Source organism: Lethenteron reissneri, unplaced genomic scaffold (assembly GCF_015708825.2).
Source record: "Lethenteron reissneri isolate LAM-NWPU_2019-01 unplaced genomic scaffold, ASM1570882v1 scaffold_1407, whole genome shotgun sequence".
Classification (NCBI taxonomy): domain Eukaryota; kingdom Metazoa; phylum Chordata; class Hyperoartia; order Petromyzontiformes; family Petromyzontidae; genus Lethenteron; species Lethenteron reissneri.
Window position 1 is genome coordinate 1 of NW_026891121.1, and position 59,763 is coordinate 59,763.

The following is a 59,763-nucleotide window of genomic DNA, read 5'->3' on the forward strand; positions in this document are numbered from 1 at the left end:
GCCCTCTCTCCGTTGTCTGCCAGCAACGGAGAGTGTGTGAAGTGTAACTGTGGAAGTTGAAAATAAAAAGGACTGATTCCGGAAGCCGTCTCAAGGAGGTTTATTACACATACACACACATGCACATACACACACGCACACACATGCACATACACACGCACATACATACACACACACATGCACATACATACACACACGCACATACATACACACACGCACATACACACATGCACATACACACACATACACACACACATACATACACTACACACATACATACACACATACATACACACACGCACACATACATACACACACATGCATACATACACGCACGCACATACACGCACGCACATACACACATACACACACATATATACATACACACACATACACACACACCCACATACCACACATGCACATACATACACACACACATACACCACACACACGCAGATACATACACACGACAACATACATATACGCACACACACACAGGTATACACACACACGCAGATACACACACACACATATCACCATCATCATCACCATCATTACCATCATCATCATCATCACCATCATCATCACCAGTACAGCTATTGAAGGCTTCACAAACTACACGGCCGAAATAGATGTTAAATAATGCGGGAGCCAGAGGACATCCCTGTCCACACCCCGGCCATGTAGTTTTACCCGGGCCCGCTCACCATCATGAAGGTCCTTAATGATCGTGAGCAGGGTCAGGGACTCCGAAAGCACGAAGAACAACCCAGAGCCCAGGCCTATGATGGTATCATAGGCCTTGACCAGGTCAATAAAGCAGGAGATGTAGGTCTTGTTGGAATTTCCTACACCTCTGCTGTAGCAGACGGACAGAAAATATGGCATCTGTGCAGGACCGTCCTTTCCTGAAACCATTGGGGCTCCGCAAGCCTCTCCTCAGCATGCCTAGCAAGGCGATGTTGAATAATCCTTGCCAGGACCTTTCCCGGCACACTGAGGAGTGAGATGCCCCTGTAGTTGTTAGTCTGTGCAGGGTCGCCCTTCTTCAAGAGGGGGACCACCAGGGCATCCTTCCAATCCTGCGGAACCGTCCAGTAGTCCAGACTTGTTATGATGTCATGGGCAGTCTGTGCACAAACGCCACCCTCCCTCAGCATTTCTCTTGAGAGATCATCTCTGCCCGGTGCCTTTCCTGGTCTCAGGCTCTGGATCGCTTTCAGTACTTCCTTAGATGGCAGCTCAGCCAGCCACTACAGGGGGTGACTTCCTCTTCAAAATGAGGCACCGCAGCCTCAGCAGGGCTATCCTCTCTTTGTCCCACAATGTTTTGCAGGCTGGGGGAGTTCCCCTCTCCCGGACCTCACAGAATGCTCAGCAAATCTGCAAACCTGTTCCTATGGGTCGGAGATTGGATCACCGTTCTTTCCCTTAATGATGGTAATAGGTGTGGTGCTGCAGGTCACTTTTTTGATGGAATTAAACAGCGATTTGTGATCGCGGGCCATTGAGGCAGACTCCATCTCTTCAGGAACCTGCACACCAACCATCCTGCAGCGCCTCACGGCTCTCCGAACCTCGAGCGAAGGCTGCGGTAACCGCCTCATTCTCTGATGGGATGCTGTAGACGAGAGTGGGCCTGTGCTTTTTTCAGCCAGCCTGAACACCTCCTCTGTCAGCCAGGGTCTCTGGGAGGTCTGGACCGTGTACCCAAAGCAGCCATTGCAGCTGCATGAGCCACAGTCCTAAACCTCGCCCATTTACCCTCGACATGAGGAGTGGGGGACGATGCCAACCCCAGCCGCAAGCGATGATGAAATTCTCGCTTGCAACTTTCATCAGCTGAGACCAGGCCACCTTAGGTTGGAATGGGGTCCTGGGTGTACACCCACCACCGGAGTGGAAGAATGGCAGGCGCATCTTACAGATGACTAGTCGATGGTCAGAGGGCAGATCAGCTCCACGGTAGGTCCTGGTGTCAAGGACATGGGCCCGCATCCGCTGGTCCGTCACTATGTAGTCCAGCAGATGTTCTTGCTTGTGTAGTGACTATGATTGTCACTGTGTGGTGCCGGGCTTACGAAGCTACGGCGGATAATGTGTTGGCATTACGTGCAGCCCGCTCACTGGGCGTAGTACCACCAGCCCTAGCGGGGCTGGGTGAGCGCTGGTCAGCGCGGAGACACCACGTACGGCGTGCGGTGCGGGCTCCCGGCGAGGGAGCGAGAGGGAGCGTCAGCCAGCCAGGGTTACGTTAGGGCACGATACGCCAGTTGACCTGCCGACACGTGACCGGATGATATTGGAGGGGGCCACCGGTGGACGGGGGGCCGCTGGGCGGTCACGTGGTCTACAAGAGCCTTTGGGGAGCCTTCGGGAAAGAGCCGGAAAGATCTAGAAGGTGGGCGGGGCGAGGGGTTGTAGATCTGAAGTTTTCGCGACTGCGATGATTCATACTCTTTGGTGTTTTCGGTAAAGTCACGTAGGTGAAAAATAAAATAAAATTAAAATAAAATTAAATCACGACGTTTCGGACGCCACGCAAGTGTCTATCAACGGGCGGGAAAGCGTGGCCTGCTGCTGATGCAGACCAAAGAGTGAGGGGCTCGGGGTTCTTCGTGTTGCTGGCGATGAAGATCCGCATCGGGTTGAAGAAGCCTCTAGTCACGCGGTCAACACCCAAGTGTAGCTTGTGTTGTGTCGCTGAAGAGTGTTGCTCCCAAGACAACGTCTGCGACCGAGTTGGACTCGACACACTTGGACCCGCCGCCGGGGTTCATAGAGCAGCGTAGCGCTAACCGCTACACCACCGCTACCCATCGCGCTGTGGGGGTCACCTTGGTCTCGATGTTGCGCCCTCTCAGTGCCGAGCGGACGAAGCGCAGCACGCAGTCCACCAGCCCCTCGCCCTTCCACGTGCTCAGCCGTCCGTCCGGATCTGCCGAGCTCAACTCCCTGCAATGTCACCGCCGTGACGTGAACCCCCGACGTTCCCCGTCGCGTCCACCGCGTGACGTCGCGTCAACCGCGGCGTTCCCCGTCGCGTCCACCACGAAATCACCGCCCCTTACCGTAGGCACGCCAAGGCGTTGCAGAACGCCGCGGAAGGCGAGGCGGACGAGCCGGGTGGGGAGGTTGAGGCGGGCGAGTCTCCAAAGTTGCTCCTCCAGCCGCTCTCTGGCACCAGCACGAGCTCCACCAGCGCCGGGAGGCAAAGCTCCACCAGCGCAGCCCTCAGAGATGGCGCGACAGGTTCCACAGCGTGCCTGGGGTAGGGGTGGCGAGGGTGGGTGGTGAGCGTGGGTGGTGAGTGGGTGGTGAGTGGGTGGCGAGGGGGGTGGTGGAGTGTGGGTGGTGAGTGTGGGGTGAGTGTGGTGGTGAGTGGGTGGTGAGCGTGGGTGGCGAGTGTGGGTGGCGAGCGTGGGTGGCGAGTGTGGGTGGCGAGGGTGGGTGGCGAGTGTGGTGGCGAGGGTGGTGGTGAGCGTGGGTGGTGAGCGTGGGTGGTGAGCGTGGGTGGTGAGCGTGGGTGGCGAGGGTGGGTGGTGAGCGTGGGTGGTGAGCGTGGGTGGCGAGCGTGGGTGGGAGCGGGGTGGTGAGCGTGGGTGGTGAGCGTGGGTGGCGAGCGTGGGTGGCGAGAGTGGGTGGTGAGCGTGGGTGGTGAGCGTGGGTGGTGAGCGTGGGTGGTGAGCGTGGGTGGTGAGCGTGGGTGGTGAGCGTGGGTGGTGAGCGTGGTGGTGAGCGTGGGTGGTGAGCGTGGGTGGTGAGCGTGGGTGGTGAGTGGTGGTGAGTGTGGGTGGTGAGTGTGGGTGGTGAGTGTGGGTGGTGAGGTGGGTGGTGAGTGTGGGTGGTGGGTGGTGAGTGTGGGTGGTGAGTGTGGGTGGTGAGTGTGGGTGGGTTGCTACCGGTGATCTTCTCCAGGGTGTGAGGGTTGTGAGTGCGTCCCAGCAGGCTGGCTAAGGCCGCGAGGCTTCCATTGTTGCTAAATGCCAATGCGCCAGCATGGCTGGAGCTGAGGACTTGCAACATCTCGCATGCAGACGCAAGCACCTGTAGGGGCAACGGGGAGGTGAGGAGATGCACAAACAACCGCCATTCACCAGACCATGTGCACCTTGAGGCCACGTGAAGTGTCAACGCCCACTGGCAGGAGGGTCAAGGGGCAACCCAGGTGCCACGGGTCAACTGAGATGACCGAGATGACTGGCTGATGCACCACCTGTGCCCCCTACTGTGCCAACTTGCTGTGCTTTAGCCACCCGGCGCTCCGCTCGTTGTTGTGAGCGTCGCTCCTCCGCCCTCCGTTGTTGTTGGAGGGCCACTGCCTCACAGACAAAAATCCCCCGTGTAGCCTTAACAGACTGTAGGAGTAAGTGCTGTTAGCGAGTAGCACCTGTAAAGGCCGGCACGGCACACGAGGGGGTCGGTGGCCAACACCATGCCCTTTGTCGCCCTAGCAGCGATGTTTACACATTTGAGGCTGAGTCGACCTACACACACACAGACACATATCCTTGTCCCCCCGTGCGCCCCCAACTCGTGGTCTCACAATGGTCGTCCTCCTCACACTCAACGAGCAGCGTGATATTGAGCGCAGCTTCCCAGCCGCCCACACCACCGCCACCGCCAACGTGTCAGGTTGCTGGCAATCACCGCCACCAACGGCAACACCACAACCACCAACCACCACCGTCAACACCACAACACCCACCGCCAACACCATCACCGCCACTGCCGCCACACCGCCACCACCGCCACAACAACCACCAACACGCCACCTCCACCACCAACAACCACACCACCGCCAACACCACACCTACCACCGCCACACCACCGCCATCACCACCACCAACACCGCCACCTCCCCCCCCCTCCCCCACCGAGAAGCCTCCTCTCTCTCCGCTGGCCGCCCCCCTCCGCGGTGTTGCAGTGGGCGGCGGTGGCGGTGCTGGTAAAGAAGCAAGCCTCTGAGAGCGCCAATGAAGCCGGACCACCAGCGGCGCGGCAGGAGCCAAGCGGTGGGTGCGGCGGCAGCAGGGGCAGCAGGGGCAGGCAGGGGCAGCAGAGACAGCAGCAGCAGGGGCAGCAGCAGCAGGGACAACAGCAGGGGCAGCAGCAGGGGCAGCAGCAGGGGACAGCAGCAGCAGGGACAACAGCAGGGGCAGCAGCAGGGCAGCAGCAGCAGGGACAACAGCAGGGACAAGCAGCAGGGGGCAAGCAGCAGCAGGGACAACAGCAGTGACAGGCAGCAGGGGCGCAGCAGCAGGGACCAGCAGCAGGGACAGCAGCAGGGGGCAGCAGCAGCAGGACAGGCAGCAGCAGGGCAGCAGCAGGGCAGCAGACGAGACAGCAAGGGGCAGCAGCAGGGACAGCAGCAGCAGGGGCAGCAGCAGCAGGGGCAGCAGCAGGCAGGGACAGCAGCAGGGGCAGCAGCCAGCAGGAGCAGGGGCAGGGCGTGGAGCGTCAGACAGGAGGCGCCGCGGTGACCATGGTGGTGACAAGTTCTTCGGCCTGGGAGGGGGGGAGTGGGGGAGAGGTGAGCGTGTGTGTGTGTAGACATTACACACAGACACACACACATTTACAACAACAGCAACCGCAATTCGCCACTAAGTGCGGTGACTGTCATCACGACGCTTGTGCCAGGCCACGTGCACCTTGAGGCCACGTGAAGTGTCGAACGCCCGCTGGCAGAGGTCACGGGGCAGACCCAGCAGGTGCCACGGGTCGACTGACCGAGATGAACCGAGATGACTGGCTGATGCACCACCTGTGCCCCCTACTGTACCAACTTGCCGTGCTTTAGGCACCCGGCGCTCCGCTCGTTGTTGTGAGCGTCGCTCCTCCGCCCTCCGTTGTTGTTGGAGGGCGACTGCCTCCAACTGCCCAGTAGCGTCCTTCACGAGCCTCCTCCACATGAGGCCGATCTGACACCGCTGGTACCAGTCATCGGCAAGTCCACTCAGCTCCACGTCCTCCTGTACCACATCACTCCATCTCTTCTCTAGCCCGTGCCACGCCCGTTTAGCCCCCTCGATCCGGCCGAACAAAAGCTGTTTAGGCATGCGGTGGCTGGGCATGCGGGCTACATGACCCAGCCAACGCAGCTTGCCTGCCGGAGGAGCTCACCGATGGGACTTTGCCCAGATCTTTCAAGGATTTGTGAGCTCCTCACACAATCCAGCCTATTTAAACCCAACAACCAGCACAACAACCACCACACAAACAACAACCACCACCACACAAACAACAACAACCATCACCACAACAACCACCACAACCACCACCACCACACAAACAACAACCAACACAACACCACCACCACACAAACAACCATCACCACAACAACCACCACCACACAAACAACAACCACCACAACAACCACCACCACACAACAACCATCACCACAACAACAACCACCACACAAACAACAACAACCACCACCACACAAACAACAACAACCACCACCACACAAACAACCACCACAACACCACCACCACAAACAACACCACACAACACCACCACAAACAACCACACAAACAACCACCACCACCACAACAACCACCACCACCACAACAACCACCACCACAACCACCACCACAACCACTACAACCACAACCACAACAACAACCACCACTACAACCACCACCACAGCAACCACCACCACCACAACCACCACAACAACCACCACCACAACAACCACCACAACAACCACCACCACAACAACCACCACAACAACCACCACAACAACCACCACCACCACAACAACCACCACCACTACAACCACCACCACAACAACCACCACCACAACAACCACCACCACCACCACTACACCTCCAACCTGGGTGCCGCCATCTTGAACTTGGCGATGGTCTCCGGGTTATGACGTCACCGGGAATCGTTTGTTCGATTCTCATCGATTCTAATCGTTGGTTTGCGCGTCTCTCTCTGCTAATCGATTCCCATCGATTATAATCATCGTTTTGCGTGTCTCCCTCTCTCTGATGATCGATTATCATCGATTACATTATCCGTGCCGCATGGCTCCGTGTGGCTATGAGACGTTGACCCCCTCGCCTGGTCTACAGGAGGTCGTGGTTCGATCCGACCCTGACCACAACAACCACCACAACCACCACAACAACCACCATAACCACCACAACCACCACCACAACAACCCCCCACTACCACCACTACAACTACCACCACACAACCACCACTACCACCACCACAACAACAACAACCACCACAACAACCACCACTACCACCACCACTACAACCACCACCACAACCACCACCACAAAAACCACCACAACCACCACCAGAACCCACAACCACCACAAAACCACCCACAACAACCCCCTACTCACAGCACTTGCCCTACAGCCTGCTAGAGGCTACACGGGGGATCTTTGTCTCTGTGTGTTCATAGCTGCTGCTGCTCACAGCACTTGCCCCTACAGTCTGCTACTACAGGCTACACGGGCATCTTTGTCTTTGCCTTCATAGCTGCTGCTGCTGCTACTACAGCCTGCGCGAGGAGCTGCGTGGTCCGTGTGTGTACGGTACAATGATTCGCGTCTGTGAACCGCTATTAAAACGTAAATAACAATGTTTAAAGCACGGCAACGTCACAATGAAAGCTTAAGGCCCACGAGTAACATAAACAAATCGTTGCAAGTGCACCAATGTGAACGTGAGAGGGCGAGATATGATGGGTAGTCACCAGGCCTCGCCTCACGTCGGGGGACCACGGCCTCGCCTAGCGACTCCGGCCCAACGAGCCGGGCCTGAGATCCAGGCGAGCGCCGAGGCTGAGGCCTAAACAACCCCCTCACCAAGCTCCCAACATTGATCGTTAAGAATTAATTATTGATTTTTATTAATTCTTTAACGATTAATTTTTGCAAGCGAACAAATCTAATTGCTCATCAATGCGGCAAAGTCACGTAGGTAAAAAAAAATCAATTTTTTATTTTGTTAATGTAATGAATGCGAGTGAGTGATGTATGGTGAATGTGGATATCCGTGTGTATCTTTACAGCACGGGCTGGTTACTGGGGAGACAAGGCGGCCTTCATAGCTGCTGCTGCTACTCGCTAACAGCACTTGCCCCTACAGTCTGTCAAGGCTACACGGGGCATCTTTGTCTTGTAAGCTACAGTGACGGCCTTCATAGCTGCTGCTGCTACTCGCTAACAGCACTTGCCCCTACAGTCTCTCTCTGCAGCCTGTTGAGTACATTGACAGCCGTGAGGCTGCGTGTTTCTCTCATCATCATGGTTTGCTAGGAGATGTTAACTACCTCGCCTGGTACGCAGGAGGTCGTGGGTTCTATCCCAACCCTGACGCTTCTACTGTCTGTTTGGAGTTTTGCGGTGTCTCTCTCCGTGGTCGCGTGAAATTTTCTCCACATTTATAGAATCAACGTCGCGCGTTTGGAGACTATTTGGATGCTCGACGTTTCCACGTGGTCATCATTGTGGGTTTTTTTGCTTTTATCATTTCAATTTGTTATCTTTTTAATTAAACATTTCTATGGACGTGACTTTACCGAAAGAACCAAGAATATAACTCAACTACACTTTTATATTACCAAGCTCAGGGCCCACTGAGTGTCTGTGGCTCTTTTTCACAAGTGACCTCACAGCAAGTTGGTTTCTTGCCCGTCTCTACATCGCCTGAAGGCGCGATAACCCACTTATGCCTGGACTTTCTCCCCCCGTGGCTGACTTGATTTTTCAAGGAATTATTTTGTCGCTGGTAGTAGACCGGAGTAGGTATGCATGTGCTCATGTTTGCTGAACTTATTTTGCACCGTACGTAGCCAAGGAGTGCTAATCGGAGTCAGGACCATCGCGAGAGGTGTAATGGATGATGATGATGCAACAGTGACGTCCACTGTAACACTAATGACGACCACACGTGTCTCTCCGTCTCCACCACAGCATTCACCTGACCAAGTACTGAGACCAAAACGACTTCACCGTCTCCAGCAACGCCTTGGAGAAAGTCCTCGCCGGAGGGGTCAGAGGTCAGCGGTTCAGAGGTCACTCTGCCCGACTCCTCCGTCTCCTGCTGCCGACATCGCGCGTGGGTTCACGATGGCCAGCTGGAGACTGCTTCAAGCGCAGCTGCTGCTGCTGCTGCTGGGCGCAAGCGGTTGGCCTCGCGCAACCGGTACGAGGCTCTGTCTTGTTTTAAAAACTTTTGGCGTCATCTGGTCCAACCCATGTGAGACTAGGCTCTAAGGAAAGCTGTCTCGGGTGTGGACCAATCAACCTCAAGGACAGTGCACATTATCAGAGTTATGTTTTTTGTTTGCATTATGACTGCAGGTATTGTGGTCTATGCAAACATGACTCCTTGTAAAAAGGTGTCAGTTTTGTTGCCAGATAGAAGGGTAAAAACCAATTATCATATTTTTACTGGCAAATGAGTTTCCCATAGTTTATTGAACCAGTTAAGGCGCCCACTGAGATTTTTATTATATATTATAGCTCTTTGTCAGAAGCGACCTGGTGATCGCAGGTTATAGCTCCACAAAGTGGCTTATTGGCACGTGCACATTTATAGTAGTGGCCAAATACTTTCATCATCATCGTCGTCATCGTCGCGAGACATAAACCGGAGGACCCGGAGAAAAACGAACGTGACCACGGGGAGGGAGACATGCAAACTTCATGTCTATACAGCAGGCATCACGGTCAGGATTGAACCCATGAACCTCCTGCAAAGATAGCGACGGAGTGAGATGAGAAAAAAAAAACTGATAGAGACGAGACAACAACGTAGTGAATTGAGAAGTGATGTGCATAAGAGAGGGGCGCCGTGGCGGTGAGATGTTGACCACCTCGCCTGGTACACAGGAGGTCGTGGGTTCGATCCCGACCCGGACACCTGCTGCTGTATATTTGGGGTTTGCGTGTCTCTCTCTCTCCGTGGTGAGATGTTAACAACCTCGCCTGGTATACAGGAGGCCGTGGGTTCGATCCCGACTCCTGATGCCTGCCGTATATTTGGAGTTTGCCTGTTCTCCCCGTGGTCACGTGGATTTTTCTCCAGGTCCTCCGGGTGTTCGCTGGACATTTAGAATCAACGTGCGTTTTAGAGTATTTGGCTGCTATAAATGTCCACACGATAAGCCACGTCGTTGAGCTGTATAGCTCGTTCTCTCTCTGGCAGGGCGAGCGATAGCCGTGCAGAGCGCTACAAGTTGAAATCGTTGCTACTGTTGGATTGCAATGGGGGTGTTTGGGTGCTCATCTCATTTGGACATCCTGGAAATCCCACATTGGCGGTGACACTTGTGCATCACAGCAAGCAGCGCCTGGGTTCAAATCCCGACTTGGGCACCTTTCTGCATGGAGTGTGTTGTTGTTGTTGTTTCCAAAGCACGTGCGTACTTTGAACTTCTTTGGCACCGTACGTAGCCCACCGTGCTCATCGGAGTTGTGGGGGAAGGACAACAAACGAAACACAAACTGAAACTTTGGATTCCACCACACAGCAGCAGCAGCAGCAGCGGTAGCAACATCGGCCACTACGGTGAAACCCTGGCAGGACCCTCCTGGACAATAACCCTTGAGACTCTGAGGCGTTTCCTTGGGTAAGCGGGCCAATCATAATAAAAATGATGATGATAACGATAACGACCTCTTGACCTTGTCCCAGAGGTCGTAACCGGGTACCCGATACCCAGCTACCCATACCCGGTCGGGTACGGGTACCCGTTTGCGACCCTGGTGCGGCCTGGTACGGGTACGGGTAGGCCGTGAGTCACTGGTGAGTCACCATTTGTCACTCATTTTCCAACGTCTTGTCTCTTCTCACATTTCAAGTTCCTAGATCAACCCACCCGCGCCTGCAACATGGCTTCATCCCAGAGGTCGCAATCGGGTACCCGATACCCGTACCTTACCCGTACCCAGCCGGGTACGGGTAGGGTACGGGTACAGCCGGGTACGGGTACGGGTATCGGGTACCCGATTGCGACCCTGGTGCGGCCGGGTACGGGTAAGGAATCAAAACCCGTTTGCGACCTCTGACACAGACCTACACACAACCTACACACACCTAAACAGACCTACACACACACAGACTGACCTATACACACACGATACGACCTCTTGACCTTGTCCACCTCCGCCTGTCCGTCCTGTCCGTCGCAGGCTCCGAGTCCCCGGTGCGGCGGGAGCTGTCGTGCGAGGGTCGCCCCGTCGACCTGCGCTGCCCGGGCAGCTACGTCATCGCTGTCAGCTCGGCCTTCTACGGCCGCACCGACGGACAGATCTGCGAGTCCGAGGCGGCCAAGATGCAGAACACGGCCTGCTTGCAGGTCGAGAGCTTCCACATCGTGGCTCGGAGGTGGGCGCCAGTGTCGGGAGCGTGTGTGTGTGTGTGCACGCGCGAGTGTCGTGAGCGCGTGTGTGCGTGTGCGCACGCGCAAGCGTGTGTGTGTGTGTGTGCGCACGCGAGCGTGTGTGTGTGTGTGAGCGTGCGTGTGTGTGTGTGTGCACGCGCGCGAGCGTGTGTGTGTGGGAGCGTGTGTGTGTGGGAGCGTGTGTGTGTGTGTGCACGCGCGCGAGCGTGTGTGTGTGTGTGAGCGTGTGTGTGTGTGCACGCGCGCGAGCGTGTGTGTGCACGCGCTGCGAGCGTGTGTGTGTGTGTGGGAGCGTGTGTGTGTGTGTGTGCACGCGCGCGAGCGTGTGTGTGTGTGTGTGGGAGCGTGTGTGTGTGTGCACGCGCGCGAGCGTGTGTGTGTGTGTGTGTGGGAGCGGTTGTGTAGTTGGCACAGTAAGGGGAGGCACAGTAAGGGGAGGCACAGCCTCTCCCTGTGGTCGCATGGATTTTTCTCTGGCTACAAACGGTCAAAAGAAAGTCTCCATACATACATAGAGACCCACAGACTCGGATAGAGACCCATAGACCTCACACAGACACCCACAGCCTCAGATACCCATAGACTCGCATACATACACGTACATACCTCCAACACAGCATGCACACGTACAAACTCGGGGCACCGGCTACGTGTCACAGTGCGCTAACCCACTCGGCCACCGTCTATCCCTGCCCGCCCCCCCTCCCCCCAGTAAGAATCATAATAATTATAATGAATATGCCAGCCATTTGATAGCCACAAAGGGCCTGATTCTCATCATCACCCTCTCACAGGAGGATCCTGCACTGGGGATGCTTGGCCCAGCAGTGGCCGAGAGTCGCGGCACCGGTGTGTGTGTGTCTGTGTGTGTGTGTGTCTGTGTGTGTCTGTGTGTGTCTGTGTGTGTCTGTGTGTGTGTGTGTGTCTGTGTGGAGGGAGCGGCAGTGTAGCGGTTAGCGCGCTGCGCTATGAACCTGGTGAACCGGGTTCAATTCCCGCTCACGGCCAGCACCAGTGACGATTATCTGAAATGGTCCCGGGCCTCTCCTAGGTCGACTCAGCCTTGGTGCAATGTGTAAACATCGCCACTAGGGAGACAAAGGGCGTGGTGTTGGCCACCCACCCCCTCGTGTGCCGTGCTGGCCTTCATAGGTGCTGGCTAACAGCACTTGCCCCAACAGTCTGTTACAGGCTACACGGGGGATCTTTGTCTTTTGTTTTGTGTGGGCGGGGGGGTTAACGCGCGTGCTCGTTACCCCCCCTCCTCTTCCTCTCTACGCCGCTCCGCTCCCCCTGCCCCCCCCCGCAGGTGCAACAACAGGACGTGGTGCCACGTCGTCGCTGGCAACGAGCTGTTTGCGGACCCCTGTCCCGGGACGTACAAGTACCTGGAGGTTTGGTACAAGTGCGTCCCCTACAGTGAGTACTTGCGGAGCGCGCACACGCACACGCACACACACGCACGCACATGCACGCACACGCACGCACACACGCGCACGCACACACGCACACACACGCACGGACGCATACGCGGGCAAAGATCGCCCCCCCCGTAACGCCCTTTGACAGGCTGTCGGGGCAAGCACCGATGAAGGCTGGTACGGCACATGAGGGGGTGTGAGTGGCCAGCACCACGCCCGGCCGTCTTTGTCTCCCCAGTGCTAGCGATGTTTACGCACTGCACCAGGCAACCGAGGGGAGGCCCATGACGGGTTTAAACAATCGTCACTGATGTTGGGCGTGAGCACGAATTTAACTCGGGTTACCGGGTTCAAAGCTCAGCGTGCTAATCGCTTGCAGTCCACCACTGACCCGTACATTTTTTTGTTTGCACCTGCGGACTGGAAGATATTCGGTGTGATTACGAAACACACAAACATATGTACCACGCTTAGCTTGAGACACAGCTGATAAAACCAAAGAATTCAATTGTGTGCGCTCACCAAAAGTTATGCAGGTTGTAAATAAATATTTATTATGAAATCGAATCAACGCTTTCTTAACAGTTTTCGGCGTTAATTGACAGCATGGCGATTATGTGACATCGTCATTGCCTTGTTTCGTGTAATTGTTGACCGCATTTCTGGCGTAACTGTCAGCGCTGTGCGTTCATGAGCCTTATAGACTGCATTGATTACAATAGAACTAACACGCTAAATACGAGTACTACAACGTTATTGGAAATTCGTCCTATTGTGAAATTTGATGTCGTATCGTGAAAAAATATTTTGCGGCAATCCCAGTAACAACACCTTCGGTTGAAATTCGTTTAGGCTAGGCCTCAGCGCATCCTGGGAAACCCCACAATCCTCTGCATGCCCGCTGTTTCTGTGAAAAAGCTGAATGGCCTGTGTTCACGACGCTTTCATTTCAGCCAAGTGTTTAACCGACGTGCGACGATGAATCTGTCGATTTATGCCACACACAGTAAGCCCCCGATGCACATGCCACGTGTGTGTTTAAGAATCGCGATCGTTCCCTGTGGACATTCGGCTTCGTCAGGCTCTGCTGCGACACAGACGGCACCTATGTTGACACACACCCATCAGTACACGTGTCACGTGAGGTTATATCCGGGTCGTTGACGGATTACAACTCGTCACAATTATTGGCTCTACCGGTCCTGGTCCATAGCCAATGGGGGGAAGCCTAGGGGCGTGGCCCTGACGTGATGGGATGGTGACAGCTGTTTGTAGAGGATTGGTTCTGCTGGCTTTGGCCACAGCCAATGGGGGGACGAGTCAGGGGCGTGGTCCCAGGAGCCTACGATGGAGTCTGGAAGATTCCATGGAGGCTAACCAGGATTGGTGGAAAGGTACCACGTGACCCGGGTATTAAATAGGGGTGGAGACGAACGACACGTGGTCAGAACTGGAACGAACGGAGGAGGAGGCCACGCGAGAACGGGGGTCCAGGCTGCCACGTGGTCTAGGCTGCCACGTGGTCCAGGCTGCCACGTGGTCCAGGCTGCCACGTGGCAGTGCGTCTCTCTCTCTCTCTATCCCTCTCACGCTGCCTGTCAGCAGCGTGAAGGAAGTGCTGTAATGAAAAGTGAATAAAGACCGGATTCCAGAAGTCGCTTCAACGACCTTTATTACACACGCATGCAAACGGTGGCGAGATGTTAACTACCTCGCCTGCTATACAGGAGGTCGTGGGTTCGATCCCGACCCTGACGCCTGCTGTATATTTGGAGATTGTGTGTCTCTCTCTCATCATCATCACGGTGGCTAGGAGATGTTAACTACCTCGCCTGGTACACAGGAGGTCGTGGGTTCGATCACCAACCTTGGCACCTGCTCTATATTTGGAGTCTGCGTGTCTCATCATCATCATCACGGTGGCTAGGAGATGTTAACTACCTCGCCTGCTATACAGGAGGTCGTGGGTTGGATCCCGACCCTGACGCCTGCTGCTGTATATTTGGAGTTTGCATGTCTCTCTCTCATCATCATCACGGTGGCTAGGAGATGTTAACTACCTCGCCTGGTACACAGGAGGTCGTGGGTTCGATCACCAACCTTGACACCTGCTCTATATTTGGAGTCTGCGTGTCTCATCATCATCATCACGGTGGCTAGGAGATGTTAACTACCTCGCCTGCTATACAGGAGGTCATGGGTTCGATCCCGGCCCTGAGGCCTGTATACTTGGAAGCTTGCATGTTCTCCCCCTGCGGTCGTGTGGAGTGCTCTCCGGGTCCTCCAGTTTTCCCCTCCGCGTTTAGAATCGACGTCGCGCGTTTCGAGTACTCGGACACCGCTGTACATTTCCACGTGATAAGTCACTTTCGTTGAGCTGCCATTGTGTGCGGCGAAGTTGCTTCTGCAAAAAAGTTACGTAGCTCAGTGGGCCTTTTATAGTATATCGACTAGGGAGCAGCCGCGAATGATGCTTGACCCGACCGTCCGTCCGTTCGTTCCGTCTGTCCCCCGTTCCCCGTGGCAGTCTTCCCCTGCCCGGGCAGCATCCGCCTTGTCGGCGAGGCCTTGCACCTCCTGCAGGCGAAGCAGAAGGCCGGCTCGTGGTGCCGCGACCCGCTGCGTGCCGACGGCAAGGTGTACTTCATGCCGTGGTCGCCCCACCGCACCAAGAGGCTCGTGGAGTACACCTCCCTCCAGGACATGGCGGCCGGGCTGCCGCTCACCAACTACCAGCTGCCGCACCGAGTGGACGGCACGGGCTTTGTGGTGTACGACGGAGCCGTGTTCTTCAACAAGGTCGGTGCCCGGCGCGGCGGAGAGATGTTGGCCACCTGATTTAGAATCCACGCACGTTTAGAGCGATTGGCTGTTGTTACGTCGCCACGTGATAAGCCACTTGGTTGAGCTATCATTTTGTGTGGTGAGCTGCAATCGCCAGGTTGTCGGCATACATAACGTGGTTGACCAATAGGGAGCCTAAATGTTTCTAACCGGCGAAGATGCTCCATTAGGGGGGTGCACGTTTTGCAAGCGTAGAGAAGGGAGGAAATTACCGTGGCCGAGAAGACCTGGAGCTTCATGCGGAGCGAGAGACCAGGTAGCTTCCACACAGCGTAATGCAGCCGATGAAAAGATAATGGCGCTCAACTGATTTGGAGTGAGACCTCTGCTGTTAAGCTGGAGCCGGTCATGAGCACACTGCCCAGGTATGGGAAACTCTCCACTCTCTCCACTACTGCCCCATCACCGATTGTGAGTTGTGGGAGTGGATTGTCCGATGGTACAAAATACCCAGGCAGGTGCTTAGTTTTGGTGGGGCTGATTATAAGTCCCCACCTCTTAGTGGCAAGTTCCAGGTTCAGCAGCAGTGCCTCCAACTCCACCTCTGAGTGAGCAGCAATCACCAGAGCATCGGCATACATAACATGGTTGACCAATAGGGGTCTATCCCTTGACCGCACCCGGGCATCGATCAGCCTCCCATTGTATCTGTACCAGATGGAAATTCCTCCGGTACAGCTATTGAAGGCTTCACGAACTACGTGGTCGAAATAGATGCTAAATCATGTTGGAGCCAGAGGACATCCCTGTCGCACCCAAAGGTGTACAGGGAATGGCTCTGACTCCTGGCCACGTAGTTTTACCCGGGCCCGCTCACCATCATGAAGGTCCTTAATGAGCGTGAGCAGAGGGTCAGGGACTCCGAAAGCACGAAGAACAACCCAGAGCCCAGGCCTACTGATGGTATCATAGGCCTTGACCAGGTCAATGAAGCAGAGATGTAGGTCTTGTTGGAATTCCCTACACTTCTGCTGTAGTAGACGGACAGAAAATATGGCATCTGTGTAGGACCGCCCTTTACTGAAACCACATTGGGGCTCCGCAAGCCTCTCCTCAGCGTGCCTAGCAAGGCGATGTTGAATAATCCTTGCCAAGACCTTTCCCGGCACACTGAGGAGTGAGATTCTCCTGTAGTTGTTACTGAGGAGTGAGATTCTCCTGTAGTTGTTACAGTCTGTGCGGTCCCCCTTCTGAAAAAAGGGGGACCACCAGGGCATCCTTCCAATCCTGCGGAACCCGTCCAGCGGTCCAGACTGTTGTTATGATGTCATATAGGGCAGTCACGCTCACACGCTCAGACACTCAAACACCTTCGCACCTTCACCTCCACTCTCCCTCACACACTGTGAGGAGCGTGCCCCCGCACTTCACTTGTGCTCATCAAAGACAAATATCCCCCGTAAAGCCTTCAACACACTGTTGGGGCAAGTGCTGTTAGCGAGCAGCACCTATGATGGCCGGCGCAGCGTACGAGGGGGTGCTGTGGCCAACACCACCACGCCCGGATCTTTCACGCTCACACCTTCACCCACTCACACACGCACACACTCCCACTCTCCTCTCCCCCCCTCTCACTCCCTTTCCTCTCCCGACCCCCTCTCCCCACCCCCTCTCCCTCACACACACACCCACCTCTCCGCCACACACACACACACGCTCACCTGACCTCCCCCTCGCAGGAGCGAACGCGCAGAATCGTCAAGTTCGACCTGGGCACGCGTGTCAAGAGCGGCGAGGCGGTCGTCCCCAACGCCAACTACTACGACACGTCGCCCTACCGCTGGGGCGGCAGGTCCGACATGGACCTGGCGGCCGACGAGAACGGCCTGTGGGTCATCTACGCCACGGAGCAGAACGAGGGGCGCGTGGTGGTGAGCCGCTTGAACCCGTACACGCTGCGCATCGAGGCCTCCTTTGAGACGGCCTACGACAAACGCTCGGCCTCCGACGCCTTCATGGCGTGCGGCGTCCTCTACGTCCTGCGCTCGACCTACGAGGACGACGGCGACGGAGGGGCCAACGGCACCGGCGGAGGAGGAGGAGAGGGGGGGACGAGCGACCGCATCGACTACGTGTACGACACCAACTCGCGACGGGATGCGCGCGTCGCCATCCCGTTCCCCAACCCGTTCCAGTTCATCGCGTCGGTGCAGTACAACCCGCGCGACGGCGCCCTCTACGTGTGGGACAACCACCACGTGCTGCGCTACACGCTGCACTTCGGCACGCGGGATCCCACTGCAGGTGAGCGGAAGGGTGAGGCGGCGACGTGGGGGTGGGTTGGAGGAGTGGGGGGGGTGTAGAAGGGTGGGTGGTGGGGAGCGGTAGCGTAGCGGTGGGATTGCAGTCAAGAGTCCCGCTGTGTCTCGCAGTCCTACGGCGGTGTCGATGGAATTATCACAACAATAATAATGGTGGTGAGAATAAAAATAAATTTGCTTGCTCATGTCACTGCTGGTGGAAGGGATTCTACTCGAGGGAGCTCTAGAGAGGGTACTTGGCCTACTCTTCCACACTGGCCAGACTCCTTTGAGAGGCGGGAGTACGGGGACACACTTTGACCCAACATAGCGACCTACCCATCGAATACCAGGTGAGGTAGTTGACATCTCAACACGGAGAGAGAGAGAGACACGCAAACCCCAAATATACAACAGCAGGTGTCAGGTTCGGGACCGAACCCACGACTTCCTGTATACCAGGCGAGGTAGTTAACATCTCACCACGGAGAGAGATGTTCCATTAGAGCGGAGCACGATTTGCAAGCATAGAGAAGAGAGTTTAGTTGGTTGTCAACAGACACTCGCTATTGCATTCACATTCGTCACAACGACTCAAAAGTGATTTTCCTGCTCAGAAAGAGCGTTGAGGCATGTGCGCTCATCTCCCGCTTACAACCCTGAGCCAGCGGTGGGAATTCCACCTTCCTATGGCGGGGACAAGTCTATCGCACAGGACAGTGTAATTCCATTCAGAGTGAGTGATTAAATCCAGCTGCTCGTTCAAAACTGACCAGAGGGTAGGAATACCTTTTGAACCAGAGGTAGGACCCATCTGTGGCCTGTGGCTTCACTTCACAAGGCACACAGCCGCATGAGGCCAACTACAGACGATTGTTATCCATCGCCGTGGGCAGTTTTTCTTCGTGGCACTAATCGTCTAACGACGCAGCGCTCTCAAGTCGCTCCCATCACCGCCTCGTCTTGTTTTCTGTGTGCAGCAACTTCACTCAGGGTGACCTCGTAAGAGTAAAACTCTTAAATTGGGGCATGGGTTCGAAACCAACCCTGATGCCTGCTGTATATTTGGAGTTTGTGTGTTCTCTCTGGTCGTGTGGATTCTTCTTGCACTTGGTTGAGCTATCATTTGTGATATCCAGGTCGCTTCTGAAAAGGAACTACATAGCTCAGTGGGGCCTTACCTGGTAAAATAAAAAGTAGTTTAATAGTTTTGTTTAAATTCGGGGAAAAACCTTGCTCCACACCTTTTCAACATGACCACTTACAGTACGTTCGTTTCCTTACAACCTTGCAGTAACAGGATGGACTGAGGTGTTTGAAGTCCTGTTCGGCCCTCGGTGCGCGACAGATTCCCCAGTCATTCATTCCTCCCCACCCTCTCGTCTCCCCTCCTCGCCCCCCCGGCCACCGCCCCTCACCCAACTTTATCTGGAATGTTCTGGAAAATAGGTAAATTTAAAAATACCACTGTCCTGGTCACAAAAGCAAAGTTTGTTGGGAATAATAGCCATTTTCTGTACTTTTAGGCAGAAGCAATTAGGAAATATCGCTTACTACCCAGGAACAAAAACGAATTGTTACACAGTGTTATCAGAGCACGTTTATTTGCATGTTTAGCACAAGTACCGTGGGTGATTGTTGCAGACTTGATTCCTTGCAAAAGGCATCGTCTATTTGGGGTTTCAACATCTGAACACCTCCTGTTTGATTGCAAGAAAGGGGTGAAACCTGTTCTTGTTTTTCACACAGTGACCGACTTTGTTCGATGGTAGTGATCGGGGCAGTATGTGTGCGTACGTTGGAACTTTCTTCCACGCCCTACGTAGCCGACTGCATTAATCGGAGGTGCGTCAGGAGTCCTCCTTGTAGCCCCCCCCCCCCCCCCCCCCCACGGGTCGAACTATGAGGCGGCACAAACTTTGAACTCTTCGGGACACCGGGGATGCCCTTCCTGAAACCGGGAACCTTCGTCAACGGTTACTCACCGGTGACTCACGGCCTACCCGTACCGTACCCGAAATGAGTGACAAACGGTTACTCACCAGTGACTCACGGCCTACCCGTACCCGTACCTGGCCGCACCAGGGTTGCAAACGGCTACCCGTACCCGTACCCGGCCGGGTACGAGTAGCCGGGTATCGGGTAGGGTACGGGTATCGGGTACCCGGTTGCGACCTCTGACGTTCGTCCAATCCAGGACATTTGGGAGCTCTGTGCCGCTGCTCTTGGGTTGTGAATGTTTGTGCGTTGAACTGTTTTCGCGCCGCACGTAGCCAACCGTCGATTGTGTAAATGTCAGTTGGTCGCGCCCGTGTCCTCAATATGGCCGTTGTTCTTTGTGTTACCCACAATGCAGTGCACGAGATTTCGACGATAGGGCCTTCCAGCGGAGGCAGCACCGCAAGTCCTCCGCGTAGCCACGTGGCAATGGTGCCGCCCATCCCTACGCAACTGCCTCAGGTAACGGTGGTGGTGGTGGTAGCAGCAATAGTGTTGGCAGTAGTGGCGGTGGTGGTGATGATGGTGGGGAGCAGTGGTGTAGCGGCTAGCGCTACGCTGCGCTACGAACCCGGCGACCCGAGTTTGATTCCCGCTCACGGCCAACACCGCTAGCGATTATTTGAACCGGTCCCAGGACTCCTCTCCTAGGTCGAATCAGCCTCAAATAAGTACCTGGCGCGGAGTGTAAGAACATGGTAGTGGTGGCGAGCGGTGGCGTGGTGGTTGGCGCACTGCACCTCCGATCGGCACGGTTGGCTCCGTACGGTGCGAAAGAGGTTCAACTTACAACACTTGCGCTCGACTCTTCAATGCCGCGTCTCCACCGCAGGACACGACCGACGTGACACCGGGAGACGTGGCGCCCGCTGACGGTGGCCAGGGCAGCACCAGCGTGCCCACATCCTGTCCCCCCACGCTCGCCCACGCCGTCCAGTGGCCCCAGCTGCTGCGGGGCAAGACGGCCGAGAGGCCCTGTCCTGCAGGCGCCGTCGGTGAGTCTGCCCGCCTGCCGCCTCCGCCCATCTCCCTCCGTCTCCCTCCGTCTCCGAGTCTCTGTCTGTTTTTCTATCTGTGTCTCTATCTCTCACATCTCCCTCTGTGTCCGTGTCTCTGTCTCCCACATCTTCCTCTGTGTCAGTGTCTCTATCTGCGTGTGTGTTTCTCTCACGTCTCCCGATGGCTGTAGCTCCATCTTTCTTTCTATTTGTCTGTGTCTGTGTGTGTGTGTCTGTGTGTGTGTGTGTCTGTGTGTGTGTGTGTCTGTGTGTGTCTGTGTTAGTCTGTGTGTGTGTGTCTGTGTGTGTCTGTGTGTGTCTGTGTGTGTGTGTGTGTCACTTTTTCTGCCCCCTGTCCCCTCGGTTTCCATTTTTGTGTCTCATGCTCTTATGTCTGTAGACCTCTCTCTGCCTATCTGTTTTTCTCTGTCACCCTCTCTCTGTATTTTTATCTCTTTGTGCCTCTTTGTCTCTCTCTCTCCGGTTGTCTATCTCCTGCTGTCTCAGTCTCTCTTTCTGTATCCCCCCCCCCTACCCGCCCCCCTTTGTCTCGCTGTCTCAGTCTGTGTCGGCCTACACCAGAGACAGCAGCCTTCTTTCTAAAGCTCCCACCTATAGTCAGACTCATCCCCACCAGAGATGAGCCCAATGATGGTGGTGTCGTCCGCAAACTTCAAGAGTTTGACGGAGGGGTGACTGGAGGTGCAGCTGTTGGTGTACAGGGTGAAGAGCACAGGGGGAAGGACGCAGCCCTGAGGAGATCCGGTGCTGATGGACCGGGAGTCAGAGACTTGTGATCCCAGTTTGACACACTGCTTCCTGTCAGACAGGAGGTCTGTGATCTACCTGCAGGTGGAGTCGGGCACATTCAGCAGGGAGAGCTTGTCCTGAAGCAGGGCAGGGATGATGGTGGAGTCCAGGTGCTGTAGGGTGAAGTGGAGGGCCATGTTAACTGCGTCGTCCACAGACCTGTTGGCTCTGTAGGCAAACTGCAGGAGAGGGTCTGTGATGGCTTTGAGGTGTGCCAGCACCAGGCGCTCAAAAGACTTCATTACCACAGAGGTTAGGGCGACGGATCCGTAATCATTAAGTCCTGTTGGCCTTGGCTTTTTGGGCACAGGCATGATGGTGCAGGACTTGAGACAGGCTGGTACATGGCATGTCTCCAGTGAGGTGTTGAAGATGTTGGTGAACACCAGAGACAGCTGGTCAGCGCAGTGCTTGAGGGTCGCTGGAGAGACAGAGTCTGGCCCAGCTGCTTTGCGGGGGTTCTGCCGCTTGAAAAGTCTGTTCACCTCTCCCTCCTGAATTGAGAGAGTCATCTCTGTAGTGGGGGGGGGGAGGCCTCTTGGGTGGCAAGGGGTAGTTCAGGACAGTCCAATTGTCTTTCAAATCTGCAGTAGAACTCGTTCAGGTCGTTGGTCAGGCGAGAGTCGTTAGTGGTGTGCGGGGCTCTGGGCTTGTAGTTGGTAATCTGCCTGAGCCCTCTCCAGACAGAAGCAGAGTCGTTAGCAGAGAACTGATGTTTTAGTCTCTCTGAGTAGAGTCGTTTAGCCTCTCTCACCGCCTTGCCAAACCTGTTCTTCGACTCTTTGAATCTGTCTCTATCCCCACTCCTGAACGCTTCCTCCTTCTCCAACCTCAACCTTCTGAGCTTTGCTGAGAACCAGGGCCTGTTGTTGTTGAAGTTCACCTTGGTGCGTGTTGGAATACAGCAGTCCTCACAGAAGCTGATGTACGACGTCACAGCCTCTGTGAGTTCATCCAGGCTATTGGTACCAGTCGTGAACATATCCCAGTCAGTATAGTCCAAGCACGCCCGCAGATCACAGCAGGTCTACAGAGCTTTAGTTTCTGCCTGTATGCAGGAATCAGGTGGACCAAGGCATGGTCAGAGTGTCCCAGTGCTGCTCGGGGGACGGCGTGGTAGCCTCTACTGACTGTAGTGTAGCAGTGATCCAGGGGTTGGACCAGATGGCGTCATCTTCGGGAGAGAAGGAGGAAGGAGGTTGGGGTGGAGACGGAGCGTGGTACCTTCGGGAGAGAGGGAGGAAGGAGGGAGATGTGGACGGGAGCTAGCGAGGGGTCGTGTCGGGTAGAACTGTGGAGAGAGGAAGAAAGAATAAACGGCGAGCAGCCCTGAGCGAAGACCTGGTCTCCGCGTGGATCTAAATACCCGGGGTGTCCAGCATGAAGACTCTACAATTGGTGTCGGAAGTTTCCGTCGAACCTTCGCAACAGGGACATAAACATTAGCTGGCATCGTGTCAAAAGCGACTGCTAAGAGGAAGAACGTACCAGCGGTGCTATCGGACGAAGACGACGCCATCGATGGAGTCGGGGACACTGGAGATGCGGCCCTCTGCGCCGCTGCTGACAGCGCAGGAGGCGGCCGGTGGTGCTCTCCAGATGCCGCCACCGCCTGAGGGCCAGCGGGAGGTCGCCGTCCAAATCGCCCAGCTCGGCGAACTCGGCCAGCTGCTCGCATCGGCCACACCGTCGCTGGACGCTCAACTCTGGACTGGTTGTCGGGGTTCTGGCAGCTGCCGTTGGATGAGGACTCGAAGCTCAAAACTGCTTTCCGCACACCCTAGGGCCGTTTCCATTTTAACTGCCTGCCGATGGGTCTCCATTCCGCCCCGGCCACCTTTCAGCGTCTTATGGAGATGGTCTTAGCGGGTCTTCAATGGGACTCGTGCCTCACATACTTGGATGATGTCATCGTTTTCAGCCGGACGTTCGAGGGACACCTACAACAGTTGCGGTCGGTCTTCATTAAGGTGCGGGCCGCTAACCTCAATGTTAAGCCCCGAAAATGCCATTCCCTGCAATCGTCGGTTAAGTGCTTGGGTCACGTCGTGAGCCCATCAGGGGTGGCTACCGATCCCAACAAAACTGAGTGCGTGCGCGCGTGGCCGACCCCTAAGTCTGTGGCGAGGGCTCCGTTATTGACCCTCCTGTACGGTCCTCCTCATTCAGTGGGACGCAGAATCCCAGAGGTATTGTGTCGTCTTGCCCACGGTCCTCCGCGGGAAGCTTACCCGGGTTGTTCACGGTAAAGTGATGCACTTGGGGTTTCGGAAGACGTTCACTATTACACGTGACTGCTATTGGCCGGGTGTGGAGGATGACGTGGCACTTTTGGTTAAAGGTTGCAAGGACTGCCCGTCGTAAGCCGCCGGTTCGGCAGGATCTGTCCCCGCTGCAGACGGGTCAACGGGCTTTCGACATCCTGGGCCCCTTCCCGGTTTCAAAAAGGGGCCATAACTATCTCCTGGTCGGGGTTGAGTATCTCACCCGTTGGCCTATGGCGTGGGCCTTGCCGGATCAGTTGGCCGCGTCCGTAGCCGATGCCTTTGTGCGTGACTACGTGTTGGACAAGGGAGCCCCCCCGAGCAACTCTTGACTGACCAGGGCCGAAATTTTTCCTCCAGGTTGCTCAAGGAGGTCTGCCACCTTCTGGGCACGGGGGAAATCAGGACGTCACCCTACCACCCTCAAACTAATGGGATGGTAGAGCGATTGCATCACACCCTTACGTCTATGCTATGTCACCAGGTGGACACGTCCCAGTCTGATTGGGACCTGCACGTCCCAGGGATCTTCACGGCGTACCGGTTGGCACCTCGTACCTCCACGGGATTCTCCCCCTTTTTTTTACGTACGGGAGGGAACTGGAGTCCCCGATGCACGTCCAATTGGGCTTTGGCCAGAGGTCGCAAACGGGTTTTGATTCCTTACACGTACCCGTACCCGGCCGCACCAGGGTCGCAAATGGGTACCCGTACCCAGTTGGGTACGGGTAGCCGGGTATCGGGTAGGGTGTCGGGTACCCGGTTGCGACCTCTGGCTTTGGCTCATCCGGTGAAGGATCCGCGATGCCTGCCCCCATGTGGGTTGCGTCTCGACAGGTTGCGGGAGGCCCCGGAAAGTAATTCGCCAGCCGGCAAGCAGCAAGTGAGAGGCTGACGGTGCCCCGGGGGTCCGGAGGTTGGTTCAAGGTTCAAAGTTCAAAGTTCATTTATTAGGTATAGCCCTGTGAGCCATTCGGCTCTTAAATCGGTGATAAGGCCTGGCTGCATTGCCCGCAGGTGCCCCTGGGGACGTCCCGTAAACTATATCGGCCATGGCAGGGTCCAGTGGAGGTTTTCGAGGTCTGGAGACCGTAGTGCGTGCGCATCTGATTCGGCCAGCGCCGTCGGATTGTGCAGCCCTCTCGGTTGAAGAGGTATGTGCCTTGATAATAGGATTTTTTCTGGCTACAAGACTGAAACCTTTTTGCAAGGAATCATGTCCGCATTAACCACAATACTGGTGTTCAAAATGCAAGCAAAAAACACACTGATAATATATGCATTGTTCTTGAAACTGATTGGTCCACACCAAGCCGTCTCTGGTGTGGACCAGTCAGTTTCAAGGACAATGCATATATTATCAGTGTGTTTTTTGTTGCATTTTTACCACAAGTCTTGCGGTTAATGCGGACATGATTCCTCGTAAAAAGGTTTCAGTTTTGTTGCCAGAAAAAAAGGGGGGAAAACCCTGTTACTATATTTTGGTTCTGGTGTTGAGGTGCAAATGACGACACGGAGGCAGGTCTTCTTGTAAGGGCTTCTGCCGGTTTATTAATAGGGGTTGTTGATAACTTCCACCAGGGGTAGGTGCCCTACACTGGGTCCGTCTGTCCCTAGCTCGGATAGCTCTTGGGCTCTCTGCCTCGAGTCGGATCGGGGGATCAGCCAACACCGACCGACCGGGGAGAGCAGCACCTTCCACAACTTGAGCCGCCTTCTCTCCAGACTCCCTGAGCGCTTCCCCCGGCTGTCTCTTCAACCTCTCTCCATCCCGGGCTCCCACGGGGTCCCCCTTAAGTACCACGAGGAGACATGGCGTCATCGCACCGCCCAGCGCGCACGACGTCACATCCCGATATTACTCCTCTACACCGGCAAAAGAGATCTGATGAGATACGTGCCTTGTTCCGCTGAATCATCCCCTGATGTGTCCGACGAGCCGGGTCGCGGGTGTCGTGAGGCAGTGCGTCAGGGTGCATCTTCTCCGTGCTCCACCCGCAGGATCACAGCACCTAGTCCCCACGGACACGCCTGCGCCCCTACCCAGGGGGGAGCGGTCTCGCCGCACCGAAACGCCACCGCAGGACCAGGCTCCGACTCCAGGAGGCGGACCAGCCTCGGGGACGAGGCCCAGGAGTGGCTTGTTCTGTTGAGCACCCTTCCTGCACCCTCCGCACGACGGGTCATGGAGTGGGGGGCCTCTGCACGGGCCATCTGGTCCCTTGTGGTTATCCTACCTTCTTGTGCTCCGCGTTATTGTTCTGCTTGTTGTGTTGTTGGCTGCTGGTCGTAGGGGTCGCTCGAAAAATGTTATTTCATTTTTTTTTCTCCCCCTCTTCTCTGACATCACGTTGGCAGCCGGGACGGCTGATTTTTCTTCACGGGGGGGGGGGTGATGTAGTGGAGCACCGCGGAGACCCAACGAGGGGCGAGCACGGGAAGAGGGACGGAAAACGAAGAGCCGGGGAGAGAGCGGGAGGCGAGGAGAGAGAGGAGGAGAGAGAGGGGGGGAGAGGAGAGTGGGAGTGTGTGCGTGTGTGAGTGGGTGAAGGTGTGAGCGTGAAAGATCCGGGCGTGGTGGTGTTGGCCACAGCACCCCCTCGTACGCTGCGCCGGCCATCATAGGTGCTGCTCGCTAACAGCACTTGCCCCAACAGTGTGTTGAAGGCTTTACGGGGGATCTTTGTCTTTGATGAGCACAAGTGAAGTGCGTGGGGGCGCTCCTCACAGTGTGTGAGGGAGAGTGGAGGTGAAAGTGCGAAGGTGTTTGAGTGTCTGAGCGTGTGTGTATGTGTATGGCTGCTTTGGGTACGTGGTCCAGACCTCCCCAGAGACCCTGGCCGACAGAGGAGGTGTTCAGGATGGTTGAGAAAAAGTAGCTTCGGGAGAGAGGGAGGAAGGAGGGAGGCGTGGACGGGAGCTCACGTGGGGTCGCGTCGGGTGGAAGTGTGGAGAGAGGAAGAAAATAAACGGCGAGCAGCCCTGAGCAAAGACCTGGTCTCCGTGTGAATCTAAATACCCGGTGTCTCCAGGAGGAAGACCCTACATGTGTATTATTTAATAACTAGACCCAATCACCGTACCCAATCAGGTGCAGAAATCAGAGGTGGCGGAGGTGGGGGAGGGGTTATTGTAATGATATACTACGTTAGTAATCAGTTAATTAGTATGTGTTTCCCCCTATAAGGAATTGTAATTGTAATCTATATATAAAAGGGAAATTTGTGAATATGTGTGTCTGTTCAAAAGTTTAGCGTACTTCCCGACATGCAACAAACTTGAAATTTGCCATGTGGGTACATTCCAGACTGTACACCATGAACAAATGATAAAAATAGACTTTTGTATTTTTTTTGGTGAGGGGGGGGGGGCGCAATAATGCAGAGATTTTGCACGGCAATTGAGCTGTGACGTCACATCTCTGTCATGTGACCCGTATGTGGAAGCGTCACGCAGTGTGCCTGCTCATGTCACGCACCCCCCCCCCCAATCCTCCGCGGGGAAAGTAAAACACAAATGTGTTGCAGGTCTAAGGCGTTCTTCGCGCAGCATTGGTTTAATATTTGAGTCGTTTACTGCCGTACGCAAAGTTGTGTGTGTCTGCAGCAAGCGCGTGTGTGTGTGTGTGGAGCGGTAGTGTAGTGGTTAGCGCGCTGCGCTACGAACCCGGTGACCCGAGTTCGATTCCTACTCTGCCACCACCTGTGACGATTATTTTAACCGGTCCTGGGCCTCCCCTAGGTCGACTCGGCCTCAAACGAGTAACATGTGTGGTATTCTTTGGTTCTTTCCAAAATTAGCTCCAAAATTAAGATTGAACATGTGTGGTGTGTGAACATCGCCACTGGGGAGACAAAGGTGGTGATTTATTTTGTGTTCTTTTAGTCTTACGCTGATGTTTCGTCCCGTCTGTCCAGTATAGCATCTGCCACATAAACAATTAATCCGATATGCAACTTCTGTTAGTAATTTACTAATTAACAGATTACTAACGTAGTATATAATTACAATAACACCCTCCCCCACCTCCGCCACCACTTATTTCTGTACCTGATTGGGTATGGTGATTTGGTTCAGTTATTAAACAATACACATTACAACTCCTTATAGAGGAATCATAACAATTGACTGATTACTCATCTAGTATATAATTACAATAACCCCCCCCTCCGCCTCAAATCACTGCACCTGAATGGGTTAAATGATGACGTCATCCTGCTGCTGCTACTCTATTTAAGTCAAGTGGAGGGCTTCACAATTCTGCTGGATGATGTAATTACCAGCGAAACGTCGTGCTACTCAATTGTAAATGTTGTGGATTCACTCTTCAACACACCGGTGGGCTAAAGTAGTGAACTATTTATTTTTTGTCAACGTGACACTTTTTTACCGATTGGCCGTGTCGGGTGGTGGAGGGTTGCAACACATTAATAACGCGATCTAACCCAAAAATGTTTATTATGAATATGGGTCGCGAAAGCCTGCTACGTGTCATTGTATCATATCGTAGCTATAATAATAATAATAATGTACAGGCCTTTCTCAATCCACTGCTGGATGAACAACTCCCATGACCGACACACTTTGTTGGTTTGACCATACTTCACCACGCTGGTCAGTGGACATTGGTGAAGGTTGGTAGTCACCCATTGCCAGTTTATATATCACTCCGGACCAGATGATCGCTGCGCGTGCGTGATAACCGATTGCCACGCAGAATCATCTTTCGAAATCGGGAGTCTCTGTTCATCCCGGAGAAAATCCGATGGGCCACGGAGCTCTTTTGCACAAACGGCTTCAAGCAGGCCGCCTTTGGCGAGCGCTTATCAAGGCTGACACGGCGCGCTAACCGCTGTGCCGCCGCTCCCGTGGTCTAGACGTTCACTACCTCGCCTGGTAGTCATGGGTTCGATCCCAACCCTGGCGCGCGTGGATTTGACGCTTGCATGTTTCACTCCCCGTGGTCGCGTGGATTTTTCTCCGGGTCCTCCGGTTTTTCCCTCCACATTTAGAATCGACGCCGCTACGCGTTTAGAGTGTTTGGCCGCCGCTATGGATTTCCGCGCGATAATCCACTTCGTTGAGCTATCACTTGTTACCAGGTTACTTCTGGACAAAGAGCTACACAGCTCAGTGGGCACCCGCTAAACTAATGTTTGTGTTTAGCAGCTTAATAGTAACACGGTGCGCTTCGTAAACAACATCGCCGAAGACACGAAGGCGGCCGGCCGTGGTGGATGGCCACCTACCCCATCGCGTGCCGCGCCGTCTCTCATAGGCGCTCGCTAACAGCACTTGGCCCAGCAACGTCTGTCCACACGGGGGATCTTTGTCTTTGTGTGCGCACGCATCAGGCACGGCGCTCTACACCTGCGATGCCATCACAGGAGCCTGGTCTGCACGAGGTCCCGATTTAAGCAACTGCACTTCCACCTGGGTGAACCAAATCGCGCAATGGGTAAGCCATCACCCCCCTGCCTCCCTCCTTCTCCCTTCCCCCGTGTGAGATATTAATCGAATCGTCGCAATGCCCGCAACCCCACCTCGCCCACGCACGTCAACTCGTCTCGTCCGCTCCGTCTGCGCGGCACTCCTCGCCCGCCTCGTCCATCATCGCCTTCACCCGGCTGTCGCTCATCTTATTTAATTTATTGTTTTATCTTTATACGTGACTTTACCGAAAGACTGAAGTCCTGTACCAACCTGCTCCTGGGAAACCCTACACTGAGCCCGCCATGTTTGTGAATGGGCAAAAGCTTTCAGCCGTTGACAAGTTTACTTACCTTGGTAGTACTCTGTCTCGCGCTGTGAACACAGATGATGAAGTTAACATCAGGATTGTCAAGGCCAGTGCAGCCTTTGGGCGTCTACGTGACACGGTATGGGAAAGGGCTGGCATCAAGCAGGAGACAAAACTGAAGGTCTACCGGGCTGTTGTCTTACCAACTCTTCTGTATGGGTGCGAAGCCTGGACAGTCTACCAGCGCCATGCCAAGAAATTGAATCATCTCCACTTGAGCTGTCTGAGGAAACTGCTGAGGATCAAGTGGCAAGACAGAATCCCTGACACAGAAGTCCTCAGCAAGGCCAATATCCCCAGCATCCACACCGTGCTTGAATGACGAAATGGTCACCGTCCTCCTCCTCCCCGTACCCCCCCCCCCCCAGACGTCTGACCACTTCAGCCGCAGCTGCTGCTTCTGGAACTGCTCATCTCACACCACGAGGGGCGACTGGTGGAGCTACGGCTGCGACAGCACGCACACCGACAGCACGTATACCGACAGCACGCACACCGACAGCACGCACACCGACAGCACGCACACCGACAGCACGCACACCGACAGCACGCACACCGACAGCACGCACACCGACAGCACGCACACCACCTGCTCCTGCAGCCACCTCAACAACTTCGCTGTGCTCATGGCGAGGAGCGACGTGGAGGTGCGGGGAGATTCGGGAGGTGATGGTGGTGATGTTGGTGGTGGTCAAGTTTGGATGAGGTGGTGGTGGTGAGTGTGGTGAGGGTGGTGATTGGAGGTGATGATGGTGATGTTGGTGGTAAAGAGGTGGTGGTGAGTGTGGTGAGGTTGGTGATTGGAGGTGATGGTGGTGATGTTGGTGGTGGTCAAGTTTGGATGAGGTGGTGTTGACACCCGCCCACACAAAACAAAGATCCCCCGTGTTGCCTGTAACAGACTGTAGGGGCAAGTGCTGTTAGCCAGCACCTATTAAGGCCAGCACGGCACACGAGGGGGTGGGTGGCCAACACCACGCCCTTTGTCTCCCTAGTGGCGATGTTGATTTGATAGTGGTAATGTTTATGTTGTGGGGGAGCGGTGGCCCAGCGGTTAGGGCGCTGCGCTACTCACGACCACCAACTAATTATCTCAATCGATTCGGCCTCAAGTGAGTGACTGTTGCGGTGTGTCAACATCGTGCCACTTGGGAGACAAAGGCAGCCGGGCGTGGTGCTGGCCACCCACCCCCTCGTGTGCTGTGCCAGCCTTCATAGGTGCTACTCGCTAACAGCACTTGCCCCGCCAGTCTGCTAAGGCTACACGGGTAATCTTAGTATCTTGTGTGTGTGTGTGTGCGTGTGTGCGAGTGCGTGTGTATGTGTGTGTGAGTGCGTGCGTGTGTGTGAGTGCGTGTGAGTGTGTGAGTGCGTGTGTGTGCGTGTGTGTGCGTGTGTGTGTGTGAGTGCGTGTGTGTGAGTGCGTGTGAGTGTGTGAGTGCGTGTGTGTGCGTGTGAGTGTGTGTGAGTGCGTGTGTGAATGTAATGGGGAGCGGTAGTGTAGCGGTTAGCGCGCTGCGCTATGTACCTGGCGACCCGGGTTCGATTCCCGCTCACGGCTAACACCAGTGACGATTATCTAAACCGGTCCCGGGCCTCCCCTAGGTCAACTCAGCCTTAAATGAGTACAGTCTGTTAAGGTCTATACGGAGGGGGGGATCTTTGTCTTTGTCACTTGTCCACCTTTTAGATCTAAATCTCAATTGACAACTGTCTTTAAGAACCTGTTCACGTTTAGTTTGCTGTCCTTCCCCCGCACCTCCCGTGAGCACGGTCGGCTTCGCACTTGGCGAAAGAAGTCCCTGATGCGTGCGTACACCTGCCCACGCGCCCTCATGCCTCCCCCGTGTGTCCCGTGCCTGCGTCCCGTGCCTGCGTCCCGTGCCGCCAGTACGGGCACCGCGCCCACGAGCTGCTGCTGCTGGTGATCACGTGGGCGGGCGTGCTGGTGTCGCTCGTGTGCCTCGCCGTGGCCACCTTCACCTTCTGCTTCTTCAGCGGCCTCCAGAGTGACCGCAACACCGTCCACAAGAACCTGTGCCTCAGCCTGCTGCTTGCCCAGCTGCTGTTCCTTGTGGGCATCAACAAGACTCAGTACACGGTGCGCCCACCCGCTCGCCCGCCCACTCGCCCGTTCTCTCACCCACTCGATCTACCTCTTTCTGTCTCCGTGTGTCTCGCCCGCTCAACCACCCGTCTTCTCGCACTGGCGCTCTTTCATCCGCTCACGCACTCACGCAGCCACCCACTCACTCACACGCTAACCCACCCACTCACACGCTAACCCACCCACTCACACGCTAACCCACCCACTCGCTCACGTACCCACCCACTCACATGCCTCGTGTTGTTTCGCTGACCCCCGTGACCCCCCGACCGGTGGACATCTGTCATCAAACAGCTTCTTGGCTCATCGGATTTCTCCCTCCACGTCCGAACAAAGACTCACATTCTGCGTAACGCCAACTCCACAGGTGGCGTGCTCCGTGCTGGCGGCGCTGCTGCACCTGCTGTTCCTGGCGGCGTTTGCGTGGATGTTCCTGGAGGGGCTGCAGCTCTACCTCATGCTGGTGGAGGTGTTCGAGGGGCGCCGCTCGCGCCGCAAGTGCTTCTACCTGCTGGGCTACGGCCTGCCGCTCGCCCTCGTCGCCGCCTCCCTCGCCGTCGACTACACGGGCTACGGCACCGAGCGCGCGTCAGTCACCGCGCCCTCCCGTCAACCCTCTTCGCCGCCCGCTGGCGCCCGGGGCTTGCTAACCGGAGCTCGGCGTTGCCGGTTCACACCTGGTGTTGACACCTGACACCCGGGGCTTGCTAACCGGAGCTCAGTGTTGCCAGTTCACACCTGGTGTTGACACCTGACACCCGGGGCTTGCTAACTGGAGCTCAGTGTTGCCAGTTCACACCTGGTGTTGACACCTGGCGCCCGGGGCTTGCTAACCGGAGCTCGGTGTTGCCAGTTCACACCTGGTGTTGACACCTGGCGCCTCGGGCTTGCTAACCGGATCTCGGTGTTGCCGGTTCATACCTGGTGTTGACACCTGGCGCCCGGGGCTTGCTAACCGGAGCTCGGTGTTGCCAGTTCACACCTGGTGTTGACACCTGGCGCCCCGGGCTTGCTAACCGGATCTCGGTGTTGCCGGTTCATACCTGGTGTTGACACCTGGCGCCCGGGGCTTGCTAACCGGAGCTCGGTGTTGCCAGTTCACACCTGGTGTTGACACCTGACACCCGGGGCTTGCTAACCGGAGCTCGGCGTTGCCGGTTCACACCTGGTGTTGACACCTGACGCCCGGGGCTTGTTAACCAGAGCTCGGTGTTGCCGGTTCACACCTGGTGTTGACACCTGACACCTGGGCTTACTAACCGGAGCACGGTGTTGCCGGCTGGCGCCCGGTCTCACCAGATGTAGGGAATGTCCTCACATACAACAAATGTCACAAATCTCCCCCAATGTTACCAGAAGGGGCCTCAAGCGCTACTGAACGGTGGCAAATGTTACCAGATGCTGGCGAGTGAAACCAGACACGTGAATGCGCGATCCCGGCCTGTCAGGCTAACCGGGCGATCGTTTGTCCTCTCTTGCAGCTGTTGGCTCAGGACTGACAATCATTTCATCTGGAGTTTCCTTGCGCCCGTGGCCACCATCATCCTCGTGAGTACCGTGCGTGCGCGTTGTGCCGGGGGACGGGAGGTGCGGCGTCGTTCTCCCGCCAGCGAGACGTGTCGCTGTGTCTGCTGCTCGACGTACGCATCTGCGAGAGGTCCCGTGCTGAATCTGATGCGATTCCCACGTTCGTATTGGGCGTGAATTCCCGAAATCGTCTCGTGACAAAAGCCCGTCCAGTTCTAAAGTCCAAATTGCAGGCAAGCACCTCTGATTGCCACACCGACGCCAGTATATACGTACGTGTGTTGAACTTCTTTTCCACCGTACAGTAGAACCTCTGGTCACGACCATAATTCATTCCATAACTTTGGTCGCAACCCGGTTTGGTCGTGACTTGAACCTAACTTCCCTATTGGATTGTATGTAAATACGATTAATCCGTTCCAGACTCCTACAAACTGTATATAAATATAGTTTTTTTTAAAGATCTTTAAGCACAAAAATAGTTAATTATGCCATAGAATTCAGAGTGTAATAGTAAACTAAATGTAACAACATTGAATAACACTGAGAAGACCTTGAAAAACAGAGTAAACTAACATTGCCGCGTCAAGGTTTAGAATCGTTCAACCAGATGATTGTTTCGTCTGCTACATCAGTCGGTCGATTCTGAGAGAGAGAGAGAGAATATTCGTACGAGCAATTCATGTTTACATTGAAAGTAAGTTAACAGTAATATTTGGGTACAGTATTGTTTTTGGAAGCATTCACCGTAATATCGTATGAACGTTTACTTCACCGCATCATCGTATGAATGATGCGAGAAGAGAATAACGGGTTCTTATGTTAGCGATTTACGTACTCAGCGCTTTCGCTCTCTAAATTACGGCTTGAATGAGGGGGGAGGGGTATGACTACACTCACAAAATTAATATCTTACTAAGCGAGACTGACTGAGCAAGTGGCCACACGTGGGTCGCTGTTGTTTGCAAACAAACGACAGGAAATTTGGCGCTTACAAAAAAAAAGGCGCGGAAGGGGAAATCGGCCGCGGCCATGTTTGATCGCCACGAAAAATAGTTCACGTAATCTAACCCTAAAAGAAACGTCTTGTGGACTCGTTGACTCGTGTGTACGCGTGGTGCGCGTGTGTTGTCACAGGTGAACTCCGTGTTCCTGCTGATGACTGTGTACAAGATGGTGCAGCATTCGGCGCCACTCACGCTCGAGAACATCAAGTGAGTGGGGTGGCCGCCGGGTGTGGGGGGGGGTGTGGCTAGGGGGGGGGGGGGTTGGGGTTGGGGGGGGGTTCATCACTTGAAGCGACCGCATTTCCCGTGAGGCTCAGCCGAGACACACGGTGGGTGAAGCTGGCAGTTTCCCCGCCAGCCAGACCACTTTTCACAATAGGGCCCTCCCTCGCCTTTTCGTTCCACCAACTGGTCCCCAGACACCCGCGATTGAACCCTGGTCGCCAATGACTCCTGCACAAAAATGCGACCGTCATTTCAAATTGGGGTTTTCGCTTTGATGAGCTCAATCCAGCTCTCGCGGACCAGAGGTTCGCTCTGGCCCATCGTGTGACGATCGCCCTTTGCACCATTCCTCTTCCGGTGACGTACGTAGGCGTAACGTCATCCGGTTTTTTCTTCCGATTCCATTCCGATGAGGGGGGGGGGGTGTGTGGGGGACACGTCGTGTATTTTTTAAATGTGGCGGAGGATCCCGGAGGAGAGTAATCCACGCGACCGCCATGGGGAGAGAGAGAGAGGACAGCGTGAGAACACACGCAGACTCCAGATATACACAACAGGCAGCAGGTCGTCGCGGTCCGGGATTGAACCACCCACCAACCTCTTGCGTAGAAGCCGAGGGAGATGAGCTTTCGGGGGTAGAGGGAGATTCTTCAATTTGTATCCAATTTCTCTTCGAATTGTTATGGCTACTTGCAACAACAACCAAAAACACCCACTACCCACCCCTGTTCCACGTGGGGACACCGTTACACCGCACGCACGCCGTTGCGGGGGGAGCCCCCGCCTAGACAGGCTCGTCCCGACCAATCGCACACCTCCGATTAGCACGGTCGGCTACGTAGGGCGCGAAAGAAGTTCAACGTACAAAAATCGCTCGCATTTTCTGTTTGCACTTAGTCACATATTCACTTTAAGATGTTTCTTGTTCATGTTTTTTGTTTGTTGCGGTTGCACCCGATTCAAGAGCCGAATGGCTCACAGGGCTACACCTAATACATGAACTTGAACTAGAACCACAACGCACGCAGACGGCAAATACTTATCACGGCACTGACTTTTGCCGCCGTCGTTATCGTCATATTCTTAGGTTTTTTCGGTAAAGTCACGTAGGTAAAAATGTTAAATTAATATTACTTGATACAGCTGTCGGGCTGTGACGGTTCCACCTGAAGACGGAAGCTTGTGTTGCCTCCGAAACGTCGTGATTTTTATTTTATTTTTATTAATTATAATTTTTTACCTACGTGACTTTACCGAAAACACCTAAGAATATGAATCCTTGCAGTCACGAAAGCTTCACATCTCGAAGTCGTGATCGTGGTTATTGTTTCCCCCTCCCGTGCGCGCAGGTCCTGTGCGCTGGGCGTGGTGGCGCTGCTTTGCCTCCTGGGCGTCACCTGGGCCTTCGGGTTCCTCCTCGTCGACAAGGCCACTCTGGTCATGGCCTACCTCTTCACCATCTTCAACTCCTTCCAGGGCACGTTCATCTTCATCTTCCACTGTGCTCTGCAGAAAAAGGTGCCGATCCACCCTTTTCCCGTCGCACCGTTTTTAAATCCTTTATATTAAGTTCGCTTGCGCGCTTACGACCGTGCAAATCTTTCAGTCGTTTTTTAACCCACTTCCCGTGATCCAATCGAGCTGACATTTTGCACACAGACTCGTTGCGCGTGACAATTAATGTTCGTGAAAATTTTTTTCCAAAATTTTACACTTTTTAGGACAAAAATATGATATTTAATTACCAATTGCTTAATGGTGCAATGCAATCATCTGACCCATAGGTGGCAGCCATCTCAAGCCAGAGGACGAGAGGACTCTAGCCGCCACGCATATAAAGGATTTATAGTGAAAAACTTTGTTTTTACAGGTTATACTTGTTTGTTTGTTCTGACGTGGAAGTGCGCCCAACAATCTTAACAACTCGTAATTCGATCATTGTTTTTTTTACCCTTCTATCTGTCAACAAAACTGACACCTTTTTTTTCGTCAGTTTTGTTGCCGGATGGAAGGGTAAACAACCAATTATCATATTTTTTACTGGCAAATGAGGTTCCGATTGGGTAACTCGTAATTCAAACTTTTTTTTTAACCAGGTAAGGCCCACGGAGCGATATGGCTCTTTTTCAGGATCTTGAACAGAATGAGGATGTGTGTTTCTAACTGGAGGAGGAATCCGATGAGCTATGAAGCTCTTTCTCACAGATGTCCAGTCAGGGCACAGAGTCAGAGCGTCACGACAGCGAACCGCACCTCAACACAACAGGTGTGCCAGGTTGTGGAAAGGGAAACAGATCGCACAACATTGCTTATTTTCTATTTCACCGGGTAAGTCCCACTGAGCCTTTATACAAGTGACGGCTCAACGGAGTGGCTTGTCACGTGGACATTCATAGCAGCAGCCAAATTATCTATAAACGCGCAAAGTCAAATCTAAATGTGGAGGACCCAGGGAAAAAATCCACGCGAGAGAGAGACACCGCAAACTCCAAATACACAGCAGGCGTCGACAGGTTCGAGATCGAACCCTGACCGTAACCCCGACTCTGAATGCTACCTTGAACACCATATAACCCTAACTCTAGGCCTGCTTGAAAACTCTGACCCCCTACCCCTCGCCTCCTACCCGTGCAGGTGCTTAAGGAGTACAACAAGTGTGTAGGGCATGCCGAGTGGTGCGGATGCTGGGGAAACAACTTCTCATACGCGTCACTCCAACGGCAAACGCTGCTCTCCCAACGTGCAGGTACGCACGCACGCTACGCACTACATATACTACATACACACCACACACACACGCTACGCACTACATACACACACTACATACACTACACACGCTACATACACTACACACACACCACACACACGCTACATACACTACACACACACCACACACACGCTACATACACTACACACACACATACACACGCTACACACACTACACACACACCACACACACACACACGCTACATACACTACACACACACATACACACACTACACACACACCACACACACGCACGCTACGTACACTACACACACTGCACACACATCTACACGTGCTACTCTCCCAACGTGCAGGTACGCTGACGTTGAGGGAAAACAAGTGAGCCGATGAGAGCGACGTCGACGTTGCCGGTGGTGGCGGCTGTGGCCGCAGCCCGACCCGGATCCCGTGCGAGGTCGCTCACCCGCCTCGGTCGCTCACCCGCGGTGCCCCGACTCGGTGGCTCACCCGCGGTGCCGCCGCCGCCACCCTCGGCGATCGTCGCCGGGGAGGACGTCCACCCTCCTCCTCCGGCCGCGTACTTCACATGTCATGTGACCCACGCGTGTGGAAGCGTCACGCATCGGTCCTGGGCCTCCGCTAGGTCGAACGTCTCCACTGGGGAGACAAAGGCGTGTGAACGTCACCACTGGGGAGACAAAGGCGGCCGGGCATGGTGGATCCAAGTCTCGGGCGAAGCCGGGTAGTACAGCTAGTAGCTTAATAACGTCAAAGATTCTCCACTTGTTCAACATCGTTGTCAACGCGTGGCCTGGAGTCTTCTCCACGTGGTCTCCAGGTGCCCACAGGCACATTTGTCGTGGTGGTGGTGGTGTTGGTGGCGTTGCAAATTCTCAGAAGTGTTATGTTTTTGCTGTCCGACCTGCAAGACGGCGGCGGAGGGCGGTGGCAGGGGACGCGTGGATGTCTCGTGTTGCTGGTTCAGCGGTAATGTTACGCGTGCAACGCATTTACTAATGCAGATGCGTGCTTATTGCGTGCCACGACGGGACACGTTGTACATGATTGCACGTAAAGAATATTCAGAATGTTGGAAATAATGTCTTCTACTTATAATTGTTTATGTATATCATGTACACTACTTCGCTGCATCGTGTCGCATATCCTGCATTGCGCAGTTAATATTGGTAACTGCACACAAATGCACATTTTGCATTAATCATGCAAGGGGTGGTAACTATTGCAAATACTGTAATGCATAATTACGTTAAAAAATGTTCATGTTTACAAATTATGCAATAAAGTACAAAATGACAGTTTGCAAATATTTGATTGATATTGATTGACTTTCACATTCTTGTACACTCATTGTATATGGTCTCATCAGTATCAGAAATGAATTTACACCGCTTGCATTGTCCAATGCATTACACGCTCATCAGATGGTGCACAACTCGGCCTTACAATAAATCACGACTGAGGATCATTCCGTTTGCGACGCTTCGCTATGAACCTGGCGGCCCGAGTTCGAATCCAGGCCACAGCTAACATCATTGTGGCGACGGCATTCAACTCTGCAAAGCCAATTATCAGTACAAAACGGACTTTCATGACCACATGCATTATCAAGGTATCACAGGTCATTAAAATGCTCTATCAAAGCAAAATAGTGTCCTGTGCAAAACTGAGGTCCATCGCAACATTGACCCGCTGATGTTCATGAACAGTGCCGCTACGTGAAGTAATTGTCATGCGAGCGTGCGCTGGTTTCCCCGCCCCAGCCCCTACGCCAACCAGGCGACACGAAGAAATACAGAGACGGAGACACCGTTTTGTTTACTGTTTTCTGGGGCAATGCCACCGATATATGTTCGCTAATGGAAGAAACACAAAAGAAATGTCAATCTCTCTCGGCCTGGGGCTCCATGCAAGATCTCACCTCGTGGAGTTGCAATGATCATGAGAACGGTGAAGAATCAGCCCAGAACTACACGGGAGGATCTTGTCAATGATCTCAAGGCAGCTGGGACCATAGTCACCAAGAAAACAGTTGGTGACACACTACGCCGTGAAGGACTGAAATCCTGCAGCGCCCGCAAGGTCCCCCTGCTCAAGAAAGCACATATACATGCGCGTCTGAAGTTTGCCAATTAACATCTGAATGATTCAAAGGACAACTGGGTGAAAGTGTTGTGGTCAGTTTAGACCAAAATGGAGCGCTTTGGCATCAACTCAACTCGCCGTGTTTGGAGGAGGAATGCTGCCTATGACCCCAAGAACACCATCCCCACCGTCAAATATGGAGGTGGAAACATTATGTTTTGGGGGTGTTTTTCTGCTAAGGGTACAGGACAACTTCACCGCATCAAAGGGACGATGGACGGGGCCATGTACCGTCAAATCTTGGGTGAGAACCTCCTTCCCTCAGCCAGGGCATTGAAAATGAGTCGTGGATGGGTATTCCAGCATGACAATGACCCAAAACACACGGCCAAGGCAACAAAGGAGTGGCTCAAGAAGAAGCACATTAAGGTCCTGGAGTGGCCTAGCCAGTCTCCAGACCTTAATCCCATAGAAAATCTGTGGAGGGAGCTGAAGGTTCGAGTTGCCAAACGTCAGCCTCGAAACCTTAATGACTTGGAGAAGATCTGCAAAGAGGAGTGGTGGGACAAAATCCCTCCTGAGATGTGTGCAAACCTGGTGGCCAACTACAAGAAACGTCTGACCTCTGTGATTGCCAGCAAGGGTTTTGCCACCAAGTACTAAGTCATGTTTTGCAGAGGGGGTCAAATACTTATTTCCCTCATTAAAATGCAAATCAATTTATAACATTTTTGACGCGTTTTTCTGGATTTTGTTGTTGTTATTCTGTCTCTCACTGTTCAAATAAACCCTCCATTAAAATTACAGACTCATCATTTCTTTGTCAGCGGGCAAACGTACAAAATCATCAGGTGGATCAAATACTTTATCCCCTCACTGTACAGTTACAAAGTGAAGACAAATACAACTTATTCAGGCGAGGGCAGGAGGCAAGGCCCCGCGTTGTAAAGTTCCAACCTGGACATCGATTCCAAAGCTCGCTGCTACTCAATTGACATCCCTACGAGAGAGTGAGAGGCTCTACCTTGGTAAACAACCACAATCACAACAATCACAACAACAACAACCACAACAACAACAACAATCACAACAACAACCACAACAATCACAACAACAACAATCACAACAACAACAACAATCACAACAACCACAACAACAATCACAACAACAACAATCACAACAACCACAACAACCACAACAACAATCACAACAACAACAATCACAACAACAACAACAATCACAACAACAACCACAACAACAATCACAACAACAACAATCACAACAACCACAACAACAACCACAACAATCACAACAACAATCACAACAACCACAACAACAACCACAACAACAATCACAACAACAACAACCACAACAACAATCACAACAACAACCACAACAACAATCACAACAACAACAACCACAACAACAATCAAAACAACAATCACAACAACCACAACAATCACAACAATCACAACAACAACAACCACAACAACAACAATCACAACCACAACAACAATCACAACAACAATCACAACCACAACAACAACAACGAGAATTCATCACCTCAGATTTCAGAAAAAGCGTGGAGCGGGCAGCTTCCTGTTACCCCGTGACGTCACGCGGCAGCAGAAAGTGACATGACGTCACTTCCGGGATACAAGCCACGCCCCTCCCACAGATTCAGCAGTGACCATCGCGGAGGTGACGTCACGCACAAGAGCGTGGTGGAGGGGAAAACATTAGTGACATGACGTCACTAGCGAGGTTCACGTCGATGACGTCATGCTGAGTGGAGTTGAAGTTTATTTTGAGTCAATTTCCATCGCTCCATCTCTTGAACAGAGACCCCTTGGGTGGGTGAGCTCAGCAGCTACAATGTTTACATTATTGTGTGTACACAGTGTGTGTGTGTGTGTACACTGTGTGTGTGTACTGTGTGTGTGTGTGTACACTGTGTGTGTACACTGTGTGTGTGTACACTGTGTGTGTACACTGTGTGTGTACACTGTGTGTGTGTGTGTACACTGTGTGTGTACACAGTGAGTGTGTGTGTACACAGTGTGTGTGTGTACACAGTGAGTGTGTGTGTACACTGTGTGTGTGTACACTGTGTGTGTGTGTACACAGTGAGTGTGTGTACACAGTGAGTGTGTGTACACAGTGAGTGTGTGTAGACTGTGTGTGTATGTGTACATTGTGTGTGTGTAGACTGTGTGTGTACACAGTGAGTGTGTACACTGTGTGTGTGTACACTGTGAGTGTGTGTGTACATTGTGTGTGTGTACACTGTGTGTGTGTATACACTGTGTGTGTGTGTACACTGTGAGTGTGTGTGTACATTGTGTGTGTGTACACTGTGTGTGTATACACTGTGTGTGTGTATGTACACAGTGAGTGTGTGTGTACATTGTGTGTGTGTACACTGTGCGTGTGTGTACACTGTGTGTGTGTACACTGTGTGTGTACACACTGTGTGTGTAGACTGTGTTCAGTGTGTACAGTTTGTAGACACTATGTGTGTGTACACAGTGAGTGTGTACACAGTGAGTGTGTACACTGTGTGTGTGTGTGTACACAGTGAGTGTGTACACAGTGAGTGTGTACACTGTGTGTGTGTGTGTACACAGTGAGTGTGTACACTGTGTGTGTGTGTACACAGTGAGTGTGTACACTGTGTGTGTGTACACTGTGTGTGTGTACACAGTGAGTGTGTACACACTGTGTGTAGACTGTGTAGACACCGTGTGTGTACAGTGTGTGTGTACACAGTGTGTGTACACTGTGTGTAGACTGTTTGTAGACTGTGTGTGTACACACTGTGTGTACGTACACTGTGTGTGTACACACACACTGTGTGTGTGTGTACACACACACTGTGTGTGTGTGTACACACTGTGTGTGTGTGTGTACACAGTGTGTGTGTACACTGTGTGTGTGTAGACTGTAGACACTGTGTGTGTGTACACACACAGTGTGTGTGTACACTGTGTGTGTGTAGACTGTAGACACTGTGTGTGTGTACACACTGTGTGTGTACACACACACTGTGTGTGTGTAGACTGTAGACACTGTGTGTGTGTATACACTGTGTGTGTACACTGTGTGTGTACACTGTGTGTGTATACACTGTGTGTGTACACTGTGTGTGTGTGTGTATACACTGTGTGTGTATACACTGTGTGTGTGTACACTGTGTGTGTGTACACTGTGTGTGTATACACTGTGTGTGTATACACTGTGTGTATACACTGTGTGTGTGTGTATACTGTGACGGAGAATCAAACTCAGGTGGTCTGTTTCATGGCGCACTGTTCTCAGCTTAACGTCAAGATGACATTTTTTATTTCGATGTAAAGCTTTCGTGAGTGCAGGGATTCATCTTCTTGGTTCTTTCGGTAAAGTCACGTAGAAGGGAAGTAATAAAATAATAAAAATTAAACATAATAAAATAATAAACTTTTGATGTAAAGCTTTCGTGAGTGCAGGGATTCATCTTCTTGGTTCTTTCGGTAAAGTCACGTAGAAGGGAAGTAATAAAATAATAAAAATTAAACATAATAAAATAATAAACTTTTGATGTAAAGTTTTCGTGACTGCAGGGATTCATCTTCTTGGTTCTTTCGGTAAAGTCACGTAGAAGGGAAATAATAAAATAATAAAAATTAAACATAATAAAATAATAAACTTTTGATGTAAAGCTTTCGTGACTGCAGGGATTCATCTTCTTGGTTCTTTCGGTAAAGACCTGTGCTTGACCTGAGAACGGCTGCTTGCGTTGTGGTCTAAACTTCGTGAGAATTGTATTTTATTATGTTTTATTTTTATTATTTCCCTTCTACGTGACTTTAACGAAAGAACCAAGAAGATGAATCCCTGCAGTCACGAAAGCTTTAAATCGAAATGTATTAAATAACACATTTGGGTCGTTTGTTAGCCCATTACTCTATAATAAAGGGGGGTGTTTTGAGTTAGATCTCATAACCTTTTATGATGTTGACATAGCGAAAACATACGTGTTAAACTCACCCACTAATAGCTCACATTTTTTCCAGAGGTTTAAAAAAAATGTATATTAAATATTATAATACGCTTTAGTTATTTCGGTAAAGTCACGTAGGTAAAAAATGAAATTAAAATTAATAAAAATAAATAATAAAAATCACGACGTTTCGGAGGCAACACAAGTCTCCGTCATCAGGTGGGACTGTCGTGATTTTTATTTTATTTTTATTTATTTTAATTAAATTTTTTACCTACTTGGTGACTTTACCTAAAGAACTAAAAGTATGAATCCTTGCAGTCACGAAAACTTCAAATCTAGAAATATTATAATAAACTATTTTTTTATTTGAAGCTTTCGTGACTGCCGGAATCCATACTCTTTAGTTCTGTCGGTAAAGTTACGTGGGTCGAAAATTAAAACTGAAAATTAATAAATCACGACGTTTCGATCGCAAAACAAGCGATCGTCCTCAGGCGGAAACAAGTATAACCCGTTAAAACAAAGTTTTTCACTCTAAATCCTTTATATGCGTGGCGGCTAGAGTCCTCTCGTCCTCTAGTTGAGATGGCTGCCACCTATGGGTCAGATAATTGCATAACACCATTAAGCAATTGGTAATTAAATATGATATTTTTGTCCTAAAAAGTGTCAAATTTTGGAAAAAAAATTTCACGAACATTAATTGTCACGCACAACGAGTCTGTGTAGAAAATGTCAGCTGTATTGGATCACGGGAAGTGGGTTAAAAAAACGACCGCAAGATTTGGACGGTCGTAAGCAAGCAAGCAAGTGAACTTAATATAAAGGATTTAAAAAATCATCCATCAGTGTGATATGTAATTTTTTATTTTATTTTCTACTTACGTGGCTTTACCCAAAGCACCAAAGAGTATATTATAATAAACCTTTTATGATAAAAATACGATTTTTTTAATAATATATTTTAAAATATATAATATACAGTATTATATAATATTAGGAGCCATCCATTTAGTACGTACGTATGAAGGGGGAGCGGGGATTAACCCAAATGTGTACGCTTGCGTATGTGGGGGTCTACTGACAACGTACACATAGGAAACGGGGGGGGGGGGGGGGGGATTGAAGCCTCGACGAGATGACGATTTGTCTATATTGGTCTTCAAATGAGCCCACAGTTCAGTGTCTCCAGCGGTCAGACGACAAGTCCTGCCGGGAGAAGTGGGACTGTGGCAGAGGCGTCACTTCGTGTGCCACGTGCCCCTGACTGCAGCTGTCACGCAGCTCAGCAACATCAGTGGCCGAGGTACGCGACCTCATTCTTTAATGCAGCCGGCGGTGGACTATCTGTTTGCTTAAACACGTTCATATGATTGATCCTTGCTCGTTTCTGCGTGGATTAAATATCGGCCATTCTATAGGATTCGTGTGTAAAAAGTCCGCGTGCGAACGGGGAGTTGAGGAGGGGTCTCAAGTTTTGACAGATTTTTGCGTACCTACTAAATGGATTGCCCCTTAATGGTTGTTTTATATTTCATATTATAATATTCAATATATAATACACCTTTTTTGTTAATACATTTTTTTTTACATTTGTTTCATATAATATAGTATTTTATTTTAATGGTTATATTACATTTACTATAACATAATGTTTAATATTACATTATAATAAACCATTTTTAAATATAAAAATTATTTATAAGTCTCCACTGAGCTACGTAGCTCTTTTTCAGAAGCGACCTGGCCACAAATGATGGTTCTACGAAGTTGGCTTATCACGTGGAAATGTATTGCAGCCAAATACCGGAGGACCCGGAGAAACATCCACACGATCACGGGGAGAGAGACACACAAACTCCAAATATACAGCAGCAGCAGGCATCGTCAGGGTCAGGATCGAACCCACGAACCTCCTGTATACCAGGCGAGGTAGTTAACATCTCCCAGCCACCACTGCGCCCACTCCTGACGGTGCTCGTTTAGAATCTCAATGCTTGACGTGTGATTACCGACGGCGATGTAAAGAGGGGGAGGCCTCCGTCCATTGCTGTATTGAGATGGTTGTGACGAAGATGATGATTGTGATGATGACGGTGGTGATGGCGGTGGTGATGGTCGTGATGGTTGTGACGAAGATGATGATTGTGATGATGACGATGGTGATGGCGGTGGTGATGGTCGTGATGGTTGTGATGATGACGATGGTGATGGCGGTGGTGATGGTCGTGATGGTTGTGACGAAGATGATGATTGTGATGATGACGGTGGTGATGGTTGTGACGAAGATGATGGTTGTGATGATGACGGTGGTGATGGTTGTGACGAAGATGATGGTTGTGATGATGACGATGGTGATGGCGGTGATGGCGGTGGTGATGGTTGTGACGGAGGTGATGATTGTGATGATGACGGTGGTGATGGTTGTGATGAAGATGATGATTGTGATGATGACGGTGGTGATGGTTGTGACGAAGATGATGGTTGTGATGATGACGGTCGTGATGGTTGTGACGAAGATAATGGTTGTGATGATGACAGTGGTAATGGTTGTGACGAAGATGATGGTTGTGATGATGACGATGGTGATGGCGGTGGTGACGGTGGTGATGGTTGTGACGAAGATGATGGTTGTGATGATGACGATGGTGATGGCGGTGGTGATGGTCGTGATGGTTGTGATGATGACGATGATGATGGCGGTGGTGATGGTCGTGATGGTTGTGATGATGACGATGGTGATGGCGGTGGTGACGGTCGTGATGGTTGTGACGGAGGTGATGGTTGTGATGATGACGATGGTGATGGCGGTGGTGATGGTCGTGATGGTTGTGACGGTAGTGGTGTCCGGAGGAGTCGCACAACCGGAGCGCTGTGATGGAGAGCGGCGGCAGAGGGAGAGGAGAGGAGAGAAGAGGAATCCGTGCAGTTGCGGAGACCCTGAGGCAGTTCATCGTCAGGACAAGACTGGATGCAGCTAGACCAGCGCAAGTCCCAGAGGGAGACGGACGGGGCAGACCGGGAGGGCGGGGGGGGAGCAGAGAGTCGTGGGGGGAGAGGGAGGCCGGGAGGCAGAGAGGCGTCGACGCGAGGCAGAGGCGGTCGGCGGAGAGACTCTTGTGGGAGTGGGAGGTGGCCGCATCGAGGGCAGAGGGAGTGCGGTTGAACGGAGAATACGTACATAGGGGACGAGAGGTCACGGAGAGGACGAGACGGGAAAGAGAGGGGCTTGGGGGGAGGGGTGGTAGCGGGGGCGGGCGGGCAGAGAGAGGAGGAAGCGGTGGTGGGGGGGGGGGGGGGTCAGAGCGGTGGGGGGGTGGAGAGGGAAAGTTTGCAACGGTCAGCGAGGGACGTTGGCCCAGTCGCCAGAGAAGATCAAGGTGGGCGACGGGATGCAGGTGGGAGGCCCAGGAGTTGGTGAGGGAGGGAGGAGGAGGGGGTGAGGAGGGAGGGTGGTCGGCACGATGCTGCGTTACGATCCCGGCAACCTGGGTTCGATTCCATCTCGTGGCCAACAACACCGTCAGTGACGATTATCTGAACCAGTCCTGGGCATCCCCTAGGTCGACTCGTCCTCAAATGAGGACCTGGTGCGGTGTGTCGTGAACATCGCCATAGGGGAGACAAAGGCAGCCGGGCGTGGTGTCGGTCACCCTTCCCCTCGTGTGCCGTGCTGGCCTTTATGGGTGCTTGCCAACAGCACTTACCTCAACAGTCTGTTAAGGCTATTCGGGGGGTCTTTGTGAGTGAGTGAGCGAGTGTGTGAGTGAGTTTGTGGGGAGCGGTCGTGTCGAGTTTAGCGCTGCGATATGAATCCGGCGATCCGAGTTCGATTCCCGCTCTTGGCCAACACCGGTGGTGATTTATCTGAGCCAGTCCCGGCGCCTTCCCTTGGCCTCAAATGAGGACCTGGTGCAGTGTGTAAACGTCACGACTAGGTGAGACAAAGGCAGCCGGGCGTGGTGCTGGCCACCCATCCCCTCGCGTGCCACAGTGCCGGCCTTCGTAGGTGCTCGCAAAAAGCGCTCGCCCCCCAACAGTCTGTTAAGGCTACAAGGAAGTGGGGATCTTTTGTCTTTGTTACCATGTTATTAAAATATCTTCACGTAGATTGTTTTCACTAGGAACCTGAACACACGTGATAGCTTAACGAAGTGGCTCGTCCTTATCACGTGAAACTCCACGGTAGCCAAAGAGTCTAAAAGCGTGACATTGATTTTGGAGAGATAAACCGGAGGACCCCTTGAAAAATCCACTTGAGCACAGGGACAGAGAGACGCACGGTGACCAATAAGGTCTGAATCGGTCTGTGATAAGGTAGACACTGATAAGCGGTTGACAACTATGTGAATTGGCACGTTTTGTTTCCATGACATCCTCGGTGGTCTACCGATCTGGCAATTGCCAGCGAAGTTGAGTTCACATTTAATCGGCTTCATTCTTCTGAATTGCATTGTGTTTATTGTTAATAAAGATGGATACACGTGTGTGAATCTAAGGATCTCTAAATTTGTCTACTAGCGGGTAGTATCCGGCATTGCCCGGGGGAAAAATATATTTCATAACTTGTCTTAAAAACATAACATATACATACACAAGCGTAATAAAGGTCGTTGAGACAACTCCTGGAATTCAGTATTTTTTATTAAGTTTCTTTCACAGCTTCTCACTATGTTCCTCTGCTCTATAGCTCCTTCACGCTGTTGGCAGACAACGTGAGAGAGAGGGAGAGAGAGAGAGAGAGACTGCCGCAGCCCGCCACGTGGCAGGCTCCGGACGTCCGCACCAGCCACGTGGCTTCCACCTTCGTTCCTCCAAGCTCTGACCACGTGCTGTCCGTCTCTCCCCCTTTCAATCCCTGGCCCACGTGATGCCTCGCAGCCAATCCTCAGCCACATCCCTGGAACCTTCCAGAGCCCACTCTTTGGCCCCAGGACCACGCCCCTAACTCGACTCCCCATTGGTTGTGGGCTGAGGCCGGCAGAGCCAATCATTATCATCTCGGTGTAACCCATTTATCATCCAGGTGTAACCTCACATTACACAAGTGTAGGGGTGTTACGGAGGGGGTGTTATACAGTTGTGTCGGACGGTAAACAAACACACTGGGCGTGGCTATGTCTGTGCACGGGGAGGTGCTCACAGCGACGTCCGCACTGGTCAGCCTGGGGGGCTGATACGGAGCTGGGATCCCCCGCGGCCCCACCCCTCAGCGGGGGAGTTGGTATATAAGGGGGTGAGCCGGAGGGCTTGGGAGCAGTGTGTATTAAGCTTAAACCAGTGAAGAAGGAAGATCTGCTAGATAGGCCCTGGGACTCCCCTGGATCGCTGCCCTTTTCAGGGCCGACCAGGACCGAACCCAGTGGCGTGGCCCTGAGAGCCAGAGCCGATGCTCTTGTCAGAGCCGGTCTGGGGACTCCGGGCGCCGTAATCCCAGCTTAACCAGGGCTGGGTTAGCTAGCCTCCCCTAGCCCGATAGTGGAGGACCTAGAGGTAGGCTAGGTGTAGCCTAGAGCGTGACTCCCCAGTTAGACGGGTGAAGGGGCCGACACCCCTTCCAGTGCTGTACGTCCCGGTCTGTATTGTACCTGGTATGGAATAAATAAGTGTGCCTCCAACCCCGGCGTCCAAGTCCTCCTGAACATTTTTATTACACAAGTACTAAGCTATTGTGAAAGGCCGGCGTTCCATTTGACTATTTGCCCATCAACAAAATGTAAAGAGGCTTGAAGAAGTCCTGAATTAAAAAGGAATAGAAAGTGGCGGGTAGGTAAATAGTTGATCTAAAATGTTTCCGAAAATTGTCGACCTCCCCCCCCCACCCCCTCAAAAATGTGTTTTACCCCTCCGTAGGCATATATACCTACACACCCTACATACAATAGAGTGAGAAGTATCTAGTGACTATAGTAGTATCCGGCTCTCCAATAGTATCTGTCTCTACAGTAGTATCTACTGACTGTATATTAGTATCTATTGACCCTACAGTAGTATCTACTGACTCTATAGTAGTATCTACCGACTCTATAGTAGTAACTACTAACTCTATAGTAGCATCTTCTGACTCTATATTAGTATATAGTGATGCTACAGTAGTTTCTACTGACTGCCGTAGTATCTACGGACTCTATAATAGTGTAGTGGGTTCCAGCTGAGTCGCAGACGTTCCTTTTAGAGGCAACACATGTATTTGTAACACGTAACACAAAGGGGTAACTGCCCCTTCACCAGATACAGCCGTGGGTGTTGACCACCTAGCGAACTACACTATACAGAGGAGTTACAGCTACCCTCTCACTCGGGTCTGCGACCACGTGTTGATGCCTCGTAGGACGTAGACCTTCCAGCTTGAGACGTAGAGCTTCCAGCTTGTAGAATGCAGCGACCCCGGTCCCTCCCAGGAACCCACCTTATATCCCCCCACGGGTCGGGGCTTGGTTCTTAATCGGAGTGAGTGTACTGGCAGTTTACAATGTAGACTGTAGCCTGGTTATTAAATTTGGTGAGTGTACTGGCAGTCTATAATGTAGACTGTAGCATCGCAGCTCGTGGCGATGCGTGTGTATACGAGTGTGCGAAGTGTAGCGGGTAGCGCTACGAACCTGGCGATCCGGGTTCGATTCGCGCTCGCCGGCAAACACCGGTGACGATAATCTGAACCGGTCCTGGGCCTCCCCTAGGTCGACTCAGGCTCAAATGAGTACCTGGTGCAGTGTGTAGTGAACATCGTCACTAGGGAGGCGGCCGGGCGTGGAGTTGGCCACCCACCCCCTCGTGTGCTGTGCCGGCCTTTATAGGTGCTCGCTAACAGCATTTGCCCCCTACAGCCTTCATGCTGCACCGTGTGGCAGCGTCTCCCGGGGCAGCATCCCTGTCAGCTCCTGCGTGTGCACGCGTGTGTGTGTGAATGTGTGAATGTGTGTGAGTACGTGAAAGTGCGTGTGAGTGTGTGTGATGGGGAGCGGTAGTGTAGCGGTTAGCGCGCTGCGCTATGAACCTGGCGACCCGGGTTCGATTCCCGCTCACGGCTAACACCAGTGACGATTATCTGAACCGGTCCTGGGCCTCCCCTAGGTCGACTCAGCCTTAAATGAGTACCTGGTGCGGTGTGTAAACATCGCCACTAGGGAGACAAAGGCGGTCGGGCGTGGTGCTGGCCACCCACCCCCTCGTGTACCGTTCCGGCCTTCATAGGTGCTCGCTAACAGCACTTGCCCCTACAGTCTGTTCAGGCTATACGGGGGATCTTTGTCCTGGATGAATGGGTGGTGGTCGCGGGTTGCTGAGGAGATAGAGTCTGCCTCAGTGGCCCGCGATCACAAATCACTACTTAACTCCATCAAAAAGTAACCTGCAGTGCCACACCTATTACCATCATTAGGTGAGAAAACGGTGATCCAATCTCCGACCCTCAGGAACAGGTTTGCAGATTTGCTGAGCATTTCTGTGAGGTCCTGGGGAAGGGGAAATCCCTCAGCCAGGAAGACATCATGGCACAAAGTGGGGATAACCCTGCTGAGGCTGCCGTGCCTCAAATATTGGAAGAGGTCACCCCCTGTGAGTGGCTGGCTGAGGTGCCGTCTGTTGAGGAAGTACTGAGGGCGATCCGGAGTCTGAGACCAGGAAAGGCACCGGGCAGAGATGATCTCCCAAGCGAAATGCTGAGGGAGGGTGGCGTTTGTGCACAGACTGCCCTATATGACATCATAACAACAGTCTGGACCACTGGACGGGTTCTGCAAGATTGGAAGGATGCCCTGGTGGTCCCCCTCTTTAAGAAGGGGGACCGCATAGACTGTAACAACTACAGGGGCATCTCACTCCTCAGTGTGCCGGGAAAGGTCCTGGCAAGGATTATTCAACATCGCCTTGCTAGGCACGCTGAGGAGAGGCTTGCGGAGCCCCAATGCGGTTTCAGGAAAGGGCGGTCCTGCACAGATGGCATTTTTTCTGTCCGTCTGCTACAGCAGAGGTGTAGGGAATTCCAAAAAGACCTACATCTCTGCTTTATTGACCTGGTCAAGGCCTATGATACCATCAGTAGGACTGGGCTCTGGGTTGTTCTTCGTGCTTTCGGAGTCCTTGACCCTCTGCTCACGATCATTAAGGACCTTCATGATGGTGAGCGGGCCCGGGTAAAACTACGTGGCCGGGAGTCGGAGCCTTTCCCTGTACACCTTGGGGTGCGACAGGGATGTCCTCTGGCTCCCACATTATTTAACATCTATTTTGACCGCGTAGTTCGTGAAGCCTTCAATAGCTGTACCGGGGGAATTTCCATTTGGTACAGATATAATGGGAGGCTGATCGATGCCCGGGTGCGATCAAGGGATGGCTCCCTATTGGTCAACCACGTTATGTATGCCGATGATTTGGTAATAGCTGCTCATTCAGAAGAGGAGTTGGAGACGCTGCTGCTGAGACTGGAGCGTGCCACTAAGAGGTGGGGCCTTACCATCAGCCCCACCAAAACTAAGCACCTGCCTGGGTATTTTGTACCATCGGACACTCCACCTCCACAACTCCCAATTGGTGATGGGGCAGTTGTGGAGAGAGTGGAGAGTTTCCCATACCTGGGCAGTGTGCTTATGACCGGCTCCAGTTTATCAGCAGAGGTCTCACTCCGAATCAGTCGAGCGGCAATATCTTTTCATCGGTTGCGTAACGCTGTGTGGAAGCTACCTGGTCTGTCGCTCCGCACGAAGCTTCAGGTCTTCTCGGCCACAGTCATTCCCTCCCTTCTCTACGCTTGCGAAAGTTGGACCCCCCCTAATGGAGCATCTTCGCCGGTTGGAAACATTTAGGCTGGCCTGCCTACGATCCATCCTGAGTTTAACCAGGCTGGATTGTGTGAGGAGCTCACAAATCCTTGAAAGATCTGGGCAAAGTCCCATCGGTGAGCTCCTCCGGCAGGCAAGGCTGTGTTGGCTAGGTCATGTAGCCCGCATGCCCAGCCACATGCCTAAACAGCTTTTGTTCGGCCGGATCGAGGGGGCTAAACGGGCACGGCACGGGCTAGAGAAGAGATGGAGTGATGTGGTACAGGAGGACGTGGAGCTGAGTGGACTTGCCGATGACTGGTACCAGCAGTGTCAAGATCGGCCTCTGTGGAGGAGGCTCGTGAAGGACTCTACTGGGCAGTTGGAGGCAGTCGCCCTCCAACAACAACGGAGGGCAGAGGAGCGACGCTCACAACAACGAGCGGAGCGCCGGGTGGCTAAAGCACAGCAAGTTGGCACAGTAGGGGGCACAGGTGGCGCATCAGCCAGTCATCTCAGTCATCTTGGTCAGTCGACCCGTGGCACCTGGGTCTGCCCCGTGACCTCCTGCCAGCGGGCATTCGACACTTCACGTGGCCTCAAGGTGCACATGGCCTGGCACAAGCGTCGTGGTGAAGTCACCGCCACTTAGTGGCGAATGGCGATTGTTGTTGTCCGGCAAAACAACCCCCTACCTCGTTCGTGCCGGACAGCAACGCTGTGATGGGCAGTGCCGTGGGGGGAGGGCCAACTTAAATTCGCCATTCCCCTCATGGCGCTTGTAAACACCGCAGCGGCCAAATGGGGGCTCTGGTCAGGTGTGAGGGGCTGGTAATCTCTCCACCTTCAATTCATGACCACAAAGCGACCTGCAAAATATCTAATTCAGCTTGTCCCGGAGGAGCCGTGGGGACAGGCACTTATGACGTCTACTGGCCAAACCCCATTTGGCGGAGCCAGGAGACTGAATCCTTACCCTCGGGGCTCCTCCAGAAACAATAAAAAACCACTGCGGGTGGCCACGTGGAATGTTCGAACGCTCACTGCGGAGGAGAGTATGCCACCCCTCTATCGGGAGCTGGACCAGTACCGCCTGGATCTCTGTGGTATTCAGGAGGTCCGGTGGACCGGCTCAGGCTCCTGCCACCATGAGGGGTGGACAGTCCTCTTCTCGGGGCATGAGACTGCCAAACAACAGGGTCTGGCTCTTCTGAACAAAACAAGGGGTTGCGGGAGCGTGGTGGTGAGGTGTGGGAAGCTGTAAGCCCCAGGCTACTGTGGGCTCGCCTTCCCATCAACCAGAGGCGAGGAGTGGTGGTCGTGGTTACTTATGCCCCCACTGAAGACGAACATCCGTGGAGGGATGCAGGCAAGGCCGATGAGTCAGATGCCTTCTATGACCTGTCACAGGTGTTAGCTAAAGTGGCCCCTCGGGATAGAGTCATCTTGTTGGGCAACTTCAATGCCCGAGTTGGTCATGATACTGGCACTTGGCCTGCAGTGATTGCACCATAAACTCAACACTGCCCATACACTCAACACTGCACTATAGACTCAACACTGCCCATAGACTCAACACTGCCCATAGACTCAACACTGCCCATAGACTCAACACTGCACCATAGACTCAACACTGCCATAGACTCAACACTGCCCATAGACTCAACACTGCCCATAGACTCAACACTGCCCATAGACTCAGCACTGCCCATAGACTCAACACTGCCCATAGACTCAACACTGCCCATAGACTCAACACTGTCCATAGACTCAACACGTGCCCATAGACTCAACACTGTTACCCATAGACTCAACACTGCTACCCATACTCAACACTGCACCATAGACTCAACACTGTTACCCATAGACTCTACACTGCCCATAGACTCAGCACTGCACCATAGACTCAACACGTGCCCATAGACTCAACACGTGCCCATAGACTCAACACTGCACCATAGACTCAACACTGCCCATAGACTCAACACGTGCCCACAGACTCAGCACTGCACCATAGACTCAACACTGTCCATAGACTCAATACGTGTCCATAGACTCAACACTGCACCATAGACTCAACACTGTCCATAGACTCAACGCGATCTAAACCCAAAAATCGTTGATTATGAATAACATTGGTCGCGAAAGCCTACGTGTTAAACTGACGTGTCCATAGACTCAACACTGCCCATAGACTCAACACGTGCCCACAGACTCAGCACTGCACCATATACTCAACACTACCCATAGACTCAACATTACACATAGACTCAACACTGCCCATAGACTCAACACGTGCCCACAGACTCAGCACTGCACCATAGACTCAACACTGCACCATAGACTCAACACTGCCCCCCCTGCACCCCCCGCACCCCCCTGTACCCCTCCTCCTCACCCAGCAGTAGATAGAGTCTACCCTACGCGATGTTGACTCTAGACGTGGGTATTGCGCAACGCATTCCATGATTGTGAAACTTAAATCCGCACAGCTCAGCGGGAACCATCGACTATTCGCCAGAGTCGAGCCAGCCCTTGGCAAGGGGCGTGTTGAGTCAACAGGGCTGAGTCTACACGGAGCCCTGGACACAGACGCTGCTGCAGTCAAGCTGCTGGGTGCTGGCTGGGTTCTTGCTGGGCAACTGCTGCTCCACCATTGCTGTGGTGCTGGGACTGACACCTCACCAGGCAAGCCTCTCATCACCACCACCTCCACCTCATCCTCCTGCTGTGTGGGTGAGTGAGCGAGCGAGTGGGGGGTGAGTGTGTGCGTGTAGGCCTCGGCAAGGTGGAGGTTAAAGGGAAAAGCAGCGATTCTAGATTTGAAGTTTTCGTGACTGCAAGGGTTCATACTCTTAGCGGGTTGTTTTTCGGTAAAATCGCGTCGGTAAAAAAAATAAAAAACATTATAATAAAATAAAAATACATCGACTTATTTTCACGTATTATTATTTTATTTTTCTTATTTAACCTACGTGACTTTACCGAAAAAAACTTAAGAGTAAGAAAAACAATGAGCCTACTTTTACCCTTACCCCATACTAATAATCCGATTACAGGGTAATTACTGGGGTACTACTACACGTGCACAAGGTGTATAGCGGTACATGCTGTAGGTAGAGCGCTTTGTTCATATAGATACTCTCGATGATTCCAATTTTACACGTTGTTGTTGTTGTCGTTGTTGTATCCTCAAATCTTGAAAGTCAATTTTAACCCACTTCCCAATGTGGCATCGACTGCAAACTTGGTATACTTACGTCATACTGATGACAACACTATATTCTATCATTAAAACTAAAAAAATATATATTTTAAAACATTCTTTTGGAAATGTTATGTTTCGGCTTGGGTCGAATTGTCCACGCTCAACTAACGTTGGCTGTAATTGGCCACGGTGAATGCATTTATGATACGTAGCTTGAGCGATTTTATTTACTACTACACACTAATATACACTACACTATACACTACACGCTAAACTATACACTACACTATTACTATACACTACACTATACACTACACTATACGCTACACTATACACTACACACTAATATACACTACACTATACAGTATACACTACACTATGATACGTAGCGTGAGCGATTTTATTTACTACTACACACTAATATACACTACACTACACACTACACTATTACTATACACTACACTATTACTATACACTACGCTATACACTACACTACACACTACACTAAACTCTACACTACACTATTACTATACACTACGCTATACACTACACTATACACTACACTATACACTACACTATACAGTATACACTACACTATGATACGTAGCTTTAGCGATTTCATTTCAATGTTACCATGATACGATACGTTCAATGCATGCTAAAAGTTTATTTTTTCTAGCAGATAGGATTGTTTCCTGAACAAACTTCATATTAATTTGCAGTTCATATAGGTAGGCTAAGAATTTACCTTGGTTTTTTTACTTTAAATGATACTGTGCAATACAGTCTTGTAATTAATGAACACACACAGGATATAGTCTATACAGTACGCTACTGTAACTTGCTCTGTTTTGCTAGATTACCACCACCCTGTAAGACTCCTGGCTAGGCTAGAGGCCATCTTCGACTTACGATATTTTCGACTTACGATGATAGGGTCGTCGTGACACATCTCCATCGTAAATAGAAGTGATATTCAGATCGACATCACATGCCACCCTCCATCTGCACTGCTCCTTCTGCTGCTGCTGCTGAGTTCAACAACTCGGCAGAACCAGCGTCACCGCCACGCAAAGTAGAGGGAAGGTAAAACCATCATTGACATGTTTTTATAAATACATATTCAACTTAACTAATTCGTTATCTATATACAGATAACATGAAAACACGATATTGTTTATCGATATACAGATACAGCTAAACTACGTGTTATCCATATACAGATAAAACTTAACTAGATTTAATCGGTATACAGATAATTGATATACTCTTAGGTTTTTTTCGGTAAAACTACGTAGGTAAGAAAAGTTATAAAATTATAATAAACGAAAAATAACTCAATTGTGATGTAATTTAGTTATTTTTCATTTATTATAATATTTTTCTTATTTTTTTCCTACGTGACTTTACCGAAAAAACCTAAGAGTATGAATCCTTGCAGTTACGAAAGCTTCAAATCTCAAAGAAAATTTCGTATTTTAAAATTCTTTATATTAAGTTCACTTGCTTGCGCGCTTATGACCGTGCAAATCTTTCGGTCGTTTTTTAACCCACTTCCCGTGATCCAATCGAGCTGACATTTTGCACACAGACTCGTTGTGCGTGACAATTTATTTTCGTGAAAAAAAAAATTCCAAAATTTTCCACTTTTTAGGAAAAAAACAATTATCAACATGAATAAAACAGAGGGGACGAAAGGGGAAAAACATATATTTTTTATTGTGAGTTTATTTAAGAAGTCTGTACATAAGCCAGGTTTTCATCATGCTACATGTAGCCCCAGTGGCCTAATGGATAAGGCACTGGCCTCCTAAGCCAGGGATTGTGGGTTCGAGTCCCACCTGGGGTTGCTGAGAAAAAGCTGTTCATTTTGTAAAATCAAAATGCCAAGTTAACGAATCTGATAATGAAAAGCCAAAATGGCGCTGTGCCTATAGAAGAGAGTTTTAAAACAGTGTTCAGTTATACTCTTTGGTTCTTTCGGTAAAGTTACGTCGGTATAGTGTCCATCATCAGATGATGATGATGGATGCTTGTGTTGATGATAGACGCTTGTGTTGAGCCCGAAACGTCGTGATTTATTTTATTTTACACCTACGTGAATTTACCGAAAGAACCAAAGAGTATGGATTCCTGAAGTCACCAAAGCTTCTAATCAAGAGAGCTTTAAACATTCTAGATTTGAAGCTTTCGTGACTGCAAGGATTCATATTCTTAGGTTTTTTTCGGTAAATTCACGTAGGTAAAACATTAAAATTTATAAAAGTAAAATTTTACTTTTTTTTACTTTTATTAATTTTAATGTTTTACCTACGTGACTTTACCGAAAACACCTAAGAATAAGAGTTTTAAACAGTGTACTTTGGTGACAATTATCAACATTGAGAATAAAAGGGGAAAATACATATCCATTTCTATTATTATTAAATCCTTTATATTAAGTTCGCTTGCTTACTTGCTTGCGCACTTACGACCGTGCAAATCTTTCGGTCGTTTTTTAACCCACTTCCCGTGATCCAATCGAGCTGATATTTTGCACACAGACTCGTTGTGCGTGACAATTTATTTTCGTGAAACATTTCTTCCAAAATTTTCCACTTTTTAGGAAAAAAATTTTTCACTAACACAATCGTATATTTTTCCTAAACACAGAAAATTATTCAAGAAAACAACAAAAAAGTACAATATAAACAATCATACAAAAACTGAAAACCTTATAATCCTTATATACGACTTTCCTTATATTTAATTTAAAATACCAATGTGATAAAAATTAAACTCTTACTCAAGAAAAACTGAAATGAATAATAAATAAAACCGATGCCACGCATATAAAGGATTTATAGTGAAAAACTTTGTTTTACGGGTTAATTTTTTACCTTTTAACTTTTACCTTACCTTGCCGAGGCCTACGTGCAGTGAAACCCTGGATTGTGATTAACTTGGTCTCGAGTGTTTTGCAAGATAAGCAATTAAAACAAATATATTGATCAACCAGCGAGGTCTTGCAATAGGAGAAATTTCATTGTTAAAGTCGCACAAACAGATCCCAGTGAGCTCAGCGATGGCAGTGGTTCCGTTAGTGACAGTGAAAGTAGTCCTACACAATCACATCCTTCTCCTCCACTCATCTACTCTCTCTCATCTCCACGATTACATTTAATGGATACATTACTTTATATTACATTTAAATACAAATTTTAAAAAGGTACAGTATTTTGTAATGTCATCATGGGACCTCCTTTGCCCGTACCAAAATATACTAATAGGTTTTTTTCCCCTTTTTTCTGGCAACAAACTGACACCTTTTGCAAGGTTAATGTAAGCATGATTCCTTGCAAAAGGTGTCAGTTTTGTTGCCAAAAAAGGGGAAAACCTAGCAGTATTTTGTAACGAATAATTTTTGTATGAATTTTTTTTGGGTTGTGAAACGAATCGTCTTGAGTTTCTATTTTGTCTTATGGGGAAGTTCGCTTTGATATACGAGTGCTTTGGATTACGAGCACGTTTCAGGAACGAATTATGCTCGCAATCCAAGGTTTCACTGTACTAGTAATCCCTCGCCACTTCGCGGTTCAAGTTTCGCGGCCTCAGTGCATCGCGGATTTTTCAAACTGATTAAAGGCCTCATTATACCTGTGCAGTAACACCATCATCATCATCATTCATCATCACATTCATCGAACTGCACAGGTCTGTCATCGTCGTCATTGTCATCGTCATTGTCGTCGTCGTCGTCATTACTGGAGTCAAGTCTCAAGATACTACTGTCATTGGTGAGTGTAGAACACCATGATACGTATCGTATGAGAGAGAGAGAGTGAATGTATAATATTAAGGTTTTATAATTAAATAGATTTAAGTAAAATCTATATATATATATAAAATCGCGAATCTGTCTGTCTGTGTGTGTGTGTCGTCGGACCATACGCAGTTTCATTGGACGGCGGTTGCCCCTGGCAACGGGTAGCCACGCCTTCGCCGCTTTCATTGGACGGCGGTTGCCCCTGCCAACGGGTAGCGACGCCTTCGGCGCGGGGTGGACGCCATTTTTAATTCCCCTTTAAAATAGGCGCACGCATTAACACGCGACTCTGACGTAAATTCATCAAAGTTTCACGTCCTCTTCACTCCCCCCCCCACCACAATGTGTGCAATTACTATTATAGGGTCGGTACATTATAAAATTATAGCGATTAGACTGTATTATTGTAGCGCGGGGGGGGGGGGGAACGGCACCCGTACCCAGCCTCAGCCGGGTGCCAAAATCAGGCGAGGCCGGAGGCTCTGCACGGTGCTAGGCCTCGACACCCACCACGCGACTCTGAGGTAAATTCATCAAAGTTACACGTCCTCTTTTCAC

The 59,763-nt window shown here is 51.8% G+C and overlaps 1 protein-coding gene, 1 long non-coding RNA gene and 1 other non-coding gene across 3 annotated transcripts; 2 read left to right on the forward strand and 1 right to left on the reverse strand.

The window, feature by feature from the left end:
- Positions 1 to 2,835: 2,835 nt before the first annotated feature.
- On the reverse strand, positions 2,836 to 4,027 carry LOC133362223 (uncharacterized). Its single transcript, XR_009757475.1, has 3 exons — positions 3,903 to 4,027; positions 3,072 to 3,266; positions 2,836 to 2,955 (listed from the first exon to the last, which is right to left on the reverse strand). It is a non-coding gene; the product is annotated as an uncharacterized LOC133362223 (long non-coding RNA).
- Positions 4,028 to 9,083: 5,056 nt separating this feature from the next.
- On the forward strand, positions 9,084 to 37,367 carry LOC133362224 (adhesion G protein-coupled receptor L3-like; the record flags this gene model as incomplete). Its single annotated transcript, XM_061581160.1, has 16 exons — positions 9,084 to 9,177; positions 11,169 to 11,364; positions 12,690 to 12,814; positions 15,329 to 15,600; positions 17,325 to 17,889; positions 20,242 to 20,345; positions 20,716 to 20,878; positions 29,310 to 29,413; positions 30,124 to 30,230; positions 30,333 to 30,402; positions 31,647 to 31,856; positions 32,230 to 32,450; positions 33,344 to 33,410; positions 34,527 to 34,603; positions 35,971 to 36,139; positions 37,256 to 37,367. Coding segments are annotated over exons 1-16 (2,638 nt in total), but the record flags the coding sequence as incomplete, so codon positions are not given.
- A 19,809-nt stretch (positions 37,368 to 57,176) lies between these two features.
- TRNAR-CCU (transfer RNA arginine (anticodon CCU)) lies at positions 57,177 to 57,249 on the forward strand. The gene has a single exon. It is a non-coding gene; the product is annotated as a tRNA-Arg (tRNA).
- Positions 57,250 to 59,763: the final 2,514 nt, after the last annotated feature.